The 60,948-nt window shown below is 38.9% G+C and overlaps 2 protein-coding genes and 1 long non-coding RNA gene across 3 annotated transcripts; 2 read left to right on the top strand and 1 right to left on the bottom strand.

The window, feature by feature from the left end:
- Nucleotides 1–1,194: 1,194 nt before the first annotated feature.
- Nucleotides 1,195–23,044, bottom strand: PLEK (pleckstrin). The gene is made up of 9 exons (XM_081945937.1): nt 22,793–23,044; nt 13,586–13,741; nt 10,839–11,020; nt 9,771–9,862; nt 9,368–9,552; nt 6,860–6,964; nt 5,185–5,268; nt 2,891–2,960; nt 1,195–1,850 (listed from the first exon to the last, which is right to left on the bottom strand). The coding sequence occupies exons 1-9, from the start codon at nt 22,850–22,852 to the stop codon at nt 1,711–1,713; spliced, it is 1,074 nt and encodes a 357-aa protein (XP_081802063.1). The 5' UTR covers nt 22,853–23,044; the 3' UTR covers nt 1,195–1,710.
- Nucleotides 23,045–28,041: 4,997 nt separating this feature from the next.
- On the top strand, nt 28,042–33,939 carry LOC309386568. The gene is made up of 3 exons (XR_014174444.1): nt 28,042–28,078; nt 28,600–29,723; nt 32,265–33,939. It is a non-coding gene; the product is annotated as an uncharacterized lncRNA (long non-coding RNA).
- A 5,612-nt stretch (nt 33,940–39,551) lies between these two features.
- On the top strand, nt 39,552–49,131 carry CNRIP1 (cannabinoid receptor interacting protein 1). Its single transcript, XM_081941373.1, has 3 exons — nt 39,552–39,867; nt 43,166–43,310; nt 47,649–49,131. The coding sequence occupies exons 1-3, from the start codon at nt 39,689–39,691 to the stop codon at nt 47,811–47,813; spliced, it is 489 nt and encodes a 162-aa protein (XP_081797499.1). The 5' UTR covers nt 39,552–39,688; the 3' UTR covers nt 47,814–49,131.
- Nucleotides 49,132–60,948: the final 11,817 nt, after the last annotated feature.

The raw sequence follows: 60,948 nt of genomic DNA, 5'->3' as shown, positions 1-60,948 counted from the left end.
TTGGTAACATGGATGTTAAGTGAATCTGGCTTCACCATTGACTTTGCTTGTCAGAACATCACAAAATATGATCACATGACCCAGGACACTGCAACCATCATAAATATGAACCACTTGTCTGGCAACTGAATGTAAATCACATGGCCATGGGGATGCTGCAATGATCATAAGTGTGAAGACTGGTCAAAAGACACTTTTTTCAGTGCCCTTGTAACTTTGATTGGTCACTAAATCAACTGTTGTGAGTGGAGGACTACCTGTTTTCTCAACATATGCCGATGGACTATAGCTTATATTTCCTAGAATGAGTGACTGTTAAAGTTGGTCACACTACATACTTGGCTATATGGAAAATAATAGCTAATGTGTGAAATATCTTAATATCTGCTATTAAAAATGCTGACTTTGCAAGTATTGCTCTTCTGGCTTGTAAAGATGTAAAAGCAAATGTCTTGTTTACTAGTTGTAGTAGTAGTTATGTCTTCATAACTTTGTTTATAGGTCTATCTCCATTTCTGTCTGCCTGTCTATCTAACTCAGTGTTTCTCAAACTTGGCGACTTTAAGTCCTGTGGACTTCAACTCCCAGAATTCCCCAGCCAGCTATGCTGGCTGGGGGATTCTGGGAGTTGAAGTCCACAGGACTTAAAGTCGCCAAGTTTGAGAAACACTGATCTAACTGAAGTAAAAAGGGATCATTGCAATTCAGCTTTTCTGATATGTTACCTTCCAGAGGTATTGGGAATGGAAAGATTTTGGAAATTATAATTCCCTAACATCTATTAGGAAAACTTTATAAAAACTTTATAACTTTGTGCTTAAAAAACATATTTTATGCAAAAATTGAAGGAGAATCAAATTTATACCTTACTTAGCAAAAGTTTGAAAATGTATTTTTGTTTAACTTGTATCATAGGATATGATGTACATGTTAGTAAGATATTTACTATTATTTTCAAACAGAAAAATATCTTTGACCTATAGTTTTCTGTTCAAGTTATAAGATCTCAGATATTTATGACATAGAACAGTGTTTTTCAACCTTGGCGACTTTAAGATGCATACACTTTAACTCCAAGAATTTCCCAGCAACCATGTTGAAGTCCACACATCTTAAAATTGCCAAGGTTGAATAAAAGAACTGAAGGTTTGTGATTTTAGCAAAGACAATAATGCTGGCTTTATTTTGTTAAACTTTATTAAAAATATATTTTATTGAAAATACTGTTTACAAGGAAAACATTTTTCTCCCCAACCACCATATGCAGCAATCATAATACAGATATCATATCTATTCATTCATCTGCTTCAGAGGTGCCCCATAAAATAAAACAAAGTGTAATAGAAGATCCTAATTATATGTATAATTGCATTTTAAACAAAAAACGTGTGGGAGTTTGGATCCTTCAGATGCTGGTAAACTGGTTCCCTCGCCATCCTTAATCGTTGGCCATATTGTTGGTTGCTGGGTGTTTGTCAGCAGCATCTGAAGATCTATAGATTACCATTCCTTTTTGGGATAGAGGAAAATAGAAAAAAATTGATCTATACAACATTAAATATTCTGCCAATTCTAAAACAATCTACGTATTGTTAAATAACAGTTTAAATTTAAAACTGATGTTCTTTTCCAGAGAGCTTACTGAGCTGGTAAATCTCTTTTGGGGATTTTCTTATTCTTTTTTTTTTTTTTGCTAAAACCAACAGTCTTTCATTTTCCAGTTCTAGAGACAAGCTGAATGGCCTTGATCCATTCTGTACGTTCTGCAGAGGTGGCTGCTTGAAGGACGTAGTGCACCTCACTTGCGGTAATAATCTCAAAGAGGTTTCCCTCCACTTCATTTTTCTTGCCTGATTTGGAGAGGACAGAGGAGAAAAAAAGTGAGCAAAGGACCAGGGAGAGGGCTTGTTTCAGCACTTCTGCCTCACAAGAAATAATTCACTTCCATTCTCACTGAACAACACACATAAATGAAACTCCTTGCACTTTCATTTAATCCACATACAAAATTTCTGCCTTTATAAACATCTCCTTCTGCTTATCTATGTGGGACCAAGTGGTCCAATTTTTTTATGGTCTAAAGTTGAGCTGCAAATTAAGCCCTGCCACCTCCCAGAGTTGGATTCCACCCCAAAGAGAGAGAGGAGGAAGGAGGGTGGGCATCTCACTTTCCTGACAGTAGGAATACAACAACAATATACAAAATATACTATTTAAGTACATAGCATGCAAATGCATAAATTACTATTAAGATATTTATATGTATATATATTCATATTTTGGGACATGGGGACTCAGTGGCTATGACACTGAGCTTGTCGATCAGAAAGGTCGGCAGTTTGGTGGTTCGAATCCGTAGCGCTGCCTAACGGAGTGAGCTCCGGTTACTTGTCCCAGCTTTTGCCAACCTAGCAATTCGAAAGCATGTAAAAATGCTAGTAGAAAAATAGGGACCACTTTTGGTGGGAAGGTAACAGCATTCCGTGCACCTTCAGCATTTAGTCATGCTGGCTAAATGACCACAGAAACGTCTTTGGACAGCGCTGGTTCTTCGGCTTTGAACCAGTGATGAGCACTACTCCCTTGAGTTGAGAACAACTAGCACATATGTGCAAAAGGAACCTTTATCTTTACCCTTGTTTATTCATAGTTAATGCATAAATGAACTAATGGATAAATGAATCAGGCTTGCCTTGGAAGTAACATTTTCCCAGATATTGGGAGTGAAAGGACGATGTTATTAGGTATGCTATAATTTTCAGATGCTAATCTGAAAATCAGGCAACAGAGGCTGTGTACAAAATCTCATGGGGAACCCCCCTCACTTTTGACAAATCTCTCCAAAATTGCACTTCTCTTCTTAATTTAAATACTCCTGCTTAATGATTACCCTCTGATGTGTCTTCAATCGCCGTCACTACACAGCCCCTCAAGTGAATGGCTCCAAGTGGATCTTCTCCCTGGAAGAAATTTCATTCAATATTTATGCAAACTCAAATTCCAGGAAAAAAATTGTGATCTGATGACAGCTCTGCTTTTAGAGGTAGAATGCAGAAGTGGCATGTAAACCAGCTCTTTGTAATTTCTCTCTGGATAAGGAGAAAATTTAAGATTGACCATAGATGCTCTATACAGTTGCTGCTCCTCATTAGGAGACTGCAAGACAGCAGTTTTACAGTGGATTTAGAGCTCTGGGACATGAGAGAATAGCCATCTTGCTTAAACCATGGTTGATAACTTCAAAAGGAAACTGAATTTCATAATCTCTTTTCTAATTACTTTGGAAGTTGCTTTACAGCTACTAGGAATCTTTGGATCAATAGGCTTTACAGCACCAGGTGAGTTTCCTTCAATCCTTAGTGAGAGAAGTTTTAAATAAAACTTTAAGCACTTAATTTGTTTTCTTTTGGAGTAACCAGCAAAAGTGTGATTAGAATTTCAATTTTGGAAGGTTACAAATAAACTAAGAGTCCAAATGGATTTGAAATAAGATTTTGGAATTAATCATAAAAATCCTTCCCACAGGAAAATATTTTTGCTTTAAATTCTCTTTATTTTTCTTAAAGATGAGACTTTGAAGGTTGAGCACTAGAGAAAACCAGGAGGAACTAACAATTGCAATTAAAGGAGAAGTACACTTAAATTTGACTTATTAGTGCAAACTAAAGAAAAATATTTTAACATTAGATGTACTGAAGGATATTTTTAAACTCTAGAGTCTAGACCTAGTGCAAACTAAAGAAAAATATTTTAACATTAGATGTACTGAAGGATATTTTTAAACACTACAGTCTAGACCTAGACATTAATTTTAAGAGTGTCTGCCTTATAGACTATATTTTAAAGACGTTACCAAAGAGGAACAAGTCTTATCTGATAAAACAGAGACTCATTTGAAAGTGGATGTAAAAATGGCAGGCTAAAAGAATGACACGGAAAAAAGATATCACACATAAAAGAGAAAGCAGTTGATGCCTTAATAATTGAATAATTAATAATTGAAAGGGATATACAAATAAACCAGGAGATAATTTTCTTCTACTGGATTTACAAAGAGATTTGTATTTTGGGAGAATGGATAAAAAAAATTAAAAGAAATCCAAGTTCTAGGACATTATTTGGAGTAGAGATTAATGGTTCGTATGTATGTATGAGTAGTTTTGCTGATATCTCCAGCAAAGACAGTCTTTATAAAAATTCTTAAGGAAACATATGAAGAATAATCTGTAGAGAATGGGACTGCACACACTGTGCACACAAGCTCTAAGATTTATTTCCTTAGACATTGTCTATCCCTTCCCCGACCTCATCAAGATATCAGAAGGGATCCTTTTAAGACGGAAGGAAGGAAGGACACACATGTCTTAGTCAGATCTGTGGTTTGGAAGAAACAGCATCATATTAATTTTAAGATCTTCTTCGTGAACTGTCTGACCTGGGAACTCCCTTGTGAGGAACTATTTCATAACAAATTGCTCTAAGGCACAGTTTCCCTATTATTACAAATAATTTTGTGGCTTATTGGATTTCCAACACCTAAATGAGAATCTATTTTGTTTCAGTAAATTCTTTGGTTGACCTGACTTAGTAAAAAGAAGAAAAAGGCTGAAGGGGAGTATATAAGACAAGAGTTGTTCAAACTCCCTTTCAGACTTCTTTGCTCAACACAAGGAAGTCAGGGAGAAATGGAGATGGGATCCAAAGATACAAGAGGCACAGTCCCATTATCTCTGCAGTTTTGTTTTCACATGTGGATAAAGAATACCTTTGGTTGTCCAAGTGTTTGAAGGATAACAAAACTTATTAATGTACAGAGACAATGGAGCAGTCTTTCCCACACAGGTGACATCCAGATGTGTTGGACTCCAAAAACTAGAACCCTCAACTACCATTGATTCTGGGTGTTGAAGTTCAGTACTACTAGAGAAAAATGTGCAACAACTATACAAATCGACAAGGGTTATCTACTCAGAAAAGTGGCATCATTAAGTGATGCAAAAGTTACTACATAATTTAATGCTGATAAAATGTATTTGAGCTTTGTGATGAAGAAGGAAAGGTGTTAGTAGTAAATTATGGGTGCTAATAGTAAATTAGTAGTAAACATACTATTCCTATAGTGTTCTGTAGGTTATTTCATCACCACATAGCATTTCAACAAAACTGAGGGATATAAACACTTACTGCCGCAGGATCGTAGTAATGAATGTAGGCAGGGTCCTCTCTCAATACAAATTTCCGCACTTTCCAGTTTTTTCTCCTGTGACCCTAAACAAATATTAAAAAAACGTATTTTTTAATTTCCCACTCTGCAGGCATAAATGTCAAACTATAACCAAGCCTTGTTCTCACAATGGAACAAGACACTTTAAATTATCCTTGTTGTCATAAAATCAATGGCAAAGATTCCAATGATTTTATTGGACTTTACTCTGATGATCAAATTGGTTGTTTTGTTTATATTTGAGGGACCTTCAATTAAATCGCTAGGGTTGTTTCATTTGATATAGACCAGGCTAAATAAGCTGTATCCTTAAGTTTACAAGTGATTGCTGAATTCCCTTTCTGCAGGTCTTAGAGCCCCCTTGCTTTGGATTACCACTATTTGGCTGAATTTGATGATTCCATAATCCCATAATTTGGGGTGACAGAACCAGCTGTAGTGCAAGCCACCAAAAGTTTTTCCATGTTTAGTTTAAACTCAGCCACCTGTATGTATTTATCATATAATTCCAATGCAATATGAATATCACATAAATTATATCATGTGCATACAACCTTTCAGTACATGAGTTTTCTTCCTATTATAGTCAGGCTTGGTTTTTTATTAATAAATATGCCTCTTTCCCCCTTTTTTTGTGTATCTTTTTTCTCTTTTCTTAAGATTAGTAAAAAGCATGTTGAAAAAGTAAAGAAAATGTGTCAAAAAGCAACATGGACAGCATGAAAGGCAATGCCGTACACGTTTACATCTGGTGATTTGTGATTTTGTAATGAAATAGATATAGCATGTTTCACATTTAATTTGTTAAACATTTTTTTTTCTCTCAGTAAGATTTAACAGTCTATTAAATATGGGTAGCAGAAAATAAGAGTAAAACATTATGTCTTTGACACTCATTTAAAAACTGATCATCAGTTCTGCCATAGGTCTTGATCATTTCCACAAAACGTTGTGACTTTTTAATTTTCTGCCAGAGAAGCATGAATCAAATCAGAAACTCAATGAGTCACATGCTTTTAAGTCTTGGAGTGTTATTTTATGTGAAGTCCTATTGTAATTCTATTGAAGCCAGATCCCTCTGTCTGGAACCATTGAGACACCAGATGAGTGTTACATTTAATCTGTACTACTAAAACGACTCTTTTGGCTGTCTGTTATACTTTAGCTTTCTTTCCATAACTGTTGCAAAAACAGAGGACATCTTTTTAAAAAAAAACATTTACTCATATTCCAGTAACAATCAGCTCAGAGAACTGTCATGGGTGTACGCTAAATCTAGACTTCTCAATTCTAGTCGTGCCTTCTGGTGTGTATTTCTTGCTCCAAAAGCAGGTGAGCTCTGTTTTTCCCTTTTTAAAAAAGCTCTCCACCTCTTATTTTGTTCTGTGGGTTGAAACAAGTTAGGGGTTGGTGAGCAGAGTTCTAGCTCAGAAACTTTGCACAGTGGCTATATCCCCACTAGCAACTGATCGCTGCTTAGCAATGCGACAGTGGGTGATGCTGCAGATGCAGAATATAGCTAGGAAAATTCAGAGAATGTTCGGTACTTTGGTGATATTTTTAGACCGGGTGATTTCATCCATATGTATTATATATTTATATTTTATCTGACAAAAAAACAAGACATACACCAACCTGTTTCAGCAGGCAACCCTGCTTGACTACCAGGCCTCTGAATTCTTCCTTGAAGACTGTGTCATCATCACTGGAGTTGCCCTCACAGAAGAAACCACTGTCGGCCTATTTTAAGACATTGAAGAAGCCAAGTTGATAAATGTCTCCTAGGATAGTTCAGGCTATTAAATCATGCTAGTGTTAGTTGGCCATTTTTTTTAAAAAAAACTGTTCATTGTAGAGAATGGAGAAGCCATTGGCTTATCTACCCCTTATTCCAATAGGGGCATTTTTTATGCATCTACTTTGTCTTTAAAACAGAGGACAAACAGACAAAAAATTTTTTTTGTAGTTTGCCAAAGCTGCTTTTCCTTCTTGACAAATACATTACTAACTTTATCTTTTATGCTATAAACAGATTTTGGCAAACTTTGCCTTGCCCTATGCAACTTATCTGTAATCCACAAATAAGATCAATTAATCAGTCAAGCAGCTGAGGCTCATAATACAAGAAGGGCTCAGTTAGAACACACTGTAAAGTTTGTTGCCTGTGTCTTAATTCACAGAATTATACAACTGGATGGAAAAGTGAAAGTACATGATAAAAAGAAGCAATTCAGCTTGGTGAGGATAAGGACTGACATCAATATTGTTCAATCAATCAAAAATGGTCTCTTGAAACACTATTAACATAATCATCAATATCATGATTATGCCAAGTAGAAAATGCAGCAGCCAAAATAGAAGAATTAAATCCCTCTCTTAAAAGTCCTTACAGTAAATTATTATCTTTTTCTGAGTAATATGTGGCCACTCTATCTTAGCAAACTTACATGTTGTGTAGAGATTTGCCAATCAGGGTCCTAAATAATTTTGTTTACACTGCATTTGCACAAAAAATAGAGTGAAACTCAAAGCTAGGTAATGTGGCATCTTCCGATTTTTTGAATCAACTTCCATCAATTTAGTGGCTATGGTTTATGGCATTATGTAGATAATGGTCACTGTGGATGGTGTTGTATCAGATAGTTGACTATGTTCTAGCTAGTAGGGGACAAGTTGTGTGAGTCCAGTTTTAGGCCAAACTAGATGTGCACATGCTAAAGAGATTTATTGGTCTGACTATAAAACACAGATGATAGAAGTCAACTTTTATCATCATTTGTAAAGTAAGAAGTAAAACATCTATGCTGCTTTCATCTTTCTTTTCCACCCAGAATAATCTTTCATGTCATAAAATATAAATGGAATACATTTTTAAGCTGCGGGATATGGAATAATAGATTGGTGAGGGCATGGTTCAAATAATAGATCGTGCTCCACATGCTGATAAAAACACTGATTTGGAGTGGCTTTTTAGGGATGAGGTGGGTAAAAGTTATTAATTTAGTGAAATCTTATGCCTGGATTACTCTTGGAGTAAAGTTAGTGCAGAATTTATATGCATTGCACATGGAAGCATAAAAAGTAGAATTTTCAATTCATACTGTGTGGATGATGTTCAGACTGGCAGCTGGAGAAGCATCTGGTCTGATCTAATACAATGTTTTCTTTTAAAAAAAAGAATTGCAGATACAGCAATAGCGCTTAGACTTATATACTGCTTTACAGTGCTTTACAGCCCTCGCTAAGCGGTTTACAAAGTCAGCCTATTGCCCCCAACAATCTGGGTCCTTATTTTACCCACCTCGGAAGGATGGAAGGATGAGTCAACCTTGAGCCTAGAGGGATTTGAACTGCCAAATTGCAGGCAGCTGGTAGCTAGCAACCGGCAGGCAGCAAAAGTAGTCTGCAGTACTGCACTCTAACCACTGCGCCACCAAGGCTCATATATATACACATATACCATCCCTCCGGCCGATTCGCTCACACAGAGAGGGACTCCTCCGGGTGCCGTCCACTAGGCTGTGCCAGCGGACGACGCCTAGGGGAAGGGCCTTCTCTGTGATGGGCCCGACCCTCTGGAATGACCTCCCCCCCAACATTAGAATGACTACGGACCTCTGCTCCTTCCGTCAGAAACTTAAAACCCACCTATTCCAGCTAGCCGGCTTGGCCTAATTCCACCTATCCCACCTCAGTCCTATTTCTAAATTTTTTAAGATTGGTTTTAAGGTCTGCTTTTTAATTTTTATAAATTGTACAGGGGTTGTTTAATCTGATTTTTATTTATGTGTATGATTATTTGTATGTTTTAAATTTTATTCCTGTACACCGCCCCGAGTCCCTCCGGGGAGAGGGGGCGGTCTAGAAATGTAATAAATTATTAATTATTATTATTATACACATATACGCATATACACATATACGCATATACGCATATACGCATATACGCATACACGCATACACGCATACACACATACACACATCTGCGAGTACAGCTTTTTTTTTTTGTTTAAAAAAGAGTGAGATAGGGAGAACAAACAATACATTAGATGATACCACATACTTTTCTTATTACTTGTTTGATAGGTATAATTCAGAAATGTTCTGTGATTTAGATAAAGAAGATAACATCTTGACACTTACAAAATAGTAATAGGCATCCTCCATATCCAAGAAGGGGGTTTCTGATAGGCCTTCAAGTGCATTCTTCGATGTATCACCAGCAGCCTGAAAGTAGCCTTCATTCAATAGGGCAGATGCCAGCACTACACCCTCTTGGCGATTTCGTAATGAATTGTTTGACAGCAACCAATCAATCACAGAACTACCTGATGACAAGGAGAAGAACAAAGGATGGTCACCAAAGATACATTAAAAAACAGTAGATATGTTAAGGCTTAAGAAAACAGAAATGCAAATCCCCTGATGATGATTATCTCTGAATCTTAGAAATAATCTTGGAATACATTACAGCTCCATTTTTTAAAATATATGCTTTAATTTACCTATTTTGTTGCTGTTTAAGCAATTCTTAACAACTTCCTACCTGTAAAACAGTGATTGAAAATTTTCTTGTCTTTTTCCAGCTTCATTTCCCGTATCCCCTTGTTAGGGTCCTTCATAGAGAGATACAAAGCACTGTGCCGAAAACAAAAGGGGTGTAATATAATCACACTGAGATTTGTGTAAAACAGCAAGAAATAAACAAATGTTTTAAAACAAAGCAGCAACATTGTTGATTTTTTTTTTAAAAAATTGGCTTTCCACAAAATAAAATCACAAAGTTTTTAAGATTCCCATGAAGGCATCTAAAGAATGTGGCTATTTATTGTGCTAATGGGCTGCTGATTTGCCCCAGGTTTCTCAATCCTGTGGACAGCTTAAATTCTTATGCCTGAAAGAACACGTAGAAATAGATCAACACTTCCAAACAATGGCTTTCTCTAGATCTGTGCTCCCAAGCTACCATGACATCCACCCTATTAAAATTGTTGAGGTTGGCAAACACTGCTCTACACATAAACTACATCCATAATCTGCATTGAAACATGGCTTGAACGTATTAAGAAATTAATATTCTTCCAGTTATTAATATTAGGTACTATCTCAAGCAAATCTCCTTGTGCCAAGTTTTCCAAACATCTCTTTAAACCTAGGAGAGAAATGTGAAGTAACTCAACTTTCAATTTAGGAAGCAACAAGCAGCTGGAGATACTGATCTGTGATGAGAGAGACGTAATAAGAAAAAAAGGTAGTTGCTTCACCTGACTGAAGTTAGCGAAGAACTGCTGCCAAAAGAAGTGTTTAAGGTCCTTGAGAACTAGGATAGGGGGCAAATACCCCTTTTTTCTGAGATCAGAAAATGTATAATGTATGCTTTAGTTCCAGCTTGTTGATATAGAAAAATTAGGAATTTGGATGCCAAGTTTCAACACAGAATAATTCAAGCAACTGCTTCTATAGCTGTAGTCAGTCTCAATTGTGGCAGATCTGAAGGCCCAATTCAAAATATGGCTTCCACGTCTGACAGCTGCCTCATAAAAATAAAGCTCTTGAAATAAAAGTATTTTCCCACATCCCACTTATATAAGCAATGTTTAGCTTTGGAACACACCTCAGATTGATGGTTTCAGGAAGCCTGATAGATTTCTTTGTTGATTTCCTGGAAAACCTTTGCCCTCCCAAAATGCATTTGATGGCCTTCTTGATGTCTTTCACCCAAGCATCTCTCTCCTCAAGATGAGAAGCTTGTAAGATGTGATCCTGTTGTTTGGCTGTTGTGAGTTTAAAGACAAACTGGAATAGGAACACATTTTATTGTTAGCCCATATAAACAGGTTTTTTTTTGTAGGCATCTTATGTTAGCAAGCAGTGTAGAATAGTTTATTCCCCAGCTAAATGTCTAAACAGGCAATAATATGAAAACAACTGGGAAAAACAATCCTATTTATTGTTAATATAAGAACTCAGTATTGAGAGATGAGTGCCTAGTTTTGTTAGCTCAGAGTTAGAAAGATAAATGGTGATAGAAAAAAGGAAGAGTGCTCAGTTCAGAACCTTTTGCCATCCTTCAATGGGCCATTCCACAGCACTGTAGATATGCTCCAATCTCTGCTGAAATAGGGAAAAACACATTTTCCCTCAGTTGTAATAAATATGTTGTCTTTTATCCATTTGCCATTGCATATACCACCACAGTCTGAGACGTGGATACTACCATACTTCAAAGCTGCAACTCTCCTCAGATGATCCTTAGATTTGACCAGGGGTGAAATGCTCTGAAGTCTGCTACCGGTTCGCTTCATGTGTGCATGCGCACTTTGCACGCATGAGCGCCAAACATATGCATGTGCACCGCAGGTGTTAAGAAGCCTTCTCTGAGTCTGCAAAGATAAGTAGAACAGCGAGGGGGGGGGCAAACAGCTGTGCTGCGCGATTGACATTCACTAGAAAGCAGGCTTTCCCGCTTTCTAGTGAATATAAATCATGCAGCACAGTTGATTGTCGCACAGCTGATCATCGGAACTTTTAAAAACTTTTTAAGCATTTTTTTTACTACCTATTCGCCTGAACCAGTAATAAAAAAATGCTTTAAAAAGTAAAAAGAGTGAATATAAATTGCATGGCTCAGCTGATTGTTGCACAGCTGATTACCAGTTTCTTCCGAACTGGTAGCATTTTTTTTTACTAACGGTTCGAGTGAACCAGCCCAAACCGGTAGCATTTCACGTCTGGATTTGACTAAGAAACAACAGGAACTATGAGCATTATTCAGTTTATCAACTTCTACGTATATAGAGTGCACCAAAATACTTTCCCCTTTCTATTTTCTCATACAACTTTTAAATAAATATCTCCCTATTGGACAGGAGGTTTCAGTGAATTCTGATGGACTCTGAAGAGAGATTTAGTTCATTGTGTATCAATTCACATGAAAGTATCTACCTTGAAATGCCTAAAGCAGTGTTTCTCAAACTTGGCGACTTTAAGTCCTGTGGACTTCAACTCCCAGAATTCCCCAGCCAGCTATGCTGGCTGGGGGATTCTGGGAGTTGAAGTCCACAAGACTTAAAGTCGCCAAGTTTGAGAAACACTGGCCTAAAGGAACAGAGGTAGAAAATAAATAATCTATCCACAGTTTAAAGATCTCAATGACTTTAAAATTTAGAAGACATATGGGTGGAAGCAGCACGGTTCAGTGTTTAAATCCCATTCCTGGGAATCCCTGGTCTGCCACACAAGGGGAATGGGGAAGGGAAGACTCCTTTTTCTGAAAATATTGCACAACCCAGCCTAAAGTGCTCATCTGAAAGGAGAGCAAAAACTGCTATACTAAGCATTCTATGCCAGAGCAAGACTGCCGTTTGAAATTGAGAGTAACAAAACCATAGTAACGCAAATACTATATTCACAGATGACTTGAGGGGAAAAAAGGAAATGTGTGTATAGGTTGCACATGAAACTGAACCAAAGGAAATAGTCTCTGGGATCAGTAGCTTTTCCATTAACTTTGCTAATTTTTTATATTGTTCAGTTATAGGAACCAAAGAAACAGCTATGCTGGATCCAACCAAAACACTATTTTGTTCAGTTTCCATTTGTGATTAGTTATTTGGCTCTTTTGGCAATACATAAAAAACATTATTTGTGATTGATGGTGATGGTGTTACCTGTGCTGTCAAGGTTTTATTCTTATCAACACTTCCTGATGGGGGTCACAAATATGATGTGATGGGGCCATGTATGCTGGATGTCAAAGGCTAGGGCGCAGCCTATTGGACATGTACAGCCTTCCATCACTTCTCTTACAGCCACTTGAATCTCAGATTACATCCTAAGGGCAAAAGTTTAGGGTTTTGGCAGAGGTGGGCTGCTCCCAGTTTGGCCCGGTTTGGCCGAACCCATAGTAGCGGTGGTGGGAGGCTCCGCCCACCTGCAGAAGCATCACACACAAGAGTGTGTGCACACGGATGAGTGAACCGGTAGTAAAACCAGTACAAACCCACCACTGGGCTTTGGGGTTGGATGGGGTAGTTCCCCTGTGAGGTCATTAGGAGCAAAATAAATGATCACAAGATTTCACAAGGCTTAAGAGATTGATTCTGCCTTTCAGACCATCCCAACTTCCAAATGCACCATATCTTGGAATGAAGCCTTCAGAATAATTTCATCCCATTCTACTTGGTGATGTCATAATATCATTTGGCCCAGGAAGGCTACATATTTACATACACAAACACACAGGCAATGTACATACCGTCCTTAAATACACACCCACCCATTTCCCTTGAATGCAAAGGGTGTTGCCTACTCTTGGGACAGGCCTTACTTCAGCATGCTTCCAAAAACATAAATACTCACTGTTCTTTTAGCAAAATCCTGGCAGGGACTGGTCAGTTGGCTGCCTTTGAGGGGAATCATTCCTTTAGGATTGTTATCAGTCTTCTTCTTAAATAATTCGATGCCATCTTCGGACAGCACTACCCACATAGGCTTCCAGGTATTAAACATACTCCCCTGTATCAATCAATTAAGAGAGTATTATCTACACAGCCAGGGATGGCACAAAAGAAAGTGTTTGTTGCTTTTTAAAGAAAGGTTATCAGAATGAATATTCACATTCTAGGAAGCAGTTGATACACACAGTTTGCTTTGCAGCCATTTTTCCACTGATTTTAGAATGCTGAGTAGCTACAAATGGGATTGGCTTGCAGTCACAATAAGGAGACTTGAAAAAAATGTCATTGAATGGGCCACATCATGCCCTCTCTTAGGCACTCCACCAATTTAGATTCTTCTTTCTGTCACCTTTTTCCTTCCGCATTCTCTGAACACATTCCAATGTCCCATCCCCATAATCAGACAACAGCACTTCTGTACGCTTCTGGAGCTTCAGTATTTTGAATTGAAAATAAGTGTAAGACAACATGAGATGGAGTGGGAGTTCTTAACTGCAAGACCCATAGGTATGGTCATATAACACCACTAAACATGATCTATGAACCTGCTAATAGTTGGCCATGCCTTAACTTCCCCAATCTTGATTGTTTGAAGTGTATTAAAGCTATAACTCTTAGAATATCATAGCCAATACATGCAAGAGGCACAGGATTGAGCTTCAAAATCTGTAGTCGGTGGTGGGGAGTGCTTCTACTTTTTCAAAAATAAGGATGTCTTCAGATAAATATTGGCCCTTGGATTTGGTTGACAATGTCAGTTGTTTTGAACAAAGAGTTTTATTTGGTGTTGTTTCTACTGGGATATTGCTTCTGGTTTTTATGCTTACCACAGAGGGAAAAATGAAATTTAGAATCTAGTTTGAAGGTTTAATAATTGTGTACTTACAGATCTGGCTTGCGCTAATTATAGGCTATGTTAAAAGTTAAGGTTGTAAGTTAGTCTTTTACTGTTTTAGAAAGAATGGGAAGTCAACTCTTTCCCCTTTTCTCCTTTTTTTTAAAAAAAAAATCCTGCATCCCCCCCTTTTTCTTAATCCTTATTTTCATTATATTTTATGTTATAATAAACTTCAATAAAGCACACATTTTTTTAAAAAAGATAAAGCTTGTGCCCTGGGTAACTACCGCTACATGGACACAGCCATGATTCCTTTAGCAATGGAACGGGAAGGGTTTGCCATTATGTCCTCTGAATCTTTTTTAAAAAAGAGTTCTGGTAGTCCTTGATCATCTTTGTGAGGAAGTAAAGTTGGGATTGCTGCCTGTGTTTCGGAAAATCAGCTGCAGCCGGCAGAAGCCCTGCCCGCAAGCTTCCCTCAGGCACTGAGACATGCCCTCATAAATTTACTCACAGGCCTGCTAGCTGATGTTGCAGCTGCCTGTGGTAATTGAGCCACACCCTAGTGTTTTGACGGATTTGACAGCCAGAGGCAATTTCACCCCACCCAGTCTTGAGCTTACAAAAGCAAATGCTAAGACAGAGTGAGGAAAAGATGTGCATAATAAGTAAAAGCAAATGGCCTACAGATGACGAAGCAAAGGTGACATTTGCTCTGCGGGTTGGCAGCTATCAAAAGCAGGCAAGCAGGCAATATATGGTGTTCATCATACCTTGTGGTCATGGCACTTGAGTGAACACCATATACTGATGGAAATCCTGCCTTGGAGTTTGCCTGAAGCTCAGCAGCAGCTGGGAGAGGAACAGCTACACTGAAAAACACCTCATCCCACCTAGTGCAAGAAGATTTGGAAAAAGCAAAGATTTTAAATTACTTTAAAAACCTGGAGGTGTATTTTGAATATCAACAGGCTGACGGGCCATAATGGCTCAGCAGTTAAAGATGCTGAGCTTATCAGTTGGAAAACTGACAGTCCAGATTCAAGCACCGAGCAATGGGGTGAGCTCCTGTGAGCTCCGCCTTATCTCCTATCCACCTAGCCATTCGAAAGCATGCCAATATGAATAGATAAATAGGTACCACTTCATTGGAACGGTAACAGCATTCTGTGCACCTCAACCAGAGATGGGTTGTTCTCAGTTTGGCCTCGTAGTGGCAGCGATGGGAGGCGCCGTCTCTCTCATGTGCATGCGCAGAAGCATCGCACACATGAGAGAGAGAGAGAGAGAGAGGGAGGGAGGGAGGGAGGGAGGGAGGGAGGAGAGAGAGAGAGAGAGAGAGAGAGAGAGAGAGAGAGAGAGAGAGAGAGAGAGAGAGAGAGAGAGACAGCACAAGCGAACCAGTAGTAAAACCGGTACAAATCCACCACTGGCCTCAACGTGTAGTCATGTTGGCCACATGGCCACAGAAGCGTCTTCCATGGCTCCCTCAACTAAAAAACAGAAAAGAGCAACACTTCCTAGAGTTAGACACAGCTGAACAGGTGAAACCAATACCCTTGAATTAACAGTGAGTATAAAGACTGAGCATATACAGTACCTATATACTCCATCTGATACTAAGCAGGCTTGATCCTGCATAGCTTCTGAGTACAGATATAGTTAACCAGGTGCCACCATTTGCTATTTCTCAAATTTAGTCACTACAACAGCTCTTAGCCATCTGGGATAAACCAGGTAGGAAACATGACTAGATAAGCTGACTCCACATTTTTGTAATACTACATTAATAGAATCTTGCAAGTCTGATGGTACAAACTTCCTGTCTCCACTTTTAACTGTTTGCTCCATTAAGATAGGTCCTTTCTCTGACCATTAAACACTTCGGGGCTTCCCCTTCTCTCATCTGTTTGTTTCCCAGACAGTATCTCTTTCTCTCACCCCTCAAAGCCATTCACACATTCCGTTACAGGAACTTTTTTATTGTTTAAAAATATTACACTAGCTTTTTCTTTCTTTAGTGTTTTGTTTGGCTTTCACATGCGGTAATGACATTTTTAATGTTTATTGTTTGATTTATGCCCAAATTCACTGTAATTGGGATATGAATCTGTTTTTAAGTATTAAGGTCTTGAATTATGTGAGTAATTTTAAAAAGCCCTGTGAATATATCTAATATCTTAGCTCTTCCTTAACTGAATCATCAACAGATACACAGAAGCAGAATTTATAGGAAAATGATTTAATTTCTCCATAGATCTAAACCTTGATAACAGACACTTGAAAACAGATTATGAACTGTAGCAGCAACAGCATCAAATCAAATCAAATACCTTTATCAAATACCTTACAATAAAAGGGTACAGTAAAATGAAAATAGTTTAATACAGCAATTAGATATTAGGCAAGGGGAAAAAAATAATAGGACAATAAAGTAGTATGTCTAATTAAAATTTTGCACAGGTGTGTAACTTGACAAAAACATTTGACCACCTAATATATGAGTGTAGGGTTAGCATCCCTTAAAAAATAATAAGCGTAAAATTCTACATGGCCCTCGTATTTGGAAATAGATTGGGGCAATCAGGGCATGTCTTGGTGCACCATAGAAAAGGCACTATATGAGGACATGGGTGAGAGTTTCTACCTTCCTGGAAGGGGCAAAGCCTCTGTGAATGAAGGGTCCCATGAAATCTTCTGTGGGGTAGAGCTGATGGCAGGGCATCAAATTGAGCTCTAGAAAAGGCCCACTAAGCACTATTTACTTAGTGTTAAATTGGATTACCCCCTGATAGAGGGCTTGTGACCGTCTAATAATTGATGATAGAATTCAAGGCATTGATGATATCATTTTGGCGCTCAGTGTCCCCGATTGTCTCTTTAACTGCATCATCTGCAGATGAATGCTACAGAACTACCATTTAAATTTCCTACAACCTGCCAGAGGGCACCCTTGTTGCTGACCTTATGGAAAATTAAAATGCAGCTGCCAATTAGTAATTCAACGAATATCAGCTGGAGCCTCAGCAGGTGCTTGAGGTTTCTGTTCACTGGTCTTAGCCTGAAGTACACTTTTAAATTGCTACAAAATTGGCATTCTTTGTATACTTAGCTCACCTTTCTGTCCCTGTGCTGCCAAGGTTGGTTTCTTCCAATGGCATTTACAATGAATTACTACCTGAATTAAACCACCTTGAGAGAAATTGCATAGCTGACCATGCAGTTTCTTATTAAAAGTTGTTGCATAGATTTCTTAATTCCTTCCCTTCCTTGAACTAATCAGAAAGAGCGTTAAGTGCTCTAAACTGGAAATGATTATTAGAAGATTTGTTGCCCAGAAAATAGTTTGTATAAATTTCCACAGGGACCTTAAGATCCCTTAGAAATGTAAACATTTATAGAGTTATAGATGTTATAACCCTTGTTTTAGAAGCGAGTTCACCTAATTAGGTAAAAGAGAATCCACTGGAGTTGGACAGCCAATAAATTTAAAATAGTAATAAATGCATAATTACAGCAGACTGGCACTAGGAGTTCTGAAAATACAGTGGTACCTTGGTGCTCATCATTAATTGGTTCCGGGAGGCATGATGAATACCACAAATGATGCGTACCAAACAAAAATTTTCCTATAAGAAATAATGTAGCGAGTCACAAGGCAGCTGACACTGATCAGTTATAGGTTTTGTGTTGAGTACCAAGCAAACGATGAGTACCAGGACAAAAGTTTTGAGTCAAAATACATTGAGTACCAAATTCAATGAGTTTCAAAGCAGTTGAGTACTACGGTTCCACTGTAATAGAGGTTTGTCACCTTGGTGAGCCCAGAAACAGTGAAGAAATTGTTTTATTTTTGTGAAGAAGGGGACAGAAAGTATATGCAGGTAGAAGGAAAAGCACTTGAGTAATTGGTAAATAGAGTGACTGGCTGATAACACTGTGTCAACCAGAAAGAATGAGTGCTGCATAGTTGCTGCTTCCCAATTCATAGCATCCTGATTGCAAAAGACATCTAAAAGTAGTCCAAAATGCCTTGTCCAATATGTGTTACTATTTAGTTATACAATTTATATGGCTTCTTTTGCAAGATCAAGAAGGATCTGTGTCTCCCAAAAATACAACAAAGTTCAAATGAAATCTCTAACCACATTGTGTATAAGGTTTTTTCTTAGTGAATAGTTTGAACCCATGCAGCTGTGTTGCATTTTGCTTGACAGGCTGAAAAAAAAATCAGATAGCTGGAATCCTACAGATTTCACTAACATGTGAAACAGGAATAAATTCTTTTTTTGAAACAAAGATCAAAGCCAAGGAAGAAATTCTTGCCACAGGAATGGTGTTATTTTATAGGGTGCTGGGAAGGGAAACACTAAAAAGAAATGAAGAAGAAATAGCATCCATGCCACTTCCCTAAACCTTCACTTCTCCTTTTCTCTTTTCTGTTACAAAGATGTAATTTCCCCAGCTCAAACCACCTCTGAGAACCCAAAATCTTACCACATATACTGTGCGGGTGAGTTAAGCATGTTATAGCCTGCGTGCACAATTTAATAAAACCTTCCCATAGTGCAGTTCTAAACACATTTATCTAAATCCCATTAAATTCTGATTTCAGCATCCATATGCCTGGAATTGCGCTACTCCTCCTTTTCTGGCTGAATTACCATGGCAATGTACTGTACTCTATATAGCTGCCCTTGAAGGCATTCCATTTCAGCTGAGCCAAATAAAATAGTTTGAATGAGAGGTTGGCAGAAGTGTGTCAATTTCAATGATAATTCATTGTTGTTGTTTTCTTTTCATGCACAGTTCAATTCATTTTAGGCTCTTCCTTGCTTCTAAATGAAACCTATAAATGTGATTCTTGCAGAACCTTTTTTATAAAAAAAATCAAGGCTTTGTATGAGTTTTTGTTTTAATCTGCTACTACTGTTGACATGGTTTCTATGACTACGTTTTACGAAACACCGTTTTTAATTTGCTTACATTTTTATATGTGTATCTGTCTATATCTTCAGCACCATGTCAATATGGGAAAACAACCCTTCAAATGATGTATGTTTAACTATCATCTGAGGATTTTCTCCCATACTGACTCAGCATTAAGGAGGTGATGTTCTGGGAAGGAGGATAGGAGGAGAAAACGGAGATGTGCAGGGAAAAAAAAGTTCCATTTATCACATGTTTTTTCCCCTAAGCCTTTACATTTCTAGGAAATGGAGAAAAGGAGTGCAAAACAAACCAGCAAAAAACAACATTGGACCAGCGCTTCTGATTCTATTCTTGTCATTGCTCTTATAGTTCCATTAACTGAAATATCTTATCTGTACACTGGAGCCCTACTTTAGTTCCTTCCATATTCCATTTAATTTGCCTTTGTGGTCTTAGCATTTACTGACTGTTTCTGGAGCTTTGCTAATCATCCCTTAAGGCTGGGTTCCTGCAAGTCCCAGTGAGCCACAAACCACAATACTATTTTAACTGGGTGTGCTATGTAGCTCCAGTGGGTGGTTTAGGGAGCAATCTCTTGTACAAATTTAGCCATTGTGTTAATTGAACACTATAATTAAAATGTAGATGGTAAATTGGATGAATGTAGCCCTGATTTTGTGGTTTAAATTGTCCAAATTCCCATTGGTCCAAGACAACTTGACTTAAGTCATGCCACTTGTTGAATGCAGCAACAGATAAAAGTAATTCTCTCCCAGGGCATTGTAAATGTATAAACTCTGCCAGATTTTGAAGTTGTCTTCTCTTCTAAGCCCACTTACCCACTTTGTGCAGCAATGTTGTGGGGTTGCTACATTCTCTGCTGGTCAGCAGCTGCTATTTAGTTATTAATGTGTGGTTAATCAAATGATGGTCCATTCAATTAATGAACTTTCCTCGCTCACTTTTAGAAGCTCAGTTCTCCATTCAGCCTTTACATATGGTATGTTGCTGGGCCTCTTTTCAGTTTCTACTTGTGTTGCAAATAGTTTGCCTCCATGCTTTCCCATCTCTCTCCACGGTATTGCAAAAGTTCCCCTTTCCTTGTTTCCCCTAAATCTTTAAACTCCAACATAAATATACTAGAAATAACTTTTAGTGGACTCAATTTTACTCCAGTTCTTCCATGTTACAGAGTTTTAATGGATCTACAGGGGAAAATAATAATGAAAGATAAACTTGTTCCCCTTTACTTTAATTAGTATCACATTACAGCAATGAGAGAACCATGAAAGGAGGAAAAGAAGAAAAAAGAAAGGAACATCTGTGTAATATCTTTGCACTAGGGACAAAAAAAATCAGAAGCTGCCATTACACAAAGGATAATTTTACTGATAAGCCAAGCCTTTTCTTGTGATAATAGATAAATATTCTGACAACAGAACCCATTTTATATACAGTGCACATACCAAGCACAAGACTAGTGAAAAGACACAACAGTTACCAAAATCACAATAGAGGAAAACAGAAAGTTAAGCCTTTTGCCCATTAACCACATTCTCTGTAGAAATTATACCACGCAAAAAAAGTTAGAAGTGGGGAAACACTTTCTTAGTGCTGATTAGAGATAAGGTGTGTTGTTTCAAAGGCTGGTTTTCAAGTGACAGCAATTGAGAAAGAAACAATCTTACTAGCAGCGAAATCTAGTTTCATGATATATCTGGAACTGAATAACAAGGAGGGGTGGGTGGAACCTCAAACAGGTTGATAAATTTCATGCCTAATCAAGTTTTCAGTTTTTGTTTTTGAAGCCTTAATTAAGAAGGATTCAGTGGCAGGATTTTTTCTGCTGACCATGCTTTATTGACTGTGCCATACAGAGCTAGATTTTTGCGCTACATTAAACCATACTCTGGATCACAAGCCAAAATGGTGAACTTCATACAACACAAGCCAAAACCAAACACCACTTTCAATAGTATGGTTTGTCATAATGTATAATGCATTATCATTATCCAGATTTTATGTAAGTCTGATCACTCACAGCTTTAAGTTGTCTTAATTTAATTTAATTCTTCCTACAAAATCTTTTAGAATAATTTGTTTATTAAAAATTTGAATGCCATCCTTTAAAGGAGAATTTTCCACTGTGACTTATACTGCATTAAATCCCACTATTGCTTAAATAGATTAAAAAAATAAATTATTGATTAAAATACAAGACATCAGTTAAAATCCTACCACAGACTGGGTGATTAGAAAGGTTTGTTGCAACATACAAATTTAAGAGGGCATACTTTTGGTCATTAACCTAGAGAATTGGCCATTAAGGCTAATTCTTATTAGGAAAGGGAAATTACATTCACTTTCTGATGGATCAATTACTAAGAATAGAATAGAATAGAATAGAATAGAACAATAGAGTTAGAAGGGACCTTGGAGGTCTTCTAGTCCAACCCACTGCTCAGACAAATAGTTGTCCACCTTCTTTAAAACTTCCAGTGTTGGAGCATTCACATGTTCTGGAGGCAAATTGTTCCACTGATTAATTGTTCTAACTGTCATGAAATTTCTGCTTAGTTCTAGATTGTTTTTCTCTTTGATTAGTTTCCATCCATTGCTTCTTGTCCTGCCTTCAGGGGCTTTGGAGAATAGCTTAACTCCCTCTTCTATGTGGCAACCCCTGAAATATCAGAACACTGCTATCGTGTCTCCCCTAGTCCTTTTTTTCATTCAACTAGACATACTCAAATGCTCCTCTAGCATACTATAATTCAGCCTCCCTTCACATCATGTCATTCAGGATCAGGTGAGGATGGGAACAGTAACACCCCCATAATCTTGGAGAGAGAAATAGCCATGCCTGCAGAAGTCTTTTCAGTGAGTGACATGTTGAGTTGGCAGCCAAATATTCAGTCAATCAGCCAGACAGATAGATGATAATATTAAATCTTGGAGGATTTAATATTTCTGGTTATATGTTTCTCAGGTTTAGATACTGTCACTATCATAGTCCCAGTATTCTCAAAGAAAATAAGTACCAATTGTCATTCCCCAGTCTTAGCATTGGTAGAAAATTGAAATTATATGCCAACAGGTCTGAAAGGTACCAATTCTAAAATATTGCAGAGATAAAGCAAGGGCAAATCATTTCTGAAAAATATTGCCAAGAAAACTGCAGGGATTCATCCAGGCAGTCTCCAAGAATCAGACACAATTGAAGAAAAAGAAAAAGCATATTATATTTATGTATACTACAATAAATGTAGGTATATTATAAATACAGACACATACACAGCTGTAATTCCATAAGAATGTAATTTCCATATAATCCTCACGTACCTTCTTCACTAGATAGCCTTCCCTTATCCGTCTGGGTTCTCGTTCAGGTCCTTGTTCCATCTTTCCCCTGTTCTTTTTTAGTAGAGTTCAGTAGAGCTTTGTAAGTTGCACTTATATAGTTATCACTTTCACAAGTTCCTCTGATTGTTAATCACATGAAAGCATGCTCACTTCCTCTTCCGGAAGAAGGACGTGTAGAAGCAAATGTAAAGGTTAAATTAAGAACATTTTTCTCTTTTAAGTACACACGAATAACATGAACCCGAAGACATTTTTTCATTACATGAGAGGACAACTCAACATTTACCAGCCTGAGATATTTATTTAGCTTTTATCAGTGATCAAGAAAACAGATATCTTGATAAATAAAGCAAAATAAACATGGCACTTTGCTCTTGTTGAATTACATCCAAATGAAGATTATTTGAACCATTATTTAGGGCTCTTATTAATGGGAATGATTGTTATGTCATCATCTCAGCACAGTTTTCCATGTTTTCTTTTCTGGAAAAATTGGTGCTGCCTTTCTGGAAAAGCTTAAATTTTCAGAATGTTGAAAATCTTACCTTCTTATTAGCAGTTTTAATGTCTGAGTTTTTAAGAAACTGGGATATTGATGTTGCTCTGATTCTGATTTTATTATTTAAGAATATTTTGATTATTTGATGTAATTCATTCTGAATGATAGGGATGGACAACAAATCTATCTTTCATTAAAATTCAAAGCACTCAAATCAAAGAGAAACAGAGTGGAATTTTTGTAAATTAAGGGTCATGATTAAGGATCTTGACACAATAATGTATGAGAGAAGCCTGGGACCCTATAAAAGCCCAGTATAAATGTAGCCACCTTCTCAAACAATCCTCAGAAGGGAAGAAAGCAGAAATACCTAGGTGGGTGTTCCCTTCATTCAGTTATGGTATTTTTAGATTGTGACTACATTGTGATCAAGAAGCTTTCCCATTGCTGAACTCAAATGCTCTCTGATCATCTCTGATCTGGTGGAAAATTATGCAAGAATGAAATTTGCTGCACCCATTGCTCATCTCTATTCTGTCTCAAATGACTCTCTTTCAAGAACCTACTGTCCTCTGAACTCCATCCATGGTAATGAGTTACAAAGCCTTCCAGATCTTACTCATCTTACTGTTTTGGGGGAATGTTGGAACATGCAGAGGAAAGATTCCTGTAGTTGATAGCATTATAGCTAAGGACATCTTAAACCTTTCTCAGAAATATGGCCAGACAAAAAGGATGCCTTATTTATGTCATGTTTTAATGCAAATGGAGAAAGGCCTTAGATTCAGACCTGTTCCTACAATGCTTCTGCTGAGAGATCAATTCTGCCAATTCTTCCTTCTCCCGTAGCCCTTTTGATTCCTGAAAAGCTGTAAGGGATAGAAGTGCGTGTTTGGGGGAAGGGAGGGGATGGAGAAGGATTGATGTCTCCCAATCCTTTTGCAAAACCTGTTTCTATATTTCAAATCCCTCTGTGAATGGAAGGAGCATCATTTGGGAAAAGCACCTGGAATGAATCTTATGGAAAATAATGAAACGGTTCCAATATGAAGAAAGTTGTCCATCTAGTATTGCTCTATTAGAGAATTGTGTATACTACAATCTATAAGATTCTCAATTGAGGTGAATGTGCTAACGAAGCCTAAAAACTATTCCCATTCTCGCAGAAAGAAAATTTGAGAATAAGAGTAACATTTGCTTTTAGAAAAAAAAATTATCACAATAAAAGGAGGCTTTAGAAGAAAAAGATTGGAAAGCTCACAATAAATATGAAATAATTCTGCTGTTATTTTACAAAACAAAACAAATGGCTACGAAGCTCTAGCAAAGTGCTGAAGATTTGTAATTCTATGCTTACATGAATTATGGTGAAGTCTTACAATAATAACAAAAGCGCCCTCTTCTGGTACTGAAAGCATGATTTTTGTCTTATATTAATGTAGCCTCCACACAGCAATGGGTGCTATATGCCCTGTCAGAAAAAATGACTACATCTACAGTTTTAGTGAGCTAAGCCCTAAGCATGAAATAATGAGCAATTTTCAAATTCTCTGGAACTGTTCTACAGCTTACGTGACAGACGAAGCCAATGGAGATGGGGCTGGATAAGGATTTGGATGATATGAGGTTTTTCCAGTTTCTCTCTTTTATTTCATCTGCCAATCTAAGCTGCCAAACTTAATCGAATACAGAGTTCTAATACAGAATTCCGGAGAAACCAAAATGCATAGCATTTTTGCAATGCAATAATATAATAACAATTGCTTTTTTTTCTGTATGTGCATATGTGCACACCTCTATACTGTAACTATCACCAGTTCCTACTCTTTTACTTTTTAATCAAACGGGACATAACTTTTTCAGCCACAAAAAGAGGAGGTCACCATGTTCTCCCAAGCACCTGAAGGCGGGACAAGAAACAATGAATGGATGAGGATCTTGATGAAACAGTGGACATTGGTGAAACAGTGGACATTCTTGGAGCTCTAAGACTGTGGCTGAATTCCGGAGCTCTTGGAGCTCTAAGACTGTGGCTCTAAGACTGTGGCTGAATTCCGGTCGCTGGACAGTCCAATCTGGACCTAAACCATCCCGAAGAGATGGTGATAGGAAAGGGTACATCCCGTCGATCCCGGAGACACCCGCAAAGTCTCTGGTGATCTGGGAAAAAGCCCCTTTTGCCAGTGGTTCCGGGGCAGCCAGAAGGTGGCTGAAACTGCTGACAGCCCCGAAATGCAAGGGCAGGAGAGAAGCATGTCATTTTGGTGAGAGTTTCAAAAGTTTTTTTTTTTTTAATTGGAGGGAGATCACCCCAAAGGAGAAGATTTAAGTTAAAATGAAGACTGATGAGAGAATAAGTGGTGGATTTGGGATATAGTCAATTGAAGGTTTCCTTTTTTCCCTTTTTTTTCTGCCAGAAGCCTGACTGGACTTTCAATGTAATTTATCTTTTAAAGTGGATTGGCTTTTTTCTTTTTGTTTATTCATGTTGGACTCTCTGGACATTGAAATACAATTAAGTTTTATTCCTCAAGAACTCCTCTTTTTTCTATTTTTACTTAATGTTCTAATTATACTTCTGTTTTCTTGGTTTTTGTTTTTATTATAAATAAAAGGCAGAGAGCAAAAGATAGAAACCAAAAGTGTGAAATAAGTAGCACTGCCACCTAGAGGCTTTGAAACATTGTTTTTATTCTTGCATGAATGTTTGGAGAGAAGTTGTTCTTTTCAAGGTTACAATGTCTAGCTAAGGCTAGATAGTGAGAGAGCACAGTTGTTTACACAGGTGCTCTCAGTGAGACCTTCAGTGTGTGGAAACTAGCCTGGAAAGAATAAATAGAAATTTTAAGGGGAAGCCTAGAGTGACCTTGGAAAGGCTTTCACTTTACAAAAGTTTTGAACTTTCTTTTTTGGTGGAAGTGTTTATCTTTCTCTGTTGTGGAAATTGCCTCTGGCCCTTCTTTTTTCCTTTTTCCCAGAACCAATGGGATACTATGAAGGCCTATACTAGAGGCTTGATAATAGACTATACAAGAAAGAGAAGTATAAAGAAAAGACAAATTTTCAAAGGGCTAGACAATGATTATAAGGTTTTTGAAAAAGATTTACAGAAATCCCGACAGAAAAAAAGACATTAAAATAAAAATGGACATGATTAAGAACAAATTGGGTCTATTGGAAAAGGAGGAATTAGCACAAAAAAATTAGAGGTGCTAAACAGAATTACTTTGAAAATGCAAACAAACCAGGTAGATGGTTGGTGTATAAATTGAAAAAAGATAGAGAATTAAAGAAAATACTGCAATTAAGAGATGACCAAGGGCAAATTTGTTATGGAAATGAAGAGAAAAAAATTATACAAGATTACTATGGTAAACTGTATGAACAAGAGAATATAGAAGGAGGAGGAGTTAAACAATACTTACAGGAAGCCAATCTTCCCCAGATATCCAAAGAAATTGAAACAATGCTAGAAGGCAAAATAACTGTGATGGAGTTAACCGAAGCGTTTAAAAAACAAAACAATGGAAAGGCCCCAGGCCTGGATGGGCTCCCAGTGGAATTTTACAAGACGTTCCAGGAATTGTTGTCCCTTCCATTATTAGAAGTTATGAATGAGATGATGTCAGAGAGGAGGATACCCAAATCATGGTCAGAAGCATATATTACACTCCTACCAAAAGAGGAGGCTGATTTATTACAAATTAAGAACTATAGACCTATCTCCCTGTTAAACTCAGATTATAAACTATTTGCTTCAATATTAGCAGAATGACTCAAAAAATACCTAAATGCTTTCATTCACTCTGATCAAAATGGATTTCTACCAAAGAGACAAATTAAAGATTATATGAGAATAATCCTGGACACCTTAGAGTATTATGAGGTGCATCCTGAAAAACAATTGGCGTTGATGTTTCTAGATACACAGAAAGCATTTGATAATATGAATTGGTGATTTATGTTCTTACAACTGGAACAGATGAACTTCGGTAAGAAATTTACTCAAACCATACAAACTATATACTACAAACAGCAAAGATAATGATAAATAGAGAACTGACAGATTCTATTGAAATAAAGAAAGGCACAAGACAAGGCTGCCCTTTATCTCCTCCACTCTTTGTTCTAACATTAGAAGTTCTAAATAGAAATATCAGAGAAGAAAAAGAAATGAAAGGAATGAAAATTAAAAAGGAAGAATATAAACTACAAGCATTTGCAGACGATTTGGTTTTCATCTTAGAGGATCCACTGGAAACTGCACCTAAATTGATAGAAAAAATAGAGGAATATGGAAATATTCAGGATTGAAAATAAAGATAAAACAAAGATTTTGACAAAAAATATAACATTAAGACAAAAGGAAAAACTGGCGGAAGCCTTGGAGATCCAAGTCACGAGCAAGGCTAAATATTTGGGGATATATTTAACCGCAAGATGCAGTACATTCAAAGAGAACAATTACCATAAACTTAAACAGCAGATTGCGACTGATCTGATGAAATGGGAAAACCTACAACTATCAATGATAGGGAGAATATCTACAATTAAAATGAATTTCTTACCCAGAATCTTATATCTGTTCCAGACAATTCCAATTAGATTAGGGAAAGACTATTTTGATGATCCAAATAAAATAGTTCTGAAGTTCATTTGGCAGGGGGGGAAAGCAAGAATAAAATTAAATTGTTACAAGGTGCTAGAATAAGAGGAGGATTTGGCTTGCCTAACTGGGAATTATACTATCAGGCAACAAGCTTAATGTGGGTCAGAGTGGTTAACATTAAGGAATTCCAGGTTATTGACTTTAGAAGGACATGATTTATTGTTGGGATGGCATGCTTTTTTATGGTACAAGGGAACTAAAATGCAGGGGTATTTTAGAAGACACTATCTACGGGACGCTCTGTTACTAAACTGGGAGAAGACTAAAAGGCAATATTACTTAAAAATTCCAGTCTGGCTATCAACTATTGAAGCTTTCTCATATCCAATAATATATATAAAGGAACAAACAGATATGGTGAAATACTGAATGCAAAGGGTGAACTTAAATTGGTTTTCATGTGTGCAAATACAATCTAGATATGACAAAGACTGTAAGAAAGAAGGTTTCTATGATAAAATGACTGAGTTAGATAAAATCTTGACAGGTAAGAAACTATGATAGCTTGGGGGGGATTTAGATATGGGATTGAATTAGATAAGTGGCAGAAATTGTGGTCTCAAAATTAATAACAATGTCAACAGCATATAAGGAAAATTTATATAAGATCTTTTACAGGTGGCATCTAACCCCGACAAGAATAGCAAGAATGTTCAAGAACAAATCTGAAAAGTGTTGGAAATGTCATCACACACCCAGTTCTTATTTCCATATGTGGTGGACTTGCATAGAAGCTAAAAGATACTGGACTAAAATCCACAAGTGGATGGAGAAAATGACATATAAACACATAGACTTTAAAACAGAGATTTTTATATTGGAAATAATACCCGAAACATACAATAGAGATCTGAAATATTTGATTGGAAATATTTGATTGGAAATGGCAGCTAGAATTGTGCTTGCAAAAAATTGGAAAAATGAGAAAATACCAACGCAGGAGGAAGTTATTCAAAAAATAATGGAATGTGCTGAAATGAGTAAATTGACATTTGAAATCAGAGAACAAGAAGATGAACAATTTTACGAGGTATGGGATTTGTTCTATCATTGGTTAGATAAAAAAACATGGGAATGAAAAATGTTGGGAGAATTTTTTCACACTGTAAGAATAATAGAATGATATAGGTGATTCTATAAAGGCATATTATTATTAAATAGATTAAGAATGATGCAATGGAATGTTGGTATATATATATGAATCAAATACTTAGAATATTTTGTTTAAAATGAAGGAATAACAATAATAATTGAACAAATGATGCACAACGATAATAATGTACCTATGTATATTCGATGGATAATCTGTGATTATATATACAACTGAAAGTGGTGATGCACAAAGGTTTGTAACCAAACGACATGCTATATGTAATTGATGAAGGTTTTATGTTCTTTTTTTGTTTGTCCAAAAATAAAAAACTTTTACAAAAAAAGAAACAATGAATGGAAACAAATCAAGGAGAGAAACAACATAGAACTAAGGAAACATTTTCTGACAGTGAGAACAATTAACCAGTGGAATGGCTTGCCTTCAGAAGCTGTGGCTACTCCAACACTGGAGGTTTTTAAGAAAGATTGGACAACAATTTGTCTGAAATGATATAGGTGTTCCTGCTTGACCTATAAGTTGGACTAGAAGACTCCCAAAGTCCCTTTTAATGGTGTCATTCTATTATTGTGTTATTTTTTATTTACTATTTTTTTTGCCACCTATCTCACTATGAGGTGACTCTAGGCCAGTGGTTCCCAAGCTTTTTCAGTCCACCGCCCCCTTGGTGCTACAAACTGATCCTCAGTGCCCCCCACCCAGTGGTGGAATTCAATATTTTTTACGACCGGTTCTGTAGGCATGGCTTGATGGGTGTGGCTGGGGGGGGTCATGTGACTGGGTGGTTTGCATGAAGGAATAAAGATAGTAACAGTAAAATTCAAAACTGTAACACTTAATTGCACATTTATTCAAAATCCAATTTAAAAACCTTTGTAGTTAGTTAATTCAACAAAATTGTTGAACATGATCCAGTGATACCAGGTTTTCAAAGTCTGATAGTCATTTATCAAGAACCTTAGTAACTTAGTAAACTTAGCAAAATTTAGTAACTACTTCACTGTTCAGTAAATTCTTAATGTGATGGATGGGCTTGATGAAGTGATACCAGTTTCCCAATGTCTGGTTTTAAGTCACTTAGCAGGAGTCTTAAATCACCACATTCAGTAATCTGGAGTCATTTTCTTTGCTTGGAGACCACACTGAAGCCACGTTCCACCAAATATGATGTTGGAAATGCAACAAGGAGCTTCTTAACCACTGTCCATAGTGCAGGATAGCGATCAGAAATTTCTTTCTGTAACTAAAACTCTTGATACAATTTCTTGAACTTTGGCTTCAGATCAATGTCACCAACATTTGCTTGAATTATTTGATGAGATTATTGCATGGTACCTAGGGATTCCCAATATGGAAAGTGAGAATGGGAACATTTTAACAGATCTATATGTTCTTGGGTTATAATTTTCATTAAAGAACCATGGGGATGGAAAGGGAAATATAGGCAATGGAATCCAATCCCCCTCCTCAACAGTTTGGAAGAATAACTCTAGCAAAATGCAGCCTTTTATCTCTTTGGGGAATCATTTATTAATTATTAATTAATTAATTAATTAATTAATTAATTTTTCCCAATACAACTCATGCAAAGGGTCATCCACAACTACATTACATTTCCCACACTCATATTTATGATTCCTTATAACTTCTTTAAACTAAACATTTTTAGTACAAATCAACGCATTGATATATATATATATCACTAATGCAGTTTCCTATCTCTTCCATTGACATAATTAACACCTTATGTATTGAATACAAGTATATCAAGTATAGGTTAAACATGAATTGAAAAACATCTAATTCAAATGTATAAGCTGTGAATTTATTATATAATCACAGGCAAACATTGCACTTATGCCTAAATCCTCTACCCACGCACATTATAAGACAGATAAAACTATCTTAGCTGGCTGTTGTAAATATTACTCTGCTAATTCAACAAGAAATGCTACTGCATGAATTCTTAATGCACAACACAACTAAAAGTGATTTTAGCAATTTTCTTTCCAAGTTAATTCAAAATGTATATCCAAATGTTCCGCTTATTTTTTCCCCAAGCACTAGGGAGGATTATATTCAAAACCAGACACTTTTGCTGTGTGTGTGTGTGTGTTTGTGTGTGTGTGTGTTTGCTTGCTTGCTTGCTTCTGGTCTCCAGAGTCAGAAGGGCCGGTTGGGACCCCCAGAGGTCATCTAGTCCCACCCCAGACAGCGTCTCCCCGCCCCACATTCCCCAGCCCCACCTCCTCTGGGAAGGCTCCGGTGGGGGGGGGATGCAGAGCCCCTGCAGAGAGCCCCTGCTGCTCTCCCTCACCCTTCACTCTTACTCCCTCCCTCTCTTCGCAGGCCGAGCGGCTGCAGCGTTACTGGGATGGTGATCATGGATGTGCTGTCGCCCCGGGGAGGGGAGGTCTGGCCGCCAGCAAAGGGCTTCCGCCGAGGCACCCCATGCAGGCAAAATAGCGAGCGAGCAAAGGAGGATCAGGCAGGGCACCGAGGCCCCTTCGCCTCCCACTTTGTCTTGATGAGGTCGCTGCAACCTCCGGGCGCGGACGGACGGAGGTAGCCAAAGTGGCCCGGGCGGGCGAGTGGGCGAGCAATGGAGGATCAGGCAGCTCTCTCGCTCGCCCGCCCCCCCGGGCTTCCCCACCACTCTGGCTACCTCCGTCCATCCGCGCCCGCAGCTGCAGAGACCTCATCAAGACAAAGTGGGAGCGAAGGGAGGTGAAATGGCCTCCCTTTGATCACTCGCTCCGCCCGCCTGTCCGCACTATGCTAGCCCTGCTCTCACTGATTGGCTGGCTCACCAATTGTCCCGCCCACCTCTAAGAGCCCTATCTATAGAAAGCCAAGCAGAAAAAAAGTTAACTGGGTTTAGATAGGGCTCTTAGAGGTGGGCGGGGCGATTGGTGAGCCAGCCAATCAGTGAGTGGGCAGGGCTAGCATAATGCAGATGGGCGGGGGAAGCGAGCGATCGAGCAGCTTCTGGATGGGGTGAGTGAGCAAACTTGTTCTGAATAGCTCGGTAGAGGAGGCCACCTCCAGCACTCCTTTGCCACCCCCCTTGCCTCTTGCTGCCCCCCTGGCATCTTACTGCCCCTCTAAGCCATCTCACCGCCCCCCCCCAGGGGGTGGTAGCGCCCACTTTGGGAACCACTGCTCTAGGCAGCTTACAACATGATACATCCCCTTGGTGATGGATGATATTAGCCAACAGTTTGATGTAGAGGTTAAAAACAAGTGGAGAAAGCACTAAGCCCTGTGCCACCCTACAAAGCAGAGACTGTCAGCTATCAACACTGATTAGGCCTGGCTTAGGAGGAAGGAGATGAATCAAAACAGAACTGTGCGCACACCCTCAACTTCCTAAGTTGACCCAAAAAGATGCCTTGGTTAATGGTATTGAAAGCTACAGAGGTGTCAAGATGGATAGATATCATTCTGCTCCCACCAGAGGTCATTTATGAGCACAACCAATGTTCTTTCTCTATCAGTTTCTGAATTCATATATGGATCTGAAACCTGACTCAAAAGGATCCAACAGAGTTGATTGCTCCAGGCCCATCAATTGAACAGTCATTTATATGCTTATTAAACATATCTCAGTTCTTTCATTCTTGGTTCTAATTAATAGCTAATGCAAGTAATTTGTTCATAGAGAAGGCAATGCTATTGCTACTGTAATCTATAGTATACAATGACAAACTCCAGTTATATACTCTTGTATCTGTAGCTATATTTCATAAATAAAGTATAAATAAATGCAAACATTGCGGAGGCTCTTTCTCCTAACCTCTAGGCATTGTTGGATCTTGATTTTAATAGAAGTGTAAATGTGATTATTTTTAATGCCTTACTATATGTTTTTGGTCATGTAATCTTGGGGATTCCAGGAACTGCAAAGAAGGAAACAGATTAAATTAGAGTTGCAAGCTGCCTACTTTGGTTTAGAAATACCTAGCTAGTGAGTTTAATTCTCTACAATTATCTTGTATAAAAGGAATGCAGTGGCTCAGTGGCTAAGACACTGAGCTTGTCAATCAGAAAGGTTGGCAGTTTGGCAGTTCGAATCTCTAGTGCCGCATAACGGAGTGAGCTCCCATTACTTGTCCCAGCTTCTGCCAACCTAGCAGTTCGAAAACATGTAAAAAAATGCAAGTAGAAAAAATAGGAACCACCTTGGTGGGAAGATAACAGCGTTCCATGTGCCTTTGGTGATCAGTCATGCTGTCCACATGACCACGGAGACGTCTTCGGACAGCACTGGCTCTTTGGCTTTGAAATGGGGATGAGCACCGCCCCCTAGAGTTAGGAACAACTAGCACATAAGTGTGAGGGGAACCTTTATCTTTCTATCTTGTATAAAATGACATGGATTCAAGTTTTAGTGATTATAACCATATAATGCTGTACAGAAGTCCCATCATATTCATTATTAAAGAGTTCACCTGTTTTCCAACTGTGCAACACAATTAACCAAGATTATTAATAAACTGTTGCTTCGCAAGAATTAGTATCAAGCATTTGTTCTGCCATCAAATATCATTGGAATGATACATACTGAAGTCTAATAAACTTAATATAGTTTGATCAATCTTGTGTGTTCAATGACATCTCAAACAATATATTTCCAATACTAACCAAGCAAACTAAAAAAGCTGAAAGGAATAATGTCATGCTTGTGTACTGAGTGACATAAGTTTTGTCCTTTGACATTTGAAGTGAAGTAAAGTGGAGTGAAGCAGAGCTATGTCCTCGTGCCAACGCTATTTGGGATCTTTTTTGCTGTCATGCTGAAACATTCTTTTGGAACTGCAACATAGGGTATTTATCTCTGGCCCAGATCAAACGGAAAACTATTTAATCTCTCTAGATTGAGAGCAAAGTCTAAAGTCCAGCTGAAATGCTTATGGGATTTCCCCTTCGCTGACGATGCTGCCATTACTGCTCACTCTGCCGAAGACCTTCAACAACCGATGGACTGTTTTAGCAAGGCCTGCCAAGACTTTAGACTAACAATCAGCCTGAAAAAAACACAAGTCATGAGTCAGACACAAGTGGATTCACTTCCCTGTATTACAATCTCTGCACAAGAACTGGAGGTCATCCATGACTTTGTGTACCTCGGCTCAACTATCTCTGACACTCTCTCTTTAGACACTGAGCCGAATAAATGCATTGGTAAAGTGGCCAGCACATTTTCCAGACTTACAAAGAGAGTATGGCTTAATAAGAAGCTGACAAAACATACAGAGATCCAGGTCTATAGAGCCTTTGCCCTGAGCACACTCTTGTACTGCAATGAATCTTGGACCCTTTACGCATGGCAGGAGAGAAAGTTGAACATCTTTCATGTGCCCTGTCTCACACATATTCTTGGCAACACCTGGCATGACAAAGTTCCAAATAGCACAGTCTTGGAATGTGCTGGCATCTCTAGCATGTATACACTGTTGAATCAGTGATGTCTACATTAGCTTGGGCATGTTGTGAGAATGGCTGATGGTTGGATTTCAGAAGATCTCCTGTATGGAGAATTGGTGCAGGGAAAGTGCCCCAGAGGGAGACCACAGCTGTGATATAAGGATATCTGCAAGAAGGATCTAAAGGCCTTGGGAATGGACATTAATAGCTGGGAAGCTTTGACCTCTGATCATTCAGCATAGAGGCTAAAGACACCGCATGGCCTTCTTCCAATTCGAAGAGACACTTGTTCGGCAGGCTGAGGCAAAGAGGCAGTCCCAGAACCAGCAAAATCTGGGGGCTGGGCAGGGGACAGAATGTATCTGCCCTCAGTGTGGAAGGGATTGCAACTCCTGAATTGGCCTTTTTAGCCACACCAGATGATGCGTTAGGACCTCTTTCCAGAGCACAATACCATAGTCTTTTGAGACAGAAGGATGCCAATAATAAGTACTGAGTGACCTGTGCCCTCAACGTTAATGGTCAATATGTAAAATGTCAAACACATTTTGATTTTCTTTCTCTAAAAGCCAAAACATTCCTTGTCCAGCCTCCAAAGGAATATCCTTCAAACAACAATCACATATTTTATGTTTTATTTTTTTACAGGTAACCCTTTGTGGAAAAATATCATTTTACATTGTTAATTTTGATCAGTGATATTTAAAAACCATATACAAATCTGGAAGAGAGTATAGATATTAATGTATCAGTGAATAATTTATTGCAGAGTTGCATAAATCTATGTTCATTTCATTAACCATTACCATTTTGCTACTAAGTTGAGTAAATTAAAACTTATAGCTTAATGACTCATTGCTATTTTCTCATATATTTGTTTTCCAATTTTCTTTTACCAGATTGTAGAAATTTAGTTATTTAACCTTACATTCAGTTTCTCATGTCATGCAGACATTCAGAACTGAAGATTTTCTTCACTTATAAGTAACTGTAATGCACATAATTATTGTATAAAGGCTTAAAGTAGTACCTAATTTTTTTTCAAAACTGACCCCAATTTGATTACAAAGCTGAAGCTAGCAGGATGAATTAACATTATCTGAATGTTTGTACCAATGCATTAATTTGAGTAACCTTTTGAAAATATCACTTCCCTGGCAACTATCCACACCTGTGGTGCTGAAAGGACATTTGTCAAAAGAATTCCCCTGTAGTAAGATGGAAAGCAAATACATTTTATAAATAAATAAAAATGAGATGCATTATTTGATTTTCTGACAATAATGCAGCTCATCTAGGTCATAACTTAGCTTTTTGTTAAATATTACAATTGAAAAACTAGCAAAGCTAATATAGTTACCTAATTGTTACAAAGATCACCAGTTGTGTTTAGTTCATTGTGCAATAAAAATATACGATATTTTCTTCCTAACGCCTGCATTTTTTTACTAAGTATATTGTTAATTATTAACTTCACTTGTTAACCATGACTGATCTAATGATGTGTGTATTTACTTTGTTATTACTACAAGCTCTCCTAACCAGATCTTCCTGTGTCGTAATAACAGAGTAAATAGATACATTATGGCAATTTTGTGTATGTGTTTGACTAATTCCTCTGCACAAATAAGTTACTTCTAGGCAGATTTATTCCCCTATTTCACCATAAAATCAAGTTCCCAGATAAAAATACTTATATATGCTTTCAACTTTTTTAACTACTATTTTTAAAAGTTAAAATATAAACCTTTGGATATATAATGAACTTTGTTTTTTTTAAAAAAAGATTATCAACTGAAACTATATTTAAAGCTGGACTTCCCTCACTCTGCAACTTATATAAAATAGTGTATCTATTCACCATCATTGTTCTTTTTATGATTAAAATAGTCAGTAATCAGTTGTAATCAGACCCTGTTGAAAATAATACTAGGAAGTTCACTTGATTTGGGTCTCAACATCAAAAAGGCGTTAGATATAGATGGTTGCCTTTTTTTCTTAAACATATTCAAATTATATCTCAATTTAAAATATATTGTATAGTATTGCTACTAATAGGGGATCAAAATGAAGTAGCCTAGTTCTCTCGTTTTCTAAGAGGAGCTGATAAGACTAGCAGAATAATCTATTAAGTGGGAAATGTAGAGTTATAATTTTTGCAAATGTGGATTACACAATTCTATACGAAACTAATCATACTTTAAAATAACTTGCTCCTCTTTCTTTCTCACCAACTATACATACAATTTTCTTATACTGCAATGTCATTCACACTATACTGATTTTGTCTGAGTCTTAAAGCCATAAATATTGCAGCATCTTTCACATATCTTGCTGATGGCAGTCTTGTAGTGGGCAGGCCACATTTAGAAACCACTGGTCCACCTTGGACTGTTCTGGTTAATACTTTCATGGATGAGGGACAACCAGGAAATCAAAGACAGCAATTAAAAGCGATCTCTACATGGCTACTAAGAAAACAAGATGCTCTCCAGAGGAGTTTAATTCAACTTTAGCAATTTATGCAGGAATTGCGATTCCAATAATGCAGCTAGGATTTCATTTCTCCAAAACTACCACTGATGTCATTGAAATATATCTCTTCTCAAGTTTTATTGCTTTAAAATATAATTATTTTCTCTGTCTATCTCCCTTCCCTCACCCCTCTGCATGAAGATTTATTACTGGGAAAGTAATTTGTTGAGAAAATTATGAATAGTTTTAGTGTGTGTAACAAGGATATGAAAGACTGTCCGTTCCCATTCATGGATTAGCATGTGATCCAAGAAGCTTAATCATTAAAAATGTAGACTTCCAGTTAAAAAGCTTTTTTCCCATTTTTGCCTCTGTCTGTCTGTCTGTCTGTCTGTCTAATGTAGATAACATCCATCTCACTCTCAGAATGGCTGGTGTACAATTAATAGCATGAAAACATAAAAATCATATAAAATGCATATATTCGTAAAAAGAGCCAGGTAAAAACCAAGAATAGGTTGGACTAGAAAACCTCTGAGGTCCCTTCCCACCCTAGGATTCTAAGTTAAAAGTTAAAAGGCAGGGGAAGGGGCTTCAGGGAGCTAACCACCTCTAGGATTATGTGCCACTCTACAAGCTCCATGCGAGTTGGAAAAACATGATATTCAAACTCTTTTGAAAGGCCAGGAGAAATGGGCACTTAAACCCTGAGGGGAGGATATTCCAGTGGGCAGGAGCAAGAGCAGAGAAGGTTCTCTTCCTTAACCCCACCAGTTGGAATTCTTTAATTGATGGAGTCTATAATATATCTTACCTGCCTGACCAGGTGGGATGAGCTGATGTGAAAGAAGTAAGGTGGCTCCTCAGGTAACCTGTCCCCCTGCCATGCAGGGCTTTAAATGTGATAATTGACATCTTGAATTGAACTTGAAAGCAAACTGACACCCAATGAAAGTCACACATCAAAGGTGTTACATGCACCATTCTTAGAGCACCCAAAGTTGCCCCATTCTGCAGCAACTGAAGCTGTAAACTTTATTAAAGTTTGCTACCATTATTTAAACACTTTAAGAAAATGGGCATGACCAGGAATGAAGAAATGGCCTCCACCATGCTGCATTTGTTATAAAAACCACCAGTTAAGAAGATTAATAAAAGAATTCCAATAATTTATCCATGATTTGTAATCATCCTCACTTTAGGATAATAAACCTGGAAAGGGATTAATTGGTCAGGTTTTCTTCATTTAAACTGCATCTACTTCTGTCTTCCCTCTCTTGCTTACCTTTGAACAGTTGAACAGAGGGGACAGGCCCTGGGGAGCTTCCCAGAAAAGCATACAAGCAATGCTCAGTACCTGCTTAATTTCCTTCTTTAATTTTTGCAATGAAAGCAAAGGTTCTCTCCAGTCTGGAAGCAATTTGAATGTAGTTCCCTTTTTACCATCCCTGGCTATCCAGCACCTGTAGCCTCCCATATAGATTCCACTGGAGAAGGCCAGCTGAGAGCCAAGGGCATAATAGCAATAGCATTTAGACTTATATACCGCTTCATAGTGCTTTACATCCCTCTCTTAAGCGGTTTACGGAGACAGCCTATTGCCCCCAACAATCTGGGTCCTCATTTTACCGACCTCGGAAGGATGAGTCAACCTTGAGCCTGGTGAGATTGGATCTGCCAAACTGCTGGCAGCTGGTGATCAGCAGAAGTAGCCTGCAGTACTGCACTCTAACCACTGGGCCACCGCATCTCAATATACAAAGACTCCTAAGGCATATGCAGGGCACCAGATTGAAAAAGGCTGGTGATGATGGAAATCATATCATTTTATTAGAAATTGTAGAAAATATTCGTAACTGGGGTTGTAGATTTGGGCAGATGTTTGTCCTTGGAGCTTGCTGCTTGGCTCCAAGACGTTTCATTACCAAACTAGGTAACATCTTCGGGGGGGGGGGGGTTGGGTGAAGTGAATCAATCAACCAGGACCTGTATAACCGAACAAGACACTTCACCCCAAAAGCTGAAGATGTTACCTAGGTTGGTTAATGAAACATCCGGGAGCCAAGCAGCAAGCTCCGAGGACAAATCATACTACCTTATCTTAGCATATTCTTCCAAAGGGCCAGAAGGTCAAACTCAGCAATCCATCAGCTAGCAATGAAGGAGGAGAGGTACCGAGAAATAAAAGCAGTCTCCCACCCCTTTATTTGCAGGGGGGTCTCCGCTGGACCAGCCCAATGCAGTGCAAGAGCAATGGATCTAGGCGAGCAGAGGGCTCGCTTCTTCGAGGCAAGGGCTACCGCCGGTCAACTTCGCCCTCCTCGGGCTCAGGGAGCGGATTATAGCCACGGCGCCGGGCCAAGTGGCTGAAGCTCTTTCTTCCACCGGGTCAATTCGAATCAACGCTACTTTTTTCCCCCTTTCCCCAGCCGGTTTTCCGCCCACCTTACCCCGCGCTCCAGCTGTTCGGGTTTGAGCCCCACCCTCGGTCACCCCGTGGATTGGGCGAGCGCAGGAAGCAAGACGAACCGGATTCGCTTTCGCGGCTAAAAAAACCCACCAGGCACAGATGGGCCCGGTTTGGTCGATTCCGGATTGGAGCGGGTGTTTAACGGGCCGCGATCGTCATCTCGCGGGGGGCTGAGCGCGGGTTCCTCCTCTTTCCTTAGTTCCTCCAGCCGCGCCGCCAGCACCATGGCCGAGGTGCCCCCCGTGGTCCGGATCAAAGTCTCCCTCAAGATCCAGCCGAATGACGGCCCCGTCTACTTCAAGGTGGACGGCCAGAGGTTCGGTCAGAACCGCACCATCAAATTGCTGACGGGGGCCAAATACAAGGTCGAGGTGGCCCTGAAGCCGGGAACCGTCCACGCCACGTAAGTGCGCATCCCTCTCCTTCCCCGCCAGCCGCTTCTCTCTTCCTCGTAATCCGCCCGCCCTTATTTGCAGAGCGCCGAGATTTATTGCTGGCGAGCGGATGGGCAGGCGCTTCCATTTTTCCCGCCGTGGGAATTGCAGCTTCTGTTAGCCGGTTTCGGACAATGCCTCGCTCCTTTCTCCCCTCCCCCCCCCCCGCCCATTCACGAAACAACCCTGGCAAGCAGCCGTAGTGCGGGAGATCGAACACACCCATCCGGGCTCCCCGTTTGTCGGAGGGCGATAAGGCTCGGAGAAACGCTCTAGTCGCGCCCTGCTAGGTGAAACCATATAGCACAGGCGGGGGGGGGGGAGCAATGGGACCCAGGCCTAAGCCTGCAATTATCTTTAGGGCTTTAGGCCCGGGACGAGAAAATAGAGACCACTGCAAGAAACGCCAAAGAGAACGGTGGCAATCCGGAATGAATGCGGGGAAGCCTGTTAATCGGCGAAAGCTTTCCAACTCTGGTTATATAACGGACCGCCGGCTGACCCAGCCTCTTTTCTGTTGGGTGCGGCTTTACGTTGGGGACTTAACCAGGTTTCGTCTATGATCAATTTCTACTATTTAGAATTACAGTCGCCCTGCGGTATCTTTTCAGCCTCTTGAGATCAGTAAGTTCGTGGCTTGTATTAAATGGATAGATTATATAGCTCTGCTGTATTTGGGGATAGGGTAGATGTAGCCCAGTTTCCCAGGGTTCCTGTCTAGAAGCATTGGGAGGGAAGGGGGTGCCTTCCAGATGTTGTAGCTAAAAGCCCCATGTTCCTTTGCAACTGATCGTGCTGGGAAAAGGTTGCTGTTTGGAGGTCACAAGGTTGCTTGCCTATTCTAGGCGAAGAGAAATGCAACAGTAAAGGCTGTAGCCTGGAAGTGTACACGTGCTTTACATGCCCAGTATTTCCAGGAGATGCTAGGAAAATCCTCTTTTCTGAATATCTGGAGACCTGATGCCATGTCTGGGACTTGAGATCTGAGCACATGGGGCATCTTGGTTTGTAATAATAGGGCAATGCAGAGGCTTGATATACATAATTCACTACCAGTTGAGGCAACTTCTTTGCCTTCAAATAAAATATTCAAATCAAATTGCTGAATTGATTTGATGTATTGGATCAGATTGGATGCTTTTAGTCTATAATTTAGCAATTTGGTGGACAGCTGTGCACATGCTTCCTCTTTATTGAATCTTTATTTAAATTGTTGGAGCTTCGTGATTCACATCCTCCTAATTAAGCTATGTAAGTGTTATGCTGTATCTTGCGTTTCTCTGCCTTTTGAGCTCTCAACACCCAAGATTCCTAAGTCTTCACAATTTTCTTTGAGCCTCTTTATTTCAATTGTCTTAATTTAGATTAGTGTCCTTTAAGTGATGGTGGAATCAACATTATGGATTTTATCTCAAAAGAGATAAAGACAAATTTTAAAGCAGCATTTTTCCTTCCAGCACCCAGTACATAACCATTTTACACGTTTCCTCCTCAATATTTCATTTTGAGTGAAAGATTATTTAAGAGGTTATTCCCGTCACAGTTTAATTGATTATGTGCCATAAGTAATTTCTGATACCTAGTGTCTACACTAATAGATTTTTATACCTGACGATTTATTCCTAACCTGGAATTTATGATTTCCCATGGTAGAAGATGCTGGAGGCAGACAATCTCTGTAGTGATAATAGCAAAGGCATCAATTCTTATTGCATGGGAGAATGGAGTGGATACACCACATGGATAGAAAATCATTATCACAGTTTAGACTTTTAAAATTTTCTCCAAACTGGTATAGCTATCCTCAGAAAGGTGGGTAACTTGAAATGACTGAACACATACAAATGTACTTTTCAAGTAGACAGCTGTGTGAAGTTACAACTGCCAAAACATCTTAGGGAGATATTTACGGGAATGAGATTCGAACAGCTTGATATGGGAGATTCCATTCTATACCCTACAATGAGCAACTCTGCATTTACAGAGCGGCAGAGATAGAAGACCTGGCTCACATCCTATTTGATTGTTGCCTGTATAAGACGGTGAGAGGCAGGTACTTTGGACTATATACCAAATGAATGACCCATTGGGATCCCCATATCAAAAAAACTTACTTTATGTGCTTCCAGAACCTAAAAATAACATTTAACACAGCACAGTACTTAAACAAAATGGTTCGGTTGAGATCTGCATACGTGGGACTGATTGGGGTAGATTGTAGGGGTGACACCGAAATATAATTTTATGTCATTTTATTCTTTTTACATATTTATGTATTAAATTATTGTATCTTACCCTATAACTATTGTATTTTACCCTACTCTTATTTTAAATTGTTTGTATAGGATTCTATTGGTGATGTGTGTTTGAACCCTGTGCTTTGATATGGCCTATAGCAGGGATGGGGAACCTTTTTTCGCCTCGGGTGCCAAAAGCACGCACATGCACTATTGCAGATGCTCATGTGCTCACCCCTGTAATTTAATTCCTCCTGCGCTGTGTACATTTGTGCACGGCTTTCTTGGAGCCTGGGGAGGGTGAAAATGGCCTCCCCTGCCCCCCCCCCCGGAGGCCCTCCAGAGGCCGGAAACAGCCCGATTTCCAGTGGGCCCAGTAGATCTGTTTTTCACCCTCCCAAGCTCCAGAGGCTTTCTAGGAGCCTGGGGAGATGAAAAAATGCCCCAATGTACAAAACGGAAGTTCAGGAACAGACTTCCGGGTTGCCAATGGGACACTTTTCTCCCCCTGGAGTCTTCAGGAGTCTTCGCTGAAGCCTACAGAGAGTGAAAAACAGCCCAACGCGCAAACTGGAAGTCCATTCCCGAACTTCCAGTTTGTGTGCTGGGTGGTTTTTCACCTTCCAGAGGCTCCAGGGAAGCAAGAACAAATAACAAAATACCGGGACTTGCAAATAGAGGTTGAGCGACTGTGGAAAAAGAAATCATGTGTTGTCCCAATTGTAATTGGAGCCCTTGGAGCAATACCTAAAGGGCTACCTCGCTATTTGAAAATTCTAAATTTACCTGACTTGAACATTCTGACTCTACAAAAAACCACCCTAATTGGAACTACTTATATCCTCCGACCTTACCTTAACAGTTCCTAGGTCCTTGGTTCGGACTCGAGCTGTTGAGCTACCAACCAGCCCCAAAGGCTGTGAATCTCACCCAAGATTAACCACATAATAATAATAATAAATTTTCTTGTCTCAAAACAATGGAATCATTAAGTACTAACAGATATTAAGATTACCAAACTCTGTTTCAGGACAATGGGAATAGGTGGAGTGACTGTGCCTCTTGAAGAGACAGCAAGAGAACCGCAACTTGTTACTTACACTGGCATCTATGACACAGAAGGAGTTCCTCATACCAAAAGTGGGGAAAGACAACCTATACAAGTCAACCTACAGGTAGCGTATATCTCTGAAAGGAGGGTGGGGGAGGAGGAGGATGAAAAATAAATGGAATGAAGTTAGTAGAAAGAAGAGTGAAAACAGTAAATTGCATGATTTGATCATACTCTTTTTATGATAATGAGTTGTCCTTGGCCTGCGTACACCTTTTCAGATTTTTATATTTGCCTTTTTCCCTGCTTCCCAAAGAAGCAAACTAATTGTGTGGTCAGCTGTTATAGAAAAACGAAACCCCTAACTACAGTGCAGTTTGCTTCCCGACCCTAAGATTGTTCTGCCTCTTACTTGCTACTCGAAAGAAAGAGTTTTCTTCCCAGAATGCACAACCTTTATTTCAGATGATGTCCTGTCTGATTTCTTCTCACAATGCACTTTCACTTTTTAAGCATTTGTGAAGCTTGCAGCTATAACTACAACCCACCAAGCCCGTAACCTCAAAGTACGTTCTTGATTAAAATCTCAGAAATTGAAACGGCGAAGGAGGCAAGAGCAGAGGTCATTAGCTTGGAAGAGTTATGATCAGAGCTAGATGCACTCATCTCTGACTTGAAAAATTCCTCTTGTCTACTTCAATTGAGGAGAGGGAAGTTCAGCATCCCATGTCTTGGTACAAAGCAAAGATGCACCACCTGAAGGACCATGGCTACACGCAATCCCAAAAGCTTTAGATTTATCACAGAGGAAAATGCATTCCTTGTCAATAGCACTATCTAAGGTTTTTTTTTTTTTTCTGGTCCAGTCTACTTTCGGGAATGTGTGACAGTTTTCAACTGGGTTCATACCTGGTATGCTATATTTAGAACTGCAAAATGTTGGTACTTTTTCTGCCAAGGATCATTAAATCGGATAAAACTGTCCTCTTAAGGAAGTTTCTAGAATTTTCTAAATAAGTTTTGGCATGACCATCATGTGAGCAAGGAGTCATATTCCTGGAAAGATCTCTCTTATTTCATCTGAGGTGTTACTCATTTATAGTCATTTCAATTAAAAACTATGTAGGGGAAATGGACTTTAACAGCAAAGCACAATCCTCCAGTATATTCTCAAGAAGGCCTCTGGGCTTCACATAGGTTTGATAGATATTCGTAGAAAGCAGTGGACAGTGGGAAGGGGGCTGCAGAACTATATTTGGGAGAATGCTGGCCAGCTAAGCAAAAAAGGGAAGCTAGGGAGATAAGACAGCAGAATGGATGAACAGAAATGGTCTGGAATAACTTCGCCCAACTTACCTTCCTGGTAAATTGATGATATTATTTGTCAGAGTTCCCATAAGATGCTCATCTATGTCTAACATCCCAAAATACCATATTTTTCGGAGTATAAGATACACCTTTTCCCCTCAAAAAAGCTGAAAATCTGGGTGTGTCTTATACACTGAATATAGCACTTTTTGCCTCCTGAAACCCCAAAATGGCTGTGCATAGCTTTTAGGAGGCTTTCACAGAGCTCCTGGGGGCTGGGGATGGCAGAAATGAGCAAAAAAAAAGGGACGGTTTTTGCTCAATTTTGCCCCCCCAGCCCTCAGGAGCAGTCTATAAGCCCCCTAAAGGCAACCCATGCCCTTTTTTTGACAAAAAAACGGCCGTTTTTTGCTCATTTTTGCCCCCCCCCCCTCAGGAGCACTCTACAAGCTGCCTAAAGGCTATTCATGCCCTTTTTTGGAAAAAAAACCAGGCCTGTTTTCGGAAAAATAGGCTGTTTGGGGGAGGTTTGCAGAGTGCAAAAACTTTTTTTTTATTTGCCTCTTCAAAATCTTGGTGCGTCTTATACTCCTTATAATCCATTTTTTTGTTATTACATCATCTTCATCAAAGTTTATGACAAAAGTGGGCAGCCTGTGGTTCTAGACTGCACCCCACCCTCCCAACCTCCTGCTTTTGAAATCTCTGGCAAGGATTTCTGAAAAGTCACAGTTGCTCACCATTTTGAATTCATAAATATATGGAAAGTCTGAAGTAACCAGTTAAAAAAGCAAAGAACCACTCCCAAATCCCAGATTGGCTTATGTGCCTCATGTGTCCCTAACCCTCCCTCTTAATTTAGGAATCTTTAAAATTATTAAATGTGTCTCTTGTCTACTCCAATTTATGAAGTTTAAGCAGTAAACCTAAGTTTACTTAAGAAAACTTTCAAAAGTTCTGACAAACATTGTGTTTCATGTGGGAATCTGAGGCTTAGCTCTTCATAAGATTTCCCCATGGGTGTAGATGGGAGAGACCATTAAAATAACTTTGGGACTACAAGGTCATTCTTCTCTGCCCAAGCTTAAGTCAACAGTATCATTGTCATGTCATCTGCTAAATCTACTTGTGGTTTGGCTCTTCTCTTTTGAAAAACATTTGAAATCAATGACTCTGCAAATGGAAAGCATATCTAATGCTGCATTTTTAAAAAGTATGAGGTTCCAGGATAAAGGTGAAAATTGATTCCAGATAGAAGCTACATTTGATTTGGTGAAATTAAAATTCAAACTTAAAAATATATACATGAAGTATAGCCGATATGATTATTCTATATGTTGAAGAACTTTTCCCTTTGATTAAATTAACAATTATAATTTTAAAACAATACCAAAGGTCCCTTTGATGCTACATTTTAAATTTGGGGGCTAGAAATCTGTTGTATCACTTTGCACTTTATAAATTAATATTAAGCAAATATTCATATCTGATATATGAGACACAGAAGTTTCTGATTCTGAGTTGACTCAGAGGTCATTATGGAAAGGAGTTTTATAATAAATCACTCCATTGGAAAAATTGAAATATGCACAGATGAGCAAAGGTCAGTCCACAAACCCTGGGCTGAAACTCTGACAAAGATTAGCTGTCATCAGTAACATGACCAAGTGCCTTTTGCAGTGTTTCTTTAAATTGGGTTCTTTTAAAATCTCTTGACTTCCAATATAATCTTGCTTTATGACAGGAGTGAAAGCAGTGTGGTCTTCTGTCACAGCAGTGGGATAGATGCAACATGCTACACATCACAGCCTAACCTCTCTTTTGTCCATTGGATTTCCCACCTTTTCTCCATCTTTGCCTATTTCTTGCCATATTTCCCTTTGTTGAACCTCTCTCTTCTTTCTTATATACTAAATTCCCCAATTATTATCTGTCCTTGCCCAACATGTTCCCTCACTGCTTTTTTTCTTTATGTACCACTTCCTTGAGTGGTTTCTCTCTTCATTCTACTTTCCCTGCATTGATTTTCCCAGCACCCTTCCCTCCCCTCTTCATACTCATTTCTCCATTTCACCATTCTTCTCAGTTTATGACCATATTATTTACTTCATTAACATAGAGACTTACTACAGCTCCACATTAACTGAGCAGAACTAAGACTCTCTTCTTAAATATATTTCTGAAGAACGATAATTTCTGGCAATCCCAAAGGTGCTTTTTCAAGAGTCAACTGGACTTCCTGGTTTAGCTAAAATAATGCAAATGACCAGCTGTCTGCAAGGAGTATAAATTCTTCCATTCCCCACCATCCAGTCAGAACTGAAGAAGCTTCTTGGATAAGAAGCGAAACTTCTTCAAAAAAACAAACAAGGAAGTCCAGTTGCCTCCTGAAAAAGCCCCTCTGGGACAACCATGACCTGGATGACTCAGAATCTCCATAGACAATTTCTGGCAATATCTTCCCTTGTTTACCTTTAATAATATATATAATCACAGACAATAATTTTATTTCAATCATAAAGAAAACTTTAATTCCTTAAGTTTGAGTATCTGCTCAATGGGGAAAATAGATCCCTCACTCCAAATTTTTGGGAAGAGAGTGGCCCTTGCTTGATACAGGAAGAAAGGACTTGGCAAAGATCACCTCATTCTTGCCCTTTCAGCAGAAATGTTGCTCTGAATAAAATTGCTGATGGAAAGATCTCTTGCAAAACTAGATCCAAACTATAATCTGCTCAATGGGGAAAATAGATCCCTCACTCCAAATTTTTGGGAAGAGAGTGGCCCTTGCTTGATACAGGAAGAAAGGACTTGGCAAAGATCACCTCATTCTTGCCCTTTCAGCAGAAATGTTGCTCTGAATAAAATTGCTGATGGAAAGATCTCTTCCAAACTAGATCCAAACTATAATGTTCAGTGGCGGTTATGCTACAATCTGAGGCAGATTTATTTGGCAGTAAAACTTTTAGCCTCTTCCCAGATGTGAACAGATTGCACCGATACATATCTGTCTATTTGGAGAGAGGGGACTTTATTCCTTGCTACGCAACACGCTGTGGGTTTTATGGCCTCTTGTATGGTTGGTCATGGCAATACATAAAAAGGAAACGCTGCTCTGGTGAAACAATGAGATGAGTTTGTACTTTCTCTCTAGGTCACTGACCTTGGGGCTTTTGAAACAGTCTGGCAAGTCAAATTCTACAACTATCACAAGCGAGACCACTGCCAATGGGGAAACAGCTTTGGCTGCATTGAGTATGAATGCAAACCCAACGAAACACGCAGCCTCATGTGGATCAATAAGGAAACCTTCTTCTGAAGTGAGGCAACTGTGTCTGGACAATTGCTTGGTGAAATAACTGATCTTCAAACCAGTGCAAAGCCTTACTCAGGCCCTCGGTTGTAGATGTTTTTGTGGAATAAACTGGATTCCTCCCTTTCCCCATCCCACAACGCAACACGTTTGCTTGCAAATAGGTTTCCTTTGAAGCTGTCGAGACTTGCTTCCAAGTGAGTAGGTTGGAAACGGTGGTCACAAGAAATGAGTGTTGCTGGGAAGATGGCTCCTGCTCCCTCCCTAAATGTGAACGGCCCCTCACTGGGGTGAATGGGCAAACGGTGATATTGCAATATCCACTAGGCTCTAGAAGCTCCCTTTCCATAATCATCCTGAGATGCACTGTTTGTGACACCCCCAAGTCATTGTTTTAGAATGTTATCTGCTCTACATGGTAATAACAGTTTCTCTCTTTTTTGTGCTCAGTCTGGTTCTCATTCATGCTAGCAAGTATTGTGAAATGCAGCTTCACTGCTGCCGCTGTGCTCTGAAATTCAGGATACCTTCTCCTTTCTACTAATACTTTTCCAGAACTGAGGAAGTTACTGGCCTATGACTCTCGGCACTCCACGTTAATTGGATTGTTTGGTTGTTCTGACCCTCCAATCTCTGAAAAATCATAGATTCCCGTGGTACAGATTACAGTGCTAATTTCAGGCAACAGGGCATCCAATAATGTAGTAGTAAATTACTATCTGCTCAAATTATTTGCTTAATTTTCACAGCGAAGGAGTAAGATTGCTGAATATTACATAACCTGAGTAAGTCTTCACCATAAGCAATGATGGGATTCTTGAAATTATGCAAAATATCAATGGTTTTAAATTGTGTCATAATAATCATATCATCTACAATTAATTATATCCTAATGTTGCATATCAAAGCCCACAAGTTTTCAGATTACCTGTCCAGTGATATTTTTTAAGAAGAAATGAAATTAATTTGCTACAAGTAACATTTGAGCTGCAGCAGTTCAGAAATTTCAGGTCAAACATGATTTTACCAGGATGCTCTCGAAGTAAAAAGAAAGCTATTTGTATATAAGCTTGTGCAGGATTCTGGAATCTGGTGCTATATACCCTATATAAATCTGTTTACAAATCTGTGGCAAATGAGAAGCACATTGTTTATCTCTTATGAATTTTGGATAAATGTTGCTTCTTTTACAAAGTACAACTGGATTAATAAGAGGAGGTTGTGTTGATGCTACTTTGCATATTAGTGTATTTGTGCCATTCATGAGAACAATCTGTAAAGTGATACAGCTTTTGATCTTTGTAATAAATGAGTTGGAAACCTGTGTCGCTTATTTAGCATTCTTGGAATAATAATTTACTTGTACCAAAGCAACAGAAAATTTGCCATGCAAAAGCAGGGAGTGAATGCTGGAACTGGTGCATCAACAAAGTGACGTATAGCCATTTTTCATACTTACGACAACAACCATGTTACTAATTTAACAACTGTAGTGATTCACTTTTATTATAAATAAAAAAATAGAAGCCAATACAAGCTACAAAAATACAAACTAAAAAATATAAAAGAAAAAAGTGGGGGAAAAGAAGTTTCTCTTTTTATTAAAAAAAAAATTAAAATATTTTTAAACCTTTCACAAAGAGTCCCAGAATTAGTTTTCTGTTTATCTGTTTCACAGTATTTTTCAGAACTTTAGCAGATTTCTTTTGTATGTATATCCAATTAGATTCTGTTTCTCACTTTTAATAAGGTCCTTCAAAACCTTAACAGAGCTCTTTTGTATAGGAAAAAAAACTAAACCTCTTTCCTGGTTCAATATTTGTACATCTCCTTTTGGGAATAAATAATCAATTCCATTTGTTAGGCTGTTATCTTCTTCCATGTCTTTCTCATTACTTGTTACATTTCAGTTCCCCTTTAAAATAATTTCAAAATCATCTGCTGAACTTGTAATTTCATTACAACAAGCACTGTCAATCTTATCAAGAAATGTATCTATTTTGCTAAAAAAAACTTGACAAATTAAAATTGCATAAGATTTTTGCTCCATTTTCTTAATCAACCAGCTCCCTCTAGTGTTCAAAATGCCCTTATGAAAAAACTCAAAACAATTGCCATTTTTCCCATGTTAAATTTTTTCTAATTAACCCAAAACTCTTTGTGAGCATTTAAAACTATTATTTATTTATTTATTTATTTATTTATTTATTTATTTATTTATTTATTTATTTATTTATTTACTGAGCGCTTATAGACCGCCCCCTCTCCCGAAAGGGACTCGGGGCGGTGTACAGTCCATACAAGAAATACATCATATAAATAGCTATATAATTAAACAGTTAAAATTGTTAAATAGGTAGATAAATACGAAGGAGGATAAAAAGAAGGTTTAAAAGAACTGTACAGCTGAGTAAAGTATATAAATATAGTTTTAAAACCCCTAAAAATATCCCATAAAATTAAATTTAAAAAACAATTCCCCTAAAATACCAGTTAAGAAATATGTTTGCCAGGAGGTAGCAGTTATGATTATGCCAGGCCAGCCAATCGGAACAGGTGAGTCTTCAATTTTTGTCGAAAGGAGCGGAAGTCGGTGGTGGTTCTAATGTCGGGGGGGAGGTCATTCCAGAGGGTTGGGCCCATCACAGAGAAGGCCCTACTCCTTGGTGTCGCCCGTTGGCATTGCCTAGTGGACGGCACCAGGAGAAGTCCCTCCCTGTGAGAGCGAATTGGCCGCAGGGATGTGTGTGGCAGGATGCGATCCCGCAGGTAGCTAGGTCCTGTGCCATGGATATAATTATAATTTATAATTATAATTTATAATTATATAATTTTCTTACTCTTGTTAAACTTTATAAAGTTTATATTCCAAGCATACATTTTATGCATTAAAAAAACATTTTTCAAAAACATTTAAAAATTGCATTTACTGGTTAGTTCTTTTTCTAATGAAAAGGTGACTGTTAATAAATACAGTATAACTTGCTGTTCTGAAGGGTCTTAAATCTTTTTAAAGCAGCAGAAAAAAATCCAAATTGATTAAGAAATGAGGTGTGGTTAATTCTTTAAAAAAAACTGCATTATAGTGAGCAAAGATAATTCCTCCATCAATTCCCAGCTCCTTGACCTGTAGGCAAACCTCAAAATTCCTGTGATTTACTCAAGAGGAAGGCTGTGCAGAGCTATGTGGGCTATCTCAAAGATAGCTCCTTAATCCAGAGAACATTGTGGCAGCCAGGATCTTACAACCCACATCAATTTCCATCACAACACCTTCCCATTGCAAAAAGGGATGTTTAGATCATCAGGACTCTCAGCCAAAATCTGTATTTATTTTATTTGATTCAATTTATCAGTCGCACCCTCTCCGCGAAGGGACTCGGGGCGACGTACAATCAAATATAAAGGCATGTGGCATGGAGGGGATAAATACATCAACAATTAACAATACAAAAAGTAAAAGCCACAAAGTTAAAATAAATAACAATAAAATTAATACAATTAAAACAATTAAAATACCCAAAAGATTTAAATACACAGTTTAAAATTGCCAGGGAGGTTAGAAGTTCTGATTAAGCCAGGCCGGCTAGTTGGAACAGGTGGGTCTTGAGTTTCGTGCGGAAGGAGCGGAGATCCGTTGTTATCCTGATATCTGGGGGGAGGTCATTCCAGAGGGCTGGGCCCATCACAGAGAAGGCCCTACTCCTGGGTGCCGCCCTCTGGCACTGCCTAGTGGACGGCACCCGGAGGAGTCCCTCTCTGTGAGAGCGGATTGGTCGCAGGGATTTATGGGGCAGGATACGATCCCGCAAATAACTAGGTCCTGTGCCATGGAGCGCTTTAAAGATGGTGATTAACACGTATGTTTTCATAGCAATTAATGGATTAATGAGTTCATTGTGAAGCACATCCACTGCAGTAATTATGGTTCTTGTCTGTTCATCATTGCAGTGAGGGCCTGAACAACTTTTTTCGCGTACTTGCTTCCAGCATGACATGGAACTAAATTAAACTGTGTTCCAAGTTTGTACCGTGCACAATTTCCAAGTCACCTTGGAAGAGAATGCTTTGGAATGTGCCAGAGCACAAATATGGCACCTGAGTCTTTAACGCAATTGCTATGGTGAATAGGAATGGGCAAGAGCAGGGCTGTCAAACTCGCAGGCCGGATGCATCACACGCTGGCCACACCCACACCCCATTTAGTGAAGGAGGGGGAAAGTCCCAAAAAGTCATGTGACACCACTGTGATGATGTACATTTGACACTCCTGGGCTAGAGGAAGAGATTGCACAGGATATATATATATTGCCAGTTTGGTGGTGTGGTTAAGGCACCGTGCTTGAAACGGGAGCTGTGAATTCCAGCCTCACCTTAGGCACAGAGGTAGCTGAATGAATTTGGGCCCATCATTCACTCTCAGCCCTAGGCAAATCGCTTTGAAAGTTTTTCCAAGAAAACTACAGGGAGTGGTAAGGGCAGTTGCCAGAAATCAACACTGATGTCAAAGTGTGTGTGTGTGTGTGAGAGAGAGAGAGAGATCGATCAGCGAAGAGCTGGATGCCCTGTGCACTGCTGGATGCAGTGAATAGAGAACTGTAGAATTTCTTGCCATTCCATCTTAATGTGGAATCTCCCATGAAATAAGTCCAATAGTATTAGTTCAGGGGGAATCTTTCATAAATCTAACTGTTGAATTATGCAAAGATTATCATCTTGAAAGCATATTACAGTATGTTTATTATGACCATTATACCATTTTATGTGCAAAGTTGTACCTTAGACCACAAATATGAAGAAAATAATTGCAAAACCCTGACTGGAGTCATGCTAAAATAATCGTAGTAGAAATCTGGTGGCCCAGCCTGATCCTAAAAATTATTACAGCTGAGACACTGGAAGATCTATCCAATATTTTCATCAGAACAGGCAAGTTATCGTGGGCTTTCAATGACATGCAGATTCCGAAGAAGCTCTATCAAAGAATTTCATGCTTTACCTCCATGTAAAAATATAGTCACTACATATTTATGGTCACCATAAATGAATAGTGAGAAATCAGATTTTTCCAGCCCAGGGGTAGTAACCATTCTATATAATAGTATGAAGAGTCCTTGCTGATCTCTGAGCTTGGTTATTTGCAGATGTTTCAGTACCCAACTAGGAATCATCATAATGTTACCTAGTCAGGTAATGAAATGTTTGCAGACAAACAAAGCTCAAAGAGCACCAAGGATGCCACAGTTCAATCTTGATCTACATATATTCTCTTCCATTGGAGGCTAGTATTATCAAGCGCAACAGTGATTCTTTTGCATTTTTACTTCCCTGTCCAAAGAAAACCCACCCTTGTTCTTCCTCTTCCCCCCTTCCCTTCCACCTTTCCAGAATTAGGTCTCAGGAGAGCGAGATCTGTGCACAGTATACCTAAGGATGATAAATTGAGTTTGATTATTTGTGTCTTTAGTAAAAAAAAATCAGGATTGATTTGTTTGATATTAATCTGGGGTGGGTTTTTTTTTGTCTATTCATGGTACTCTTAGAAGTCTTTTCCAACTCCAAAGTTTAAAAAATATCAATATTTTTTATCCTGCTTCTTCAAAGTCCAATTTTCATTCTTATAGTATCCTAGGAAAAACTATTGCATGCACAGTTACACATTCTGATTTTGGGGGACATAAACAGATCCTGGCATCTGAATAACTTTTCCAAGGCCCTCAATGCTATTTTGCAGAGTGCTAGTCTGTGACGTGAATGGGGGCACAAATGGCTTAGTGGTTAAAGATGCTGAACTTGTCAGCTGGAAAGCTGATGGCCCAGGTTCGAGACACAAGTGCCATGTAATGGGGTGAGCTCCCATTACTTACTCCAACTCCTGCCCACCTAGTATTTTCAAAATGTAAGTACTGTAAATTAAGGTTCTGTATTCTGTGCCCCTCAGCATATAGCCATGATCACAGAAGTGTCTTTGGACAATCCGGCTCCCTCAGTCAAGAAACAGAGATAAACAATGCACCCTAGAGTCGGACACAAGTAGACAGGGAAACCTACTCTATGGTGTATTCCTTGACTGCTGTTCATTTACTGTTGTTAATTGGTCGTAAAGGCAAAAGCTATGTACCACTTCATTATCCTTGCTGCCAATTTTAAGGCTGGTTGCTGTACCTATTGTAATTAATTTTATCTTCCTTATATTTATCTATACAATAATACAATATAATAGTAGAGTTGGAAGGGACCTTGGAGGTCTTCTAGTCCAACCCCCTGCCTATGCAGGAAACCCTATACCGTTTCAGACAAATAGCTATCCAACATCTTAAAGACTTCCAGTGTTGGGGCATTCACAACTTCTGGAGGCAAGCTGTTCCACTGATTAATTGTTCTAACTGTCAGGAAATTTCTCCTCAGTTCTAAGTTGCTTCTCTCCTTGATTAGTTTCCACCCATTGCTTCTTGTTCTACCCTCAGGTGCCTTGGAGAATAGTTGGACTCCCTCTTCTTTGTGGCAACCCCTGAGATATTGGAACACTGCTAACATGTCTCCCCTAGTCCTTCTTTCTATTAAACTAGACATACCCAGTTCCTGCAACCGTTCTTCATATGTTTTGGTCTCCAGTCCCCTAATCATCTTTGTTGCTCTTCTCTGCACTCTTTCTAGAGTCTCCACATCTTTTTTACATTGTGGCGACCAGAACTGAATGCAGTATTCCAAGTGTGGCCTTACCAAGGCGTTATAAAGTGGTATTAACACTTCACCTGATCTTGATTCTATCCCTCTGTGGATGCAGCCTAGAACTGTGTTGGCTTTTTTGGCAGCTGCTGCACACTGCTGGCTCATATTTAAATGGTTGTCCACTAGGACTCCAAGATCCCTTTCACAGTTACTACTACTGAGCAAGGTATCACCTATACCAGTGATGGCGAACCTATGGCACGCGTGCCACAAGTGGCACGCAGAGCCATTTGTCAGGGCACGCGAGGCGCTGCCCTGTCAGCTGGCCAGCACGCATGTGCGCGCTGGCCAGCTGAGTTCACCTTTTTAAAAGCTATTTTTCGCCTTCCCCAGGCTCCAGAGGCTTTATAGGAGCCTGGGGAGGGTGAAAAGAGCCTTCCCCCCCCCCCCCGGAGGCTTCAGGGACCGTCCCTGAAGCCTTCGGAACGCTTAAAACCACCCTCCGAGCAACCCGGAAGTGACTTCTGGGTTGCTCGGAAGGTGGTTTTAAGTGCTCCGAAGGCTTCAGGGAAGCCTCCGGACGGTCCCTGAAGCCTCCTGAGGGCCTCCGGCGGGTCGGGGGAGGCTTCTTTCGCCCTCCCCAGGCTCCTATAAAGCCCCTGGAGCCTGGGGAGGGTGAAAAAGCATGTAAAAATGGGGGGGTGTCGCGCGTTGTGCGCGCATGCGCATGGGGGGGTGTCGCGCGTTGCATTATGGGTGCGGCACGCCCGCACTCGACCCCCCTGCACCCCCCCCCACTTGTGGCACGCGAGCCAAAAAAGGTTTGCCATCACTGACCTATACTGTACCTGTGCATTCCATTTTTGTTGCCTAAATGTAGAACCTTACTCTTTTCACCATTGAATTTCATTTTATTAGATAGTGCCCAATGTTCAAGTTTGTCAAGATCCTTCTGTATCTTAAGCCTATCTTCTGGAATGTTGGCTATTCCTCTATGTTGGCTATAATCTCTATTTTTTTTACTGTACTCAAGTTTTTTTTTTACAAGAGCTTGTAAATCATTTGCATTTCTGGCCTTCAGAATTTTTGTCATCAGCATAATGCAGATTGTGGATGTTTCTTCCTGCAATTTTAAAACCATGCTCATCTTCTTTCAATCCAGCTTCTCTCAATATGTATTCCATGTATCGATTGAATAAATAAGGGGAGAGTAGACATTCTTATCTCACTCCTTTTCCAATCTGGATTCAGTCTGTTTTATCATGTTCTCTTCATATTGTGGCTTTCTGATATGCATGTAAGTTTCACGTGGGAACAATAAAAAGTTGTGGAATTCCTATTTTTTCTTAGCATTTCACAACTTGAAACAACACAATTAAAGACCTTTCCATACTCAATGAAGCATATACTGTTTTACTTCTGACATCTCAATTTGCTGAAGCCCAGGATATTAATTTGTAGTCATTTAATTTCATATTGCCTTGCGTTGAGCTTTCTTGTGACCATACTTATGTTCCACGCTCCCACTGTAATTCTTTATTTGCAGTTTTTCTTTTCCTGTATGGCAACATGCTAGAGGTTTTAATATAGCCATGTCATAAGCACCATTAGGCATTCCAAAATATCCTCCGTTCTTCCTCATTAGCAGGTTGAATGCCTTCCAACCTGAGGGGCCCATTGTCCAGTACTACATATCTTAAATCATGTATTTTCTGTCCACATGGTTTTCTTGGTAAAATAGAGGAGTGCCTTCTCCTATGCAGCATGAAATGATCACTAAAGTGATCTGCCTCCTCCAGCATCTTCCTATATTGCTGCTGCCCACTGTTTTTTTCTGACCAAGGTTTCCAAGAGCATGAAGCAAACTCCTGGTCCCGACAAAAACCCCTTTTATTAATTTACTGTGAATTCTGCTCATTCACATCCAGCAAAGTCTTTCAAGGGAGGATTTCCAGTCACAGACCTTATCTGGCTTGGAGAGCTGACAGGCAAAACTTGGCAAGGAGTCTCGGAGAGTGACAAACCAATTAAGCGAATTAATTGTCTCCTGCAAACTCCACTCTCCTTTCACTCCCCTTTTATTTTCTCTGGGAGGGGCTATTCATCATCTACCTGTGGCCTTACACCCAAGTCGACCCGTTCTTTAGCTGTTCCCTTTGTCTGGTAACTCTGCGCATGCACACACTGGGAACAGGCTCCAGCTGTTCGTCTGCCTCACTGATGTCTGACTCTGAAGGCAGCTAATAACTGGCATACAGTTCTGGCCCCCTCTCTGCCTCTAACACAGAGGCCTCATCATAGCCTTCCCCAGACTCCAGGACTGGCCCATGTTCCTCCCCAACCTCCTCACTGTCCAAATCTGCTCCCAGTTCTGCTGACTTCTGGCAGGCCACAACCCTGTTTTAGCTGGGCAGCAGCATCAATTTTCACCCTACTTCTCTACCAGCACACACACATGCATACACACACATTCTTTTGTACTCTCATCTCTTCAAATCAACTCACGTTTCCTCGTTTACCCAGACATAACAATCACTTTCCTGCAGGGATTGGAAAAGTTAAGCTTAAAGCCGTCTTCTCCCATATTAGTATTGGAGAAGCTATCCATAGAAGATAATTGTTCTGTTACCTGCAGAGATTGTTGGATTAGGGAGGTTATATGGGGAGATTGGGATTTTCTGGGGTTATTAGGATTTATTTGGGTCTAAAATACTTGAGGCAACCCATTCATTCAGATTACCTCATTTGAACTTTCCAGAAAAAGATACTCCAGAGAAGGTCTTAATGTAATTCTCCTGGCAAAAATACAGAAGAGATCTGCTGTTAAATTCTTCAGGAGTTTTTTTTTTTTTTTAACTTCCCAGGCTAGTTTATAAACCTAGGGTTTCCTGGTGTTGTCCATCCAAGCAGTAACCAGATTTAATCCAGGTTCAATTTTTCAGGATCAGCTTTGGCCTCAAAAGCTTGATAGTGTTATCGATGATTATATATACCATATATACAGTATTGATATTGATGATTATATATACCATATACCAAAAGTCAGATAGTCAAACCTTTTCCTGATTGCTTTATTTCTGGCAACCAAAGAAGACTTGTAGAATTTGAAGAAAAAATAATCAATGATCAATCTCAGTTAAAAGGGTTTCTTAAATTTTTATCAAACTATTTGTTTTAAACAAGGGGCTTGGATAATTTCTCTAAATTAACAAATGGCTCATATGACCTCTCTAAGCTCCTCTGGTGTTGAATGGCAATGACCCTTCTCAGGGAAGCAAAGTTTTCCATAGGATCAATGGCTTATATCAAAACAATGAAAGCCTCATTGCCAGTTGCAATGCAAGCTCATCTCTTTCCTTCATAGCTGCAATACCACCACACATGTACACAAGGGGAAGAGATTGCATTGTGATGTCACAACACTGAAAGAACTGGACCTTTCTTCTTCAACATGTAAAAGAAACTTCCCTACAGAAGTTAAGAGGCAAGTGCAAACAGGTCTTCATTGAGTGAAAGGAGCACATGTTTATCTTTCCAGTGCTGTAGTATCATCCATAATAAGAGAACACAGGATCCATTTATGTTGTCCAATTGTGAAAATCCACATACTTATTTTTATTACATTTTTACACACACACACCCTCATTATCAAGCAACTCAGGTAGCCTATATGCTAAGTATATAGTTCAAAAGAATATTATCCTCTGAAAATTTAAGCTTTTTTTTTTTGCACAATCATATTTATATAATCCACTATTTTCCCCCAAATCTGCTAAATGTAGAACATTTTAGAAATATATATTTTAAAGAACCTTTATCTTTATTACATTTCCAACAAAATGCTGTTTATGAGAGTCCTTTACTACAGTATACAAACTATAAAGCACTGGGAAGCGGTATATAAGTCTAAGTGCTATTGCTGTGACTATAATGGAAGCCAATAAATTCTAAATATTTTTTGTCTTGTAAATCATAATCTGAGGTTCATTTACTCTCTTGAAGTTAAAACACTCTCATTGTCTAAACAATATAGGAATCTCTAATTCATTATTTCATATTTCTTAACATTTTCATATAAAATTAATGTAGTGATAACAAATATCTATAAAAGCTAATAGTAGGTTTCTTGCAGTTAAAGGGTTTAACAAGTTGTTCGAATGTCTCATATGTCTCAGAAGCTGAAAATGTAATTCAAACAGTGTTCTTAATCAATGTTGTAATTATAAATATTGCTATTGGGTTAGATCTGATAGATTATATTGATCTCTTAACACAAAGTATATTAAAAAATCATTTTCATCATTGGTCCAAAACTAGTGTCCCGCTTCCATCCATTTTTTTTCCCATATCACCGTCTTTTTCCAAATTTGTAAATTTGGGTTCCCCCATAAAATCAATTTGGCATGGGGAAAAGAGTTGATTTTTTTTAATTAGACATTCTATAACTTTCTAACTGATATACTTTGTTTCCAGAGATACTAGAGTTTTAGTATGTTTGGATTGTAATACTGGCCACTCAAATTTATCCAAATTGTTGGCTTCCAGCATTTAATACTTGACAATAGGTGAGCATGATGGCATAGATCCAGATTTGGAAAGCATTTATCTTTTGCATCAATACTGGAATAATAGTATATGGCTTAGAAATAAAAAAGTCATATACAAATAAAACCAATTTTTGTTTAAATGAGTTATGTATTCCTTCAAGAGGACTGTAACATTAAGGATATTAACTTGGCTTGCATATTATGCTACGTTAAAGTTTGTTTCATTGGCTTCTTGATTTGGATAGGTTTTTTTGTAGGATGCTATGCCAAAACAAAACAAATGAAATGACAGCTTGTAGAATGATGTTGTTGCACTGATTGCAAATAGAAAGCTTTAGATACTATGCTGTAAGGTTAAATAAACATTTAAGCAAAAAACCAACAATTCTGCAATGCTTATAAGTGAAAGGACAATTCAATGAAAGGCATGCCCCTTATCTCAAAGCTATTAGGGTTGCAAAGGAATACCAAACAGCAAATAATTTAATTTAAAAAATCCCCTAAGTAACATTTATACAAGAACCTCTCCAGAAGAGGGAGCATTTCTATTACAAAGATGTATTTAGTTTCTTGTAATTTTGGGGTCACTTTAAAGTATCATACAGGTCATACTCATTTGACAATGTAACCTTTTTTTACTGGCAAGTAACTTAATTTTTTTAGGCCCTCCATAAAAATGTGTGTATGGAAGGAGTTTTTTTCAACACATAGTAGCATGTCTGGAGGATTTTTCAATCAAATCTTATCAAATTAGTTTTCAAGTGAATCATTTCCCACATATTCCCATTACTGGCCAGTTATTGTCTTCGTTGTTGGATCTTTGAAAGCAAATAATACCGTGATAGCGAACCTATGACATGCGTGCCCAAAGTGAATCCATGTCGCCCGGCACACATGACCCTGCCTGTTTGTCTTCTGGTTTCTGCAACGATCAGCTGACCTTCACGCGTGCGACAGTGCCGAAAACTGGTGTGCGTAGGCGTGCTGGCCAGCTGACGGTCAGGTGCACATGCACGCCAGAACTCGGAAGTCCAGCTTTTCCGGAGCACGCTCTCTTGCGCATGCATGTTAGTACCCAAAAGTTCAGCTTTTCCAGAGCACTGCCCCGACAAGCTCGTCTGCGCATAATGCTTCTGTGCCACCTTTCACTGAAATAATAGAAGAAGGCCTTTGAAAAATACAAATCAAACGGTTACAATAAGAACTGGCAATTGTTTGAAAGCAGTATTCCAACACTAACTGAAAATAAGATAACATCTTTGGCTTTGCTTCTCTTACCTTCCAGCACATTTAAATTGGCAAAGAAACCTTCCTTTCATTCTGTAAATGCCAGGATCACCATAAATAAAATTCAATTTTAAATAAGTGTTTAATGCACGTTTGTAAATGCAAACTCAGCCTGTTATGGGCTTGCCAGTCCTACCATTTACTTAATGAGAAAGCCTAATCAGCTGCTTTGGTAGAAATGTCGATGGCAGCTGTTCTGAGAAATCTCTATGGGGGTGAACCATCTCTTCTTTATCTCACATCTCGGTGATTCACAGCCAAGGGAACACAAAGCTTCCAATGTTCTAATCATCTGTTAATGAGTTTTTCGCATTCCCTTTGGTCTACTTTCTATTACATACCCCTCTTGATAGTTTTGGTTAACTCTTAGCAATGGGACTGGGAATTATACCACTGGGACAGGTGTACACCTGACATTTCAAGCAATAGAAATGACATAATAGCCAAGTAAACATATTTTGCATGCATTACACTAGGATAGTGATGGCAAACCTTTTTTGGCTCGTGTGCCACAAGTGGGAGGAGCGCAGGGGGTCATGTGCGGGCGTGCCGCACCCATAATGCAATGTGCGACCCCCCAGTGCGCATGCGCACACAACGTGTGACCCTCCCATTTTTACATACTTTTTTCGCCC

This window comes from Natrix helvetica (genome assembly GCF_964273705.1).
Source record: "Natrix helvetica genome assembly, chromosome: 2".
Lineage (NCBI taxonomy): Eukaryota > Metazoa > Chordata > Lepidosauria > Squamata > Natricidae > Natrix > Natrix helvetica.
Note: the sequence above shows the minus strand (reverse complement) of the source record. Positions and strands in the feature narration are given on the sequence as shown.

Excerpts from the sequence above, each read along its gene's own strand:
- PLEK (XM_081945937.1), bottom strand. The coding sequence starts at position 22,852 with ATGGAACAAGGACCTGAACGAGAACCCAGACGGATAAGGGAAGGCTAT. Across the intron at positions 9,553-9,770 it reads TTTCAATCACTGTTTTACAG|GTAGTTCTGTGATTGATTGG; the intron begins GTAGGAAGTTGT and ends CCTTGTCATCAG. Across the intron at positions 2,961-5,184 it reads ATTACTACGATCCTGCGGCA|GGAGAAGATCCACTTGGAGC; the intron begins GTAAGTGTTTAT and ends AATTTCTTCCAG.
- CNRIP1 (XM_081941373.1), top strand. The coding sequence starts at position 39,689 with ATGGCCGAGGTGCCCCCCGTGGTCCGGATCAAAGTCTCCCTCAAGATC. Across the intron at positions 39,868-43,165 it reads CCGGGAACCGTCCACGCCAC|GACAATGGGAATAGGTGGAG; the intron begins GTAAGTGCGCAT and ends ACTCTGTTTCAG. Across the intron at positions 43,311-47,648 it reads CTATACAAGTCAACCTACAG|GTCACTGACCTTGGGGCTTT; the intron begins GTAGCGTATATC and ends CTTTCTCTCTAG.